This window comes from Mus pahari, chromosome 6 (genome assembly GCF_900095145.1).
Source record: "Mus pahari chromosome 6, PAHARI_EIJ_v1.1, whole genome shotgun sequence".
In the NCBI taxonomy this organism is placed as follows: domain Eukaryota; kingdom Metazoa; phylum Chordata; class Mammalia; order Rodentia; family Muridae; genus Mus; species Mus pahari.
The window spans coordinates 86477203-86545345 of NC_034595.1; the positions used below are offsets into that span (position 1 = coordinate 86477203).

General features: G+C 51.9%; 2 protein-coding genes across 3 annotated transcripts in view; one reads left to right on the forward strand and one right to left on the reverse strand.

Moving 5' to 3' along the window:
* Stpg1 (sperm tail PG-rich repeat containing 1) overlaps positions 1 to 25499 on the forward strand; it is a 43799-nt gene extending 18300 nt beyond the window's left edge. Inside the window, exons 4-9 of one of the 2 annotated variants that reach the window (XM_021200958.1) lie at positions 944 to 1045; positions 5466 to 5636; positions 11114 to 11225; positions 14886 to 15051; positions 21269 to 21459; positions 24248 to 25499. In XM_021200958.1, the coding sequence (XP_021056617.1) occupies positions 944 to 1045; positions 5466 to 5636; positions 11114 to 11225; positions 14886 to 15051; positions 21269 to 21459; positions 24248 to 24324 (819 nt within the window). In that variant the 3' untranslated portion in view covers positions 24325 to 25499. Of the gene's footprint in view, positions 1 to 943; positions 1046 to 5465; positions 5637 to 11113; positions 11226 to 14885; positions 15052 to 21268; positions 21626 to 24247 lie in introns of those variants that run through there. The other variant, XM_021200959.1, reaches the window with a different exon arrangement.
* Positions 25500 to 30238: 4739 nt separating this feature from the next.
* On the reverse strand, positions 30239 to 60681 carry Grhl3 (grainyhead like transcription factor 3). The gene is made up of 16 exons (XM_021200556.2): positions 60479 to 60681; positions 47971 to 48157; positions 46056 to 46117; positions 44253 to 44598; positions 43938 to 44011; positions 43241 to 43394; positions 42947 to 43058; positions 41838 to 41932; positions 40157 to 40315; positions 39627 to 39705; positions 39373 to 39506; positions 38042 to 38076; positions 36984 to 37072; positions 36101 to 36186; positions 33953 to 34017; positions 30239 to 30585 (listed from the first exon to the last, which is right to left on the reverse strand). The coding sequence occupies exons 1-16, from the start codon at positions 60493 to 60495 to the stop codon at positions 30471 to 30473; spliced, it is 1809 nt and encodes a 602-aa protein (XP_021056215.2). The 5' UTR covers positions 60496 to 60681; the 3' UTR covers positions 30239 to 30470.
* Between the last annotated feature and the right edge of the window lie 7462 nt (positions 60682 to 68143).

Sequence of the window (68143 nt, forward strand, 5' to 3'; positions counted from 1 at the left end):
GCGTGTGGCCCTACATGCCTGGCTTCTGGTTTTTTAGGTGGCTTTGGTGACAGGCCCACTTCCGAGAGCACTCACGGTGTAGTCAGCATTTGGACTTTGGACAAGTTCATCTGCATGTGCCTCATTGGTGAAACAGGGACTGTAATCCCTTCCTCGTTGGGTGGCGGTGAAAATGAGATTAGTCTTGAACAGCTCCCAGCAGCGGGCAGGACCAGGAAGCCCTGCGCTACAATGAAGCATCATTGCGTGTCACCTGCTCCTCGGGCTTTTGTCAACACTGCTCTCCCCTTAGTAACTGGCACCAGAAAGGAGCTGGAAGCTTTGGGAAGCCCGCGCAGCTTGTGCTGGCTCTGAGCACAGCTTCCACTGCTGGCTCCCCAGCACCCCAACTTCAAGTTACCCTTGGGCCCCATGGGTGCCTCATTTTGTCCTAAGTTCAAGATGGCCTCGTTTGGAATGAAGACTGTTTTTGTTTCCTTTTGCTTTATAAACAGAAACACTCCCCAGTTTCCCTTCTTAGAGGCCTCAGGAGGAAGCTGAGTCAGGTGGGGTGTGGTTACCGTAAAATCGGTCACCCTCCCCTTACCTCAGGCTCGGCTGCTCCAGTCCACGGAGGCCGACATGCACACCAGTACATCTCCCTAATGACACGAAAACCAAAATCTCCCCAAAGCACTGTTGCCGTCCAACTCGGGATGGCACCTCTGTGGAAAGAGCAAGGGCTTTGGGAGACCCGGCCTGAGTTAGAACTCCGGCCCCTCCCATTGGTCACTGGGGTAGAGATTGGGCAAGTCAGAGAACCGTGAAGCCAGGCTGTCACCTCTGTTACGGTGGAGCCCGCCCTGTAGATTAGAAGGAGGGTTAGCACTAATGGATGGAAGACTGGTGGAAAAGCACGCTGAAGTTGCCGTGCCCAGTGACGCTGCGTTCTTGTCCTTCTCAGGATGACATCCCGGGCCCTGGATTCTACAATGTCATCCACCAGTCTCCAGTGTTCAACAGTGCCTCTCTTTCCAAGAGAGGAACCTGCACTTTTCCCTCCACGGTGAGAGCCCCGGGGCATTGACCGGTCAGTAATTTCCCCTGTTCACTGCATAATGACACGTTGGGCAGCTGCTCCTTTCTCTCCAACCATCCCTGTCCCGATTAAGACAGCAACCACTTCCTGTGATTTCACAAAGGTAAATCTGACCCCGTGACCTTACGCCGTGCGTCTCCGTGGATGCGTGTGGATGAGGTAGGAAGAGAAACTAGGCCTTGGTTGTCCAGCGAAAGAAGCAGGTGTCCTTCTGAGACTCTGAGGCATGCCAAGGAAACTGCTGTGTTTTTCTCTGATAGGAAAATGATTTTTAACACTTGCTTCATATAACTGGGTTGTTCAAATCATTGGGAATTTGGATTGGAAAAAACAACAACAACAACAACCCTAGGGGTACAGTTTGATGGCTCGGAGGATAAGAAGTACCCCTGCCAAAGTCGATGGCCAGAACTGGATTGCTGAGATCCACGTGGTAGGAGAGAGCTGACCTCTGACCTCCACATTCACTGGACTCAGGGCATAGCTATCACTGCCTCACAGTAAAGAGAGAGACAGAGAAACAGAGAGACACACAGAAAGACAGAGACAGACAGACACACGNACACACACACACATGTGCACACAGAGAGAGACAGAGACAGACAGACACAGTGACAGAGAGGCAGATACACAGAGCAAGCAAGACAGAAATACACAGAGAGAGACAGAGAGACACACAGAGAGAGAGAGACACACACACACACACAGAGACAGAGAGAGAACACACAGTCCGAGGGGGGGCGTTGGGGGAAGAGAGCACACACACACACACACACACACACACACACACACACAGACACACGGGGCGGGGTTGCTGAGACACAAAAATCTTCCTGTTCCTTCCTGGGACTCTATCTTTGTCGAGGATTCTTGCAGTCAAACACAGGAATGAAACAACCCTGACCCTGAGCAGGCGTGAGTTCTTCTGCCTTCTGTCTTGGTGTGTATGTGGAGGGTGGCATTCAAGGCTCTTACCACCAAGCTACAGCCTCAGCCTTAAGGGAAGCAAGGGAGGGAAAGCGCCAAGCCGGAGCCTGAGGCAGAGCAGCGTCGGCGAAAGCAGGGCCAGGACTGACATCAATAGAATACATGTGCCTGCCTGTCCCTGTAAAGGTTGGGACAGTCTCTTACATAGATGATACGGTGCCTGACACCAGGGACCATTTTCTTCTTATTCCCACCAAACGCGGCCACCTCTCGCTGGGGGTTGGGTTGGTGACAGTGGGAAATGTTCAGGAGTAAACTGACTTTGGAATGAAGGCTCTCGGTCTCAGAGACCTCAGCAAAGTCACTGGAGAGTCAGGCCTTTAGCCCCGTGTCAGGAGAAAGAACACCATCCAGGCGCCACGTCACAACGCCCCAGCACTGGCCACAGCTGTGGAGCCTAATCCTGACTCAGCTGTGGAGCCTGAATGTGACCTCAAGCACGCCACCCTTCACCCTTCACGTACCAGTTGCCTCAGAGACTCCCTGGAGTCTCTGAGTGAATCGCAGTGGGAAAGACTTTGAAATTGCTGAGCAGTGTAAACAAGCAGGAGCTAAGCTGTCAGTACCCGAGTCACCCTTCAGACAGCCCAAAGCGCCTGGCTTCTCTCTGAGAACTCCTTTGCCAGACCGTGCATTACCACCCGACCATGAAGGGTCTGGACTAGTGCCCAGTGGATCAGGACTCTGCCAGGCTTCACTGGCCGTGACTTTTGAGTGGTTCAACTCTCCATCCAAGGGAGAAGGCCCTGGAAGATCGGAGTGTTACACAATTCAATCAGGCCTTTCACTTCTTAAAAAAATGACCCAGAGGAAAGGAGACGGGGGTGTGTGTGCTTTTCTCCCTTTAATGGCCCTAAGATTCAGCTTTATATTTCTTGTTTTAAATACAAGGCTTGTTTTTAATTATGTGTGTTGAGTGGAGGGAGGGGTGGAGAAGCTAACGCACACAGGAGTTGCAGGTACCTGCAGAGGACAGCAGAGGGCACCAGGTCCCTAGAAACTGGATGCTTGATGTAGGGGGGTCCTCTCCTGAAGTGCTAGGATGTCTGAGCCAGTCCTCCAGCCCCAGCCTTTTATACTTGTAAATGCTTGAATTCCTTTATCCTTGGGACGGGGGTCCTAAGGGTTTGTAATACCTGGCTGCAGCCCACATTGTCCAACCTCGATGAGAGACAGCCTTTCCCCACTTCCCGATCCGGAGACCCAGGGAATTCAAGCCTCCCACCTCAGAGGGAGATCATAAGAGCCCAGGAGGAATGTGCTTAGGGTGAGGCCGCCCCGAAATGTCCATGGGCTTATAAACTCTACACACTTCCTCATGACTGTCAGGGGGACAACACCCAACCTTTTGAGAAGACTTGTCATCCCTCAAAGTTCAAATGATATAAAGCACCCACCTCATTAAGGCACTCGGAGATTTATTCTAGAATCTTCTACAACCAGGAAGCTAAATGAGGCAGATGGGCGGGGACTTTGGTGGCCTTTCTGGGTTGCCACTGCACAGTGGAGTTCTTATGTGTTGGGAGAAGTTCTCCAGTGGCCGCAGAGAAATGCAGGGGAGTGGGCACTGCCAACACGAATCTTGTTATGGTGGTGCCTCAGAGAATTCGGCATCACCGGGAAGTTTCTAGAACACCCCACCCCAATCCCCAATCATGAAAGCAATAAATCTCTGAAGGCAAGAAAGATAGCAGGATGGGAAAGAAACACTCGCAATTTCTCTAGGGCCGAGCCTCCTGACCTCTCTTTTGAGCGCCATGTCTGGTCTTGGTCACCAGGTGGAGGCAGAGTGTCTGGCTGAACATGTTGGTCCCACACCACTTTACTAGCAGAGCTGAGTTTCTTGGTTAAGAATTGGCCCAGGGCTGGTGAGATGGCTCAGTGGGTAAGAGCACCCGACTGCTCTTCCGAAGGTCCAGAGTTCAAATCCCAGCAACCACATGGTGGCTCATAACCATCCGTAACAAGATCTGACTCCCGCGTCTAGAGTGTCTGAAGACAGTTACAGTGTACTTACATATAATAAATAAATAAATAAATAAATAAATAAATAAAAAAAAAAGAATTGGCCCAAACCCAAAGGCTGCTGCCAGCTTAGTCTTTGCTGCAAAGAACACTGGGGAGCATTGCAGCCAGAACTTGGATTTGAACCCGGGTTAGAATCCAGACTAGCACAGCCCGGCTTCTGCCCCTACCCTAAAGCTTAGTCTTTGCTGCAAAGAACACTGGGGAGCATTGCAGCCAGAACTTGGATTTGAACCCGGGTTAGAATCCAGACTAGCACAGCCCGGCTTCTGCCCCTACCCTCAAACCACCATTGAGAGCCATCCCCACCAGCCCTCTCCCCTGTGCCTGTGTGGTTATCGACCTCCACTGAATGGAGACTCCCCGCGGCAGAGTTCCCTAGCCTTTCACTGTAAAACCATGGGAACTTTCTTGTCTTATCAGACTCTAATACCAGCCGCGCTGTCAGAGGGCAGAGAGATGCTATCATCGAGTTTCTATGACTTTTGCCCCTATTCATTTGGCAAACACCAATTGTGTTTGTTTTTGAACTGAAAATACTTTATTGTGCTTTCCCGGAAGGGATGGGATCGGTTCTGTTGAGACATAAGTCTTTTAGGGTTTTATTGATGTTTATTTGCTGTTGGTCTGGGTGATACTGATTTATTTATTATTTTTGAGACAGTGTCTCACTGTGTAGCTCAGGCTGGCCTCAAATTTGCGGTCACCCTGTCTCTGCCTCCCAAATCCCGAACCACATGTGTGTGCTGCTACACTGGCAAGAACACAGCAGGGAGAGGAGGCGTGAGTGAGCAGCCTGCTTGTCCCTCCCTGAAGCAGCTCCCCGAGAACGCCATGGGGGAGCAGTCTCACCTATCCTGTCACGGGGAGTCGCCCCACAGCTGATGAGGCGGGCGTAGTGGTGGGGCACAGGACACTGGGAAAATGTGATGCCGGGGAAAGTCACTCTCTCCAGGTCCCAAACAGGTGACGAATGCTTTGAGTTAGTTTACAGAAGTCAGAACGGGTCTGAGCTTGCATTTCCTAAGAGCGAGCCCTCAAAGCTTGAGGTCCGATTACCCCTGGCACCTGCTACGGTCTCGCCTCCTAAGGAAAAACATGCTTGTAAGCTGGACATGGTAGCTGGTGCCCCGTACCCCGGCACTCCCAAAGCGAGGCAGGAGGAAGGCTGCAAGGCTGAGGCTAGCCTGAGCTATACAATGAGCTCTAGGCCAGCTTGGGCTACAGACTGAAGCCCTGTGTCAACAAATAATCAGATAAGCAAGCAAACCAACAATCAAACAACAATGGACTGGGGGCAGGGACCTTTGCGCTTGACCTGTCTTTCCTGGCCCCTGGGTCGCTTGGCAATGCTAATCCTCCTCCTCTTCCTCAGCGTGTCCGGCTGGGCCCCATCATTTCTAAAAATCCCGCTGCCAATGCTTATACCATCCGGTCAGACTTGACTTCCAAGAAGGACTTCAGCAATGCCTGTTCCAGCATGTTCCAGCTGCCAAGCTTCACGAAAGTGGAAAAATCAGAAACCCCTGCCCCAAACCATTACAATGTAAGATCACCGCGGCCCTTGTCCGGTGTCTATGTGGAGAGGGTGGGTTGCCAATGGGGCAGGGAGGGGTGAAAGGCGTGGGGAAGCAGGATTTTTAACACCAGAGGTCAGACATCGAGCATTTATGAGCACACTGGGGCAGGGGCAGGGTGACCGTGGTTTCGAGAATCTGAATCGTGGTTATGGTGGTGGGCGGCAGGGGCTGCAAGGATCCCACTTCTTCCACTCACCCCCGCATAGACTTGTCTGTCAGGGACGCGATTGTCCCCTGGCATAGCAGGTGTATACAGACGTACTGCTTCAGCAACTGACATTATTCCTTTACTTTTTTAGAATTTGATAAGATAAAACCCAGCTTCTTTTTATTATCTGAAAGCTGCCAATGTTTCAGATGTTGTTGGCTTTGGTTGTGAGACAGGATCTCATTATGTAACTCTCACTGTCCTGGAACTTGCTGTGTAGTCAAGGCTGGCCTCTACCTGTCTCTGTCCCCTCAGTGTTGAGATGAAAAGTGTCTGGAATGGTGTGTGTGTGTGTGTGTGTGTGTGTGTGTGAGTGTATCTACATGTGAACTCAAATGTGTATGTGAGGGAGCAAGTGTCTAAGTGTTCACGGGCACGAATCTAGTGTGTGTGTTAACAATAGTGCTCTAGGCAGAATAGGGGGTTGGCAAAGGGTACCTGCAGGGAGTTTGGGCTCAGGTCTCCACTCTGCCACTATCTGTGCCTTGCCTATACCCCACCAGTCTTTTCGGGACTCAGTTTATTGATCTGTTGAATGGGGGTATATGTGTTTGCCTTCCAGACTTGATGAAGATACTCAGTAGGAGAACCTAGGTTAAGGAATGAGAGCAGCACCTACAGGCCTTCACAAGAGCCCCCCGGGGGAGCTGGGGAGCTGCCCTTGGTTAGTCATGGGGTCTGTGGTGCCACGACTATAAAATAAAATCAATGACATTTGTCTTGGGAGGCTGTGGGGAAAAGTCAGGCAGACCACAAACCCACATGAGAGCTCTGAAGTCAGGGTGTGGCCCACACAGAATTCTGGTGAACTTGGCAAAGGGCTGCATATCAAAAGCCTGCTCTCAGATACCTCATTCTCAGGGGCCTCTCTGGAAAGATGGTCTGTAAGTCATCATTATCCCCAGGGCTTCTGCCCATTCCGTATGAGTAAGCTGGTCAACTGTACCGTGCTCAGAGCGGAGGACAGGGTGGGGGAGGGCGGTAGCAGGGAGAGGGGAGCTACCAGGTTAGGACTTGGCAGTAGTAAATTGATGGGGGACAGCTGGGTCATTTAGAAATTTCTAGTAGCAGCGTACAGAGCTGAAAAAGAACAGGTGAAATTAACTTTTGTAATATAGTGCACTTAACCCAGCAGATCCAAGATGTCCTTGTTTTGACACCAATCACATATAGATAAAAGATTACTAATGAGCTATCTCAAGGGAGCCTTTGCAGTCTGGTGTGTGTCTGCTCTATGCAGCCTGCCTTAAGTTTGGATCAGTTAAGTTTCCAGAGCTGATTGTGGATACTCTCTTGGTCATGCTGTTCTAGAATGTTCCCCTGGAATAGCTGGACTCTAATGATGACCACAGGATGGTAGCAGCAGGAGTTTGCATGGGTGGAGTCAGATGGACCTTGAATTACTCAGTCCTTGCATTCATTCCTAACAGATTCTGAGAACATTGTACTTGATTGAAACATCGCCTGATTCCAGCTCACGATAAGAGAGGCTAAGATGTGTATAGGGGGAGTGTGGAAGTATACCTGCCTTCAGTTTCCCAGCTCACTGTTTCCACACACGCGTACATATACAGGAACACCACATACACATATGTAGAAAGAGAGACAGACAGACAGAGAGAGGAGAGACAGAAAGAGAGGAGAGAGAGAGAGAGAGAGAGAGAGAGAGAGAGAGAGAGAGAGAGAGAGAGAGAGAGAGAGAGAGCTTTAAGGGAACCTGAGAAGGTATATACAGTGATGGGGGTTGAAGTACCTATGCCCTTTAGACTGAGTAGTCAGAGAAACATCAGAGGCTGAGAACCACGGATTGGAAGGAGGTCCAGAGGGAAGAGCATATGCAAAGGTCTGAGGACAGGAAAGGAGGTAGTTCATCAGGGGCTGTAGGGTCAGAGGGTTGATTTGAGCCCAGGAGGCTGCAAGAGGAGAGAGAGCACACAGGCAGGCAGTGGCTATCTCGTATATCCCAGAGAGAGTTTGGACTTTGCTCTCTGTGCCCTGGGAGACCCCCGATGGGCAGTGGGAAGGGTGGGACATAACCCGAGGAAGTTTCTAGAACACCTCCTCCAGCCTGCACTGTGGGTTCTGAGAGGAGACGATTTGGGTTTTCAGGAGTCTAGGAGTGATCTGCACAGGTGCAAGACATTCAGAGAGAGCCAGGCCACCTGGGAGCCAGGCTCAGCTCTGTCACTGTGAGCACCCCTCTGTGTCCTAGGTTGCGGCAGAAGGGTGATAGAGCTCGAGCCTGGCCTGGGCGCTTCCAGGCCTCTGTGTACATCCTTGTACTTCCCCATGGGGCCTGGACAACAGCAGCATGTGATAAATGTCTCTCATCAAACGAATGGTCTCTGGGCCCATGCAGCTGTGAGTCTGCAAATGACAGATCCAGAATAGAGTAGTTTTTCTGCCAATACATGCATGTTGTGTGTATGTGTGTGTGTGTGTGTACACCTGTGTGTGCACACGAGGGTGTTTTCCTCAATTGCTGTCTATCTTAGATGATGGTGGTGGTGGTGATGATGATATTGTTGATGATGATGATTATGTTGTTTTTGAGAAAGGGTCCTTGGTGACTGGCAGGCCAACGAATCTCAGGGATCATCCAGACTCTATCTTCCCAAGATGTGTGCCTCTGTGCCTTTCTTTTTCTTTTCTTTCTTTCTTTCTTTCTTTCTTTCTTTCTTTCTTTCTTTCTTTCTTTTTTTTTTAAAAATTTATGTGAGTACACTATAGCTGTCTTCAGACACACCAGAAGAGGGCATCAGATCCCATTGTAGATGGTTGTGAGCCACCATGTGGTTGCTGGGAATTGAACTCAGGACCTCTGGAAGAGCAAGCAGTCGGTGCTTTTAACCGCCAAGCCGTCTCTCCAGTCCCTGTCTGACTTTTTGTGCCGAGTGCTGTGGATGTGAATTCGGGCTCTTATGACTAAGTCATTTCTCCAGCTCCACGGAGTGCCTGGGTTTTGTTCATGACTGTTTTAAGGTGACTGAAAGTAACACATTTATACTTTGAATAATATACAATTAAACCCTATGGAAATCCAGTAAACAGAGATATAGAGTAGATTTTTCTTATAATTCTACTTCTTGTTCTTTAAAAAGTTTATTTTTTTAAAGTGTGTGTGTGTGTGTGTGTGTGTGTGTGTGTGTGTGTGTGTGGTGTATGGTGTTTGTATACCTTAGTGCAGGCGCCCTTGGAGACCAGACCATCCATCCATCCCTTGAAGCTGGAGTTACAGGCAGCAAGTAATGAGCCACTTGGTGTGGGTGCTGGGAACCGAACTCAGGTCCTCAGCAAGAGCAGTATGTGCTCTTAACTGCTGAAGCCTCTCTCCCGCCCCGTGCCAACTCCCTTAGAATGTGGGTTCCCAGGGCAAATGCAAATGTCACCAACAGCCAGGTGCAGTCTCTTCAGGGGCTTCACGAATGCGCGCGAGCACAGACACACACACTCAGGTACGCACGTGTACACACACACACACACACACACACACCATCCCCTTCAGTTTTGAAGTCACCCTGTGAGGGTCCAGGTGGACTTTCTGCTCAGTACATCTGGAATTCCTCTCTCTGAGAGTTCACAACTCCAGCTTGGTTCTGCATTTACCTGCTGAGTGTCATCTTAGTCTAAGGGAGAAATCTTCCCATGGATTCACAGGTATACAACAACGTTCCATTTTCTACAGGTTTCTGTCTGGGTAAAGAACAAAGGTGGGGAGCTGTTTTGTCTGCAGGAGGCTCCCCCCGCAGCTCCCCCAACCCCCAGCCCAGAGAACAATGGCCGGGACAGCAGGCAAGCAGCCCAAAGCCATAATCCCTTTAGCCATGCTGTGCTCGGAGCAACTGTGCCCGGCCTCAGTCTTGGGTTCTCTTTGCTGTGGCGGCTGTGATTATCTTCTCTCTAGGCCCGGTCCTCTCCTGTCCAGTAATTAGCCTGCCCATCTGGGCTTTGTGTAGGAACTCCTTGCGTGCAACCTGCCATCGGGACCCTGGGAAAAGCTACATTCCTCCGCCCGCTGTGAGCACAAAACCGAAGCGCCACCTGTGTTTCTCAAGAAACTTTTTTTTTTTTTTAAACAAAGAAGTACCCGGGAGAATCAAGCCCTCCCAGCCCCCAGCAAATAGTTTCACTCATTCGGCAAATATTTCCCAGCACTCTTGAACACAATTTTTTATTGCTTCTGTTATCTAACGAATACAGGAGACTGACTACAAATTTGTACTTCAAATATTTGTGATGCGTGCGTAACAGCAGAATGAGCTCAGTCTCCCACCCACCCTCCCCCGACCCTGAGACCCAACCCCTCCCTCCTTATCATTTCTAGAGTTCTGAACCCAAGGGACGCTCTCATATGTATATGGCGTGGATCAGCCAGAATTCTTAATTTCTGGTCCGTCCAGAAAAGCAGAGAGGAGAGTGACTGAAGATTTGATTAGAATCTTGAGTGATAGGACGCCGGGCAACGCCAGCCTAGGTTAGAGCACTGTTTGTACAGGGAGAAATGCAGCCAGGGACCAGGTGGGGGACATGAGGACCTATCTTGGAAAGGATTAGAACAAAAACAAACACAAAAAACACACAAACAAACAAAATGACGGTAAAGGAAATGAAAACACGCGCAACAACATCACACACTCAGCCAAACCCTTCCCCCAAGGGCAGTGGGCACAGCTGACCCCCAAGGGCAGTGGGCGCAGCTGACCCCCAAGGGCAGTGGGCGCAGCTGACCCCCAAGCTGACCCCCAAGGGCAGTGGGCACAGCTGGCCCATGGTGCACAAGACTCCAGCACTGAGAAGAAACAAACCCCTAACTGTCTCTGGATGGTTTGTGATGTCTTCCTCTGCCCCCAACAGAACAGGGATCATCGGGTGCATTTTACACCGAGAGAAAAACTCAGGCTCAGAGAGATGAGACCATCTGAGCAGGGTCACACAGCCTTGGCCAGGCAGGAGAGGGGCTATCGACCGAGGTCTTCAGGTTTCTCTCTTAGACTCCTAGTCGGTCTCTGGTTTCTCAGTGGTGTTTGTGCGTGCATTCGCGTGCACATGGTTTGTCACAGACCACTTGGACTGTGTAGATAATAAGGACACAGCCACAGCCACCTTTTTCAGCTCATGCCAAAGCTCCATCTAAGAAGGACGGGTTGAATTTAGCTTATATTTGCCACCTGTCCAGGCAGGGTGACAGGGAGCAGGCAGGCACTGAGCATGTGGGGTGGGTTTTCTCCCACACAGGCCTCCATCGCCTCCTGCAAACAGAAAAACAATGTCTGTGCTCGAGCCGGGTTTCTATCGAAAACGCCGAGAGGATTCATGCCCTCGTCAGCATCCGGAGGGCCAGCACCAGGTATGCAGCCGCTTGGCTTTGCCCTTGGCTTTGGGTTCCTGCTCTGGCATCAGTGTTCTGGGCACCCATCTCCCTACAGGGTGCCTGTGCAGAAGAAGGAGGTCGTGGAGGCCGAGAAAGTGCTGAACACAGGATCAGGGACACGGTGGCTCTATGCATGTCCGCTAAGCAGCCGCCTTGGCCTTAGTGGTCTTGGCCTTTTGGGACAAGCAGGACAGCTCCCGGCAGCCAGGTGGAAAGGTGGCTTCTGCAGGCCATGAACAGGGAGGGAGAGAGGTGACACTGCCCCAGAGACCACTTCACCATCTCCTCCGAAATGGCCAGGTGCTGGCTGGCTGCATTTATTCCACAGGGAGGGTTTCGCCTGTCTGTGCCCATAGTCCCGATTTTCTCATATACGGAAGAAGATGCTCAGAGAGTTTACAAATACTTGCCCAGAGCCACAAGACACTAAATAGCACACCTGAGCCCAGAGGTACCTGGCCAGACCCCCTCCCCTGCTTCCCTTCGGATCCTCCGTGCCTTCTGGAATCAGAATCCAGGAACACATCCGAGCTTGCCTGTATTGTGGTCCAAAGGTGGCAGTACCCCCTGTGCGCCCACACTGCCGTCCCCGGAGCACTCGTCCTAGAGGATTAGTTCAGAGGGCTCCAGAAAAGTCCACACAGCCTGACCTCTCGCCAGCCTTACCCAGCCAAGCCTGGAACTTTGGGCCCCAGAACCCAGAGGAGGGGCAGGGAGGCGTAGGGTGTGGAGAAAATTGCAAGGCATGTCAGATTTCAGCAAATCCAGATTAAAGCCAGGAGATCAGGCTGAAGCTGAGTAACAAAACCAGCGCTAATTAGGAGGCTCAGTGCAGCCACAACCCCCCCCATCCCCACAAAGCCCCTCCTTGTTTGTTTATACAGCAGAACAAAGCAGCACCCTTGGGGCTTAGCCAGAGGCTCCACCACGATCCCTGGGACAGGGCATCACAGACAGCACGCCCTCTCAGAGGCTCCCTAGCCTCCCGATAACAAAGAACGGAATGGGACCCAACTGCTGCTCAGCACAGGGGGGGGCCATTCCTCTTGTTCCCATAGAGGGCATCCAGCCTTCCTTCCCGACGCCCTGCCGATGACTGCTGACATCTTATAACATCTCAGAGTTCTCGGCACCACTTAAGTCAATAGAGAAGTCAAATCTGCTTAGAGCAAAGCCAAGCTCTCAGAAAGACAGAAGCTGGAAGGTGGCCTCAAGGGTGAGGCCAGCCAGAGCTGCAGAGCACGACTTGTCTCGAAAACAAAAGCCCAGGCCGAACACAGTCAGATCTACAGTGCTTTAGACACTCGAACTCTCGTCCCTCTGATGCCACCACTACTAAGATCGTTCCCACCTTTCTGGGTCCCGCCAGTTCTACTGAATTTCTTTCCTAGTATGACCCATCTTGGGCCCCACTTCACCCTGCCCTGATTTCGTCCTGGTCACTAAGACATGGATGTCATGATGTCATATAGACTTTCAAGCTCTGTGTGTATGTGTATTCATGTATACCTTTAAAACGGGCACAAGCACCTGGGCTCTATCACCAAGGGAAAAAGCCCTGTTTGGAGGCAGAAACAGGGGGATCCTTGGGACTTGCCAGCCAGCCAATCTGGCCAAACCTGGGACCCTGGGTTCAATGAGAGATCATGCGATGATGATGATGATGATGATGATGATGATGATGTGAGGGCTGACAAGATGGTCCATCGACCTGAGTTCAGACCAAATCTCTGACCTCCACGTGTGTGCTGTGGTAGTCTGTAAATACACAATACATGCCGTAAGTAAACAAATGGAAAGAATTGTAAAAAGCAGAGGGGGACTGAGGAGTGCACGTCTGGCCTCCACGTGCACCAGCACACCCAGGCGCGCGCACGAGCGCACATACAGATAACTAAGAGTACATGCAAACAAAACTCCCAAGCCATGCACCAGTGGCCTTTGGGCACTTGAGAGTGTCACCGTGGGGCTTGCCCTTCCCCTGCTGGCTTAGTCCCTGCCATGCTGCCTGCTCCCAGCATGCCCAGCTTCATGCTTAGAGCGCCTCCTCTGTTGAGTAATTCCCCTGACTTGTGCAGGTGAGCAGGTGTCGGTGACAGCCTTAGGGGTCAGGCTGCTCCCCGCTCTCCCCTCCAGCTCAGGCCTTTCTCCCCTCCTTGGAGCTTTGTGGACAGATGAAGTGGATTTGATTGTGGTTTCTTAAGACAAGAGCAATGGGGCGCCCGGCTCTAGGGCAGTGGTCCTCAGCCTTCCTGACGCTGCAACCCTGTAATACAGTTCTGCCTGTCGCGGTGACCCCAACCATAACATTATCTCCATTGCTACTTCATAACTGTAATCTTGCCACTGTTATGGGTCATAATGTAAACACCTGTGTTTTCAGAGGATCTTAGGTGACCCCTCTGAAAGGGTCCTTTGACTCCCAAAGGGGTCTCGACCCACAGGTTGAGAAACACTGTTCTATCGGGAGCTAGACTCCCCCCCCCCCCATGCAGCGGATTCTCAGGAATATTGTGCAGGGGCTCAGGCGATGATGTAGTAGTTAAGAACACTTACTGTTCTTCCAGAGGACCCAGGTTCCGATCCCAGCACCCATTTCAGGTGGCTCCCAGCTTTAGGGGATTCCAATGCTAAGAACTCTGACCCCTCCGGGGGAACTTGAACTCATGTGCCCATGTGCAAACAGAGACACCCAAGAATAATGAACTTAATTTTTTTTAAAAGAACATATTGCTCGGGGGCCGAGGAGGTGGCTCCTTAGGTACTTGCAGTGTGGGCACGAGGATCTGCGATTAAATCCCTATTACCCATGTAAACAGGTGGGTGTGGCTACACATGCACCCACAACTCCAGTGTTGTGTGGGGCAGAGACAGAGAGAGAGAGAGAAAGAGAGAGAGAGAGAGAGAGAGAGAGAGAGAGAGAGAGAGAGAGAGAGATCTGTTTGAAGGAAATAAGGCAGAAAGTGGTAGAAAGAACAAGAGAAGGGAATCTTTGGTCTCGTGTGCACACAGATGTGCATATCTGCACATGCATACATATATGCATAACAGACATAAACACACACACAGACATATACACACAGGCATATAGATACATAGGCACACACAGATACATAGATACACAGACACATGGACACACACTGAAAGACACATACACAGATATACAGGCACACACACACACACACACACACACCCTTTTCTCATTGGACATATACAAACTGTGAACCTAACATTCAGCAACTGGAACCTCGCTGTCCCCAGAAGACTGGGTATTCTTACTCTATTGAGGGGAAGCTGTGTCAGTGTGGGCTGCACCAGTGTTGGGGTGTTTCTTAGGTGTCGGGCTGGCTGGAAGTCCTCTGGCTAGTTAATTCCTGTCTCTCGTATTAACTGCAGGGTCCTGGGTATGGTTTGATACGGTGAGACCCGCCCTGCCAGGCTGCTCTGAGGCCGATGGGCTGAAGTCTGTTCCCCAAGTGGCAGGGCTGACTGTCATCCCACACTGGCAACCTTCCCAGTTGACCTGCTCAGGTGACACTGTCACCACGTCTGCTGTGAGGTGCCTGTGGTGGCAGACGCTGCTTTTCCCTGATCTGGGAAGTATCTCATCCTACGTCCATGTTCCTCTCTGTTCAGGGCATTACAATGTCAACGAGTCCCTGGTGAAGCAATCGCCCAAGTTCTTAATGTCCTGCTTCAAATCCAAAACCGGCCGTGGATTAAAACCGACCTCAACAGGCCCAGGACCTGGTTACTACAACCCGACCGATCAAACCAAGATTCTGAAAAAATCTTATTTCCCGTGAGTCCTGTATTTTCTTTCTCTGGTAGCTCCAGGGGACCCTTGGAGGGACAGAATGAGAAGGACACCACTTAATAGGACTCAGTCCAGGGTGGGATGGGGGTTGGGGTTGGGGCCGCCATGGTACAATGCTCAATTAGCCATTGGAGTGCATGTGACTTTAACTGAGTGTGTGCCTGTACTCAGAGTGTGCCTTCCCATGCCAGCGGTGGAGTCACTGCCCTTGTTTCCTCCAGGAAGATTCTTCTGAGACCTCACAACTCACATCCTCCCATAGAGACCCAGGTTTAGGGCTGCCAGGCTCTTTCTATGTCCCCCCCCCACCCCCCCACCCCCCCCCCCGTGAAGCAGGCTTCTCCTGGGGTCATGGTGGTTCTGCTTTTATAACATGGAGTCTTCCCTGTGCTGGAGAAGAGTTGGGAGTGAGGACACCCCCAGGAGAGGTGCACTGATGGGGAACAGCGAGATCTGACCTTTGGCCCTTGAGCAGCATGCACACTCTACTCTGAGTTCCCGGTACCTTTATCTGTAGAGCGGAGTGGGTTTTAGCCATGCCTTACGGGGTTGCTTTCAGAATTAAAAATTTGTCAGGCACACAGTAGCTGCAAATGGTGACTTACTATTCACACAAAGTTAAAAAGAAACAGCTGGGCAGGTTGGTGCACACTTGTAATCCTAGCACTTTGGAAGGCTGAGGCAGGAGGATTGAGAATTCAAGGTCAGTCTGGGTTACTTAGCCAGACCCTGCTTCACCATAGCAGGGGTGGGAGGCCGAGAGAGATAACCATTTGAATTTCTTATTGTTATTTGATATGTACAGGTGGTTTTGATGTGTATGTCTGTGCACCATGTGTCTGCAGTACCCATAGGGGCCAGAAGAGGGCGATGGGTCCTCTGGAACTGTAGCTATAGCTGGTTGTAAGCTGCCTTGTGGGTGCTGGGAACCTAACCTAACCCCAGTCCCCTGCAAGAACAAGTACTCGTTGTCACTGAACCCTCTTTCCAGCCTCTCTCTCTACACCATTTCTAATGTTACTTTCATCTAAGAGACTCAAAGGTATTCGGGGCTTAAGAGTTCCTCAAATGGCTGAAGAGCTTCTAGAACCAACTGCACAGAAGGTTGATCTTTTTTACCATCGGAGGCGTCACCTCCTATTTGAGCCTTTCTTGCAGGTCCAACCATTGGAAGGGTGACATCAGGGTTGGGGCTGAGTGTGTGGACACTGAGCCAAGGCAGGTGTCAGGTCCATTGCTGCCTCGACACCCAGGCAACTGGTAGGAGGCTGGACACATTGGGCATCATCTGTCCATCAGGCTGGGGCACACAGCAGGAAGGCAGGACTCTGTCAAGTCAAATAGGAGCTGGCGAAGGGACTCGGGCTCATATGGAAGTTTGCTCTGTGCTCCCATGTGAGATTCTGCAGGCTCCTTCCCAGGGGACCAGGATGGCTAGTCCCTCTCTCAAGGCCAGAGACTCCTACCTTCAGGCTGGCTTGAATTACCTCTGCACACAAACTTTCCCTTAGTCTGTCGGGGAAATGTTGCGGTAAGGGACAGGTGCGTGGGCAGAGGATTGTCCCCGATGGAGCCTCCCCACCTTGCCTCATTGCTGAGCAGAGAGGAGGACCTTCTCGGCTGTGGTTCCTAAGGCTGAGTGAAAGCAGAACTTGGAAACAGTTCTTGCTTTTCCCCCAGCTGACGCATAAAAGCCATGCATATTTATGGAGACCATGTGATGTTCTGATGCATTACCTAATGTTCAAACTGGGAGAAGCGTCTGTCTCCTCAGACACCTGGCTCTCATTCATTACAGCTGAGATTACACTGCACCCTGCTGAAATAGGACAGAGCTGCCATTTGGCATGGCGGCTCAAACCCACAGCCCAGATCTGGAAGCTTCAGTAAGGAGGACCTACCCCCGAGCTCTCCGGAATGGTGGCCGTAGGGCAGGTGCCACACCATAAGCTGTCACTTGTGCTGTGGCTGAGGAACGTGTTGTGGGTGCCTTCAGCTGCCCAGCTGACTCAAAGCTAAGAGGACTTGATATTGTGTGGGTTGTCTTAGGTTGTGAAGCAAGAGCTGGGCACACGCCTTTAATCCCAGCACTCGGGGGGGGGGGGAGGGGGGCTGAGGCAGGTGGATGTCTGAGTTCGAGGCCAGCCTGGCCTACAGAGAGAGTTCTAGGACAGTCAGGGTGACGCAGAGAAAGCCTGTCTCTAAAAGCAGGTGTCAGCCAGTGCTTCACTTCTTGAGTTCCTCAGTCCCTGTCCTGGGGGTGTGACTCAGTGAGGCGGGGCCAGGCAAGTGAAGCTGGTGAGACCAGAAGGGGTCACTCTAGTGTCCTTGCTGCCTGGCGGGAGATATCCCCAGAGATTCCTCTCTGACCACTTCCTGGAGTCTCTCTTAAGTCCCCAGCTTTGCTCAGTATGCTGTCCTGTCAAGGGTAGCTAGAGAATCCAGCCCTTTCTCCAGGCTCCAGTTCAGTAATTATTCTAGGCCAATTACGCTTGGGCCCACCTAGGGTTCCCTGGGGAGTGGGGATTGTCATTCGCTGTGGGATGCATCTTCCCAGGCAGCTATCTGTCACTGCCCTACCCTGCAGAACAGATACTGCATTCCGCCCCAGAGGCAGTCGGCCTCCCTTTAATGTGGAGAAGAATTGTGAGAAATTGCCCCTTTATCCCTCCCAAACCTGGGAATCCCTGAGGCAGAGAACCTGTGTCTGGGAGTGTCCCAGGGGTCCTAGGTGCCTCCTACAAGTGACCTGCTGTGACCTTGAAGACATCCATTATCTCTGAGCCATTGACAAAGGGGTCCCTTGCCGACCCGAGTGTGCCTAATCCTGCTGTGGCTCCTGGGAGAGTTTAATAGATGTTGTTTTCATTCATTACTAAGCCATGAAACCCATCAGAGCCTGGTCACACTGCATTACTGGCCATCCTGGGTGTGGCCCCTGAACCTCAGTGATTTCACAACTGCTCCTCTGCACCAGGAGCCAGCTGTGGGTACAGGGGTGGGGGTTGGTGCTGGACGGGGATGTGGTGTCTGGATTCCATCACCTTCTTTGCACCCCTCCCCCAGGGTTTCAGACATAGGAAAAGTGGGCAGTGCCTGCCTCCGCTCTCTGTCCCTCTAGCCTCGGACATTTCTGGGTGGTTCTCTTGTTTCTTACCATTCTCTCCCCGACTTCCCTCCCCCACGCAGTGTGACGTTAAAGGGAGCTCTCTTATTAATGACTTTTCAGTCTTGCCTCTCAGAAAGATCCAGAATAACCCTGCTCCCAGCCTGGGCCTTTGCCCATGTCCTCCTTCCTGCAGGAACAGTGTCCCTATTCACTCTGCTCCACTCTGCGTGCGTGTGTGCATGTGTGTGTGCGCACGCGCACGCACACACACATATGCATACACACACATACATACATATACATGTACACTCACATACAAACCCACATACACATCCATACACACACATGCACACCCCCCCACACATATATACACATATACACAGACACACATAGACACATATATACCCCCTACACATACATACATATGTACACATATATACACACACATATACAGTCACATACACACATACATACATACATGCATACATAGACACATATACACCCACATGCACACATACACATATAAACCCACATACACACATATAAACCCACATACACACACATACATATACACCCACATACACAGACACATGCACACACATGTACATACACACATACATGCCCACTGTGCTTTCTTCCTGCTTGCCCCACACTTTAGGGGAGATGATTTTGCCTTACTCAGCTTTGAGGCACCTAGCTCATGCTGAACTACAGAGAAAAGTTGGGTAGGGGGATAAAGAAGATGGCCGAGTCCAGACACCAGGGAAGGACTGAGGCTGGCTGCTCCCTCCACCACACCCACCCCTGCACGCCCATCGCCCATCGCTGGAGCGCCCTGCCTCCCGTCCCTGCCTGAAGGTTTCCTGCTGACCTTCCCCGGGTGCAGGTTTGGCTCCCCTCATAGGAATCACCCCTGCTCTCCTGCTTCCATAAGAAGGCTTCACAATATAGCCCGGGCTGCCTGGGTACTTTCCGTGCCTCCGATTTGTGGCAATCCCCCGTTTCAGCTACCTGAGTGCTGGGACTATGGGCATGTGCCTGTACGTGTGGTCAGGACTGTTGCACTTCCCTTTCTAACAGTCTTTCCGTTAGGCACGGGAGTGCAAGGTGTTGTTCCTAGTCCATGGCCTGGGGTGGTCAGACTTCCTGAGGACAGGGAGCAGGGAAGGGGACATTCAAGCCACAACTGTAGACTACCCAGCCCTCAAGATCTGTGTCTTAGTGCGGAACAGTCTAGGCTCCTAAATGCGCCCGACCAGAGCACATGTAAAGCTGGTGCTCGCTGGAGAGCCTGACATTCTGCTGAGGACACGGGCATCCCTAATGCTCTGAGAGGATGCAGGAAGGGCCCGTCCAACCAGTGTGCAGGTATGTGATGTGGACCGGCCTGCATCAGTGTCTGGCAGCTACCCCTGCGTGCACAAGCAAGCACCTCATGGTCTTCCCTGGATAGGAGGCGGGACTCTTGGGTTTGGAGGTGCTCGAGACTGATGACCGACTTCATCTGGTAGTTGGCTTGTTCCAGATGTGACTTCCAGGAGTCAGGTCTGTCTCATAATGTAGCCATTCGAGCACACATACATGAAGTTTCTCAGGGTGCCTTGGGGAAGGAGGCACAGCCAGAAGAGGGGTGAGGTAGCGCTTGCTTATGTATACAGAGAAAGTGTCATGACCGTACCCTAAAGCCAGGTCTTCCCTATACCTTCTTCCCCTGGATATCTTTGTTGTCATAGAAACGCTCAAGCCAGCTGTTGCAAAGTCAAGCCTCAGGCAGAGTGAGGTAGCTTACCATGGCATCTCGTCCCCAGCAGTGGGCAAACCCCCACCCGGCAGGCAGTGTGGCCCTACTGTGAGACCCCACAGCCAGTCAGGGGCATGACTAGAGTTCGGACTTCTTGATTGTGACCCTGAAACCCAGACACCTCGGTCATGGCGCTTCTCCAAATTGCTGGGACTAAGGGACTGATGCTACAAAGCCACATCCCCATAACAGGCTCTGACTGTATGTATGCTCCCATCTCTCTGGACACCAGCGCCCCCAGCAGACAAGGAGGCTCACTACACAGCTCTAGGTGTCCTGGCTCTTGGGAGTTAAAAAGGAAGACGGCGGAGCTCAGCTCAGCGGGGTCTTGGGAGCCAGGACTCCCTCACTGCTTTCAGGCACAGTGTCCCTTCCAAGAGAAACTCCAGGTGCGAGGCGTTCATTGCCTGTACAGTGGCTTGACTCCCCAGATGGCCCCAGGACACCTGGTAACCATTATATACTGTAGCTCGTGGTGCGAGAACACTTCTCAAAGGCTCTCTTGTCCAACTCCACCAGCTTACAAATGGTCTTCCAGTATTGTTACGTGGGCTCGGACTCCAGCATGGGTCCTTTTGCTTTGTGGAATGACTTAATGGCAAAGATGTTATACAAAATAGACTCCCTCTCCAGAAGGGGAGATGGCAGTGTGAAACAGTTACAATACAAGCCCCAGACCAGGGCCTTTCCCCTTCAGCCTCCAGCCTTAAGGGGAGCCGAGCTAGCAGGGTTCTGGAACGTCAGTAGAAATCTGCCAACTGTAGACCGGCAAACCATTGCAAGGAAAGATAGGGCTTTCTCTTCCCTGGCTATGCAGACATCACAAGTGGCTCATCAAAGACTCATCTCAACCAGGCTTCAGTACAGGCATCACTAGTGGCTCATCAAAGCCTCTTTTCACTCAGGCATCAGTTCTCAGAGCTCCAGCCAGACTAAAGCAATTAATCCCAGACAGCACATATTATCAATGCCACCTGCTTTTCCCAATGAGCTCAGCAACAGGCATCTGAGACAGAAATGTGTCTGTGCTCTCGCTGCCCCAGGACCATGGTTTAAATACTACACCTCATTTAACCCAGGCAAGCCTGTGTGGTTGGGTTACCATTGTACAGATGAGGAAACTGAGGCCCAGAGGTCCTGGGCTCATAAGCAACTGAGCTAGGATACGGCCCAAGGTGAGCCCTCCATAGACCCTCGGGGGATCCCCTGGCATTGCCTGTGCTTTGTAGACACTACTGTTTCCCCCACGAGGCTGCTGTGGTGATTATCTTCCCATTTGGTCTTTTCCAAAGGAAAACAACGCTCCTGACTTTTTCCGCCCACCCTCTGCCTCTGCCTCCAAAGCCACCTCTGCCTGGTCCTGGTCAGTACGAGATCGTGAACTACGAGGGACCCCCGAAGCACTTCATCTCCAGTGCATCGTTTGTGTCCAACACCAGCCGGTGGCCGACGAAGTTATCCAAACCCAACCTTCCCGGCCCAGGTCAGTGAACTGAGACCCCCCCCCCCAACTCTTCCACAACAGTGCGTGGTTCTGAGGCCATCAAATGCCGCCAGTGGTATGGGCCGTTTGCTAAACAGGTTCCAAGGGTGAGGTGGGTTCAGCAGGTCATTGACTCACAGTTCGGAATACTAAAATGTTTTGTTTCCGAATGGAAAGGGGGCTTTGGATTTAAAACCATGGCTGGGGACATGCAAGAGTTCAGAGCTTCTGGGTGGCAGTGACTGTACTAGCTAAAGGGTGCACCTCACAGACCTCCCCTCCCCTCCTTACTCCTCCCCTCCTCACCCCTTCCTGCCCTTTATCTCCTGTGTGTGTGTGTGTGTGTGCGCGCGTGTGTGTGCGTGTGTGTGCGCGCGTGTGTGCGTGTGCGTGTGTGCGTGTGCGTGTGCGTGTGTGTGTGTGCGTGTGCGTGTGTGTGCGTGTGCGTGTGCGCGTGTGTGCGCGTGTGTGCGTGCACTCTCATGCCATGACGTGTATGGATGTCAGAGGACAACGTGTGGACCCCAGGGACTGGACTGAGACTGCCAGGCTTGGCAGTGAGCATGGTTATCTCCAAAGCTCTCTCTTTTATTTTTTGGACACAAGGTCTCTCCCCGAAGCCTCAGCACATTGATTCTACTAGGCAGCTGGCCAGCGAGCTTCAGGGACCTGCCTGTCTTCATACCACCAGCTTTAGGGTTACAGACCCATGCCCGTGCCCCTGGCTTTTCTGCAGGGCCCCGGGGAGCTAAGGTCGGGTCCTCAAGCTTGTGCAGCCATCTTTACTGAGCCTCTTTCGAGCCCAGACACTGTTTTTGTTTTTATTTTATTTTTTTAAGAAATATATCTTTTTAAAGTTTATTTATTCATTTAAGGTATGAGTACACTGTTGTTGTCTTCAGACACACCAGAAGAGGGTGTCGGATCCCATTTCAGATGCTTGTGAGCCACCATGTGGTTGCTGGGAATTGAACTCAGGACCTCTGGATGAGCAGTCAGTGCTCTTAACCGATGAGCCATCTCTCCAGCCCACTCCACCCCCACCATATTGTTTTAGAAGGAAATGGTCACAGCATTTATAAAGTTCTCAGAAACCTTATTCTTAAAGCCTCTAGTCTAGCCTGGCCAAGGAATTTTAAAGCCAGGTAAGGCGTTGAAGGGTAAGCTGTCTACTGCTTGGGATATCTGTGGTGGGGTTGAGTCTCCAGGTGGGGTCCTGTCTTTGGGTTTCATTGCTATAAAGAGACACCATGACCAAGGCAACTCTCATAAAAGAAAACATTTAATCAGGACTAGCTTACAGTTTTAGAGGTTCAGCCCATTATCATCATGGTAGGAAGCACGGCAGCATGCAGGCAGACATGGTGTTGGAGGAACCAAGAATTCTACATCTTGATCCAAAGGCAGCCAGGAGGAGGCTCCCAATCCACCTTGGGCGGAGCTTGAGCATAGGAGACCTCGAAGCTGTCCTACATAGTGACACACTTCCTCCAACACGGCCACACCTGTTCCAGTAAGGCCACGCCTCCTAACAGTGCCACTCCCTATGGCCAAGCATTGAAACCGAGGGGGACAAACCTATTTAAACCACCAGAGGTCTCTTGCTGCTGTGTCTTGTTTGTCCTGGACACCAGAGCTGGTCTGACGGAGTGGCTCTCTGATGCCACCTGGTTCCTCCCTCCCTCCCCATGAGCTGAGGGTAGATCTCCCTGAGAGTTAGCATCTTGAGGGGTCCACTCCACCAAGATGGGACACCAAGAGTCGTTGGCCCGTGCCATGTGCACAGGGACTGGAAGGCAGAGCGAACAGGGCAGCCACCTTGTCTTTCACACTCTGCCTTTTGGTAAGCCCTGATGGGCAGCCCTGGAGGGTGTTTGGTCAGGACAAGAGAACAGCGTCTAACACAGGAGCTCTGGAGACCCAGGGATGGTTGGGGCCTCGTGTCGAGTTGTTTTGGAATGGTGTCTGAGAATGCACATGAAGGATTCCTGAATTGTGGGCCCTAAGACATGGACCCTCCTCCTGCTGTGGTCACCTCTGTCACAGTATCCCAAGGATAGGCTAGGAGGATGCACAACATGTCTGTGGTGGTGCCTCTGGCAGGCATAGGTCCGCCTGGACCCCCCACTTCCCCTCTGTAGCTTCCTGAGAGGGCATGGGAGAGATTCTGGGACTCTGTTAGAGAATGGGCGTGCTATGTCCGTGAACAGGCATAGATTTCAATTTTCCTGGTAACATTTGAACTAACACAAAACTCTACCAACTTAAAACCCCCCTTCTTTAAGAGTACTGATTTACTTGAAATGTCCATTTTGCATCTTCTAGGAAGTGCTATTGTAAATAAAGTTGATTCTGTTAAGGAAGGCTAAAGAGTTAAAGAATGTCAGAAGCCACAGTCCAGAGGCCAGTCTTGGCCAGCTAAGAGCCCCATCACAGGGCTTACTTTATAAGCACGTGGGCCAGGCTCAGATCCCCAGCACTCAGGCAAAAGCCAAAATCAATGGTGCGCGCCTGTGACCAAGGATGGAGACAGACAGAGCAGAAGGTTCGATGAGAGACCTTATCCCAAATAAATAAAAAGTGGAGAGGGAGGCATAGAGGAAGACACCCGAAGGTGACCTCTGTCCCTGCCCCTTTTAAAATAAGAGCCAGGCAACACAGGACCAGTTACTTCCCCTCTCTGTCCCTAGACACAGGCAGGAGCAGGGTGAGGGAGCCCTTCCCAGCTCTGATCCACCCTTCGGGTCACCTCTCTCTCTCTTGATACCGTTTCTTTCTCTCCCTTCAGCCACATACAAGCCAGAGATTCCAGGGAAGCAGTCCTTCCTCTACAACGAAGACAACAAATGGGTCCCTGCGGTCTAGTGATGCCACAGGAGCAGAGGGAGAGAGAGCCCGCCAGGCCCCCTGACCCTGCTCCTCAAGACATCCATCAACAGAACATGCCTTTCCTCCGTGTCACCCCGCCCAGGGTCACATACTGTCTGGAGCTGCCTTCTGGAGACTGGCCACCCCGTCCCTCCCATTCCCTCCCTTGCCCACCCCAAGCGGAGCTCTCTGGCTACCTCTGTGTCTGCCTCTAAGCTGGTTCTGGTGACTCTCCTTCCCAGAGATCAGGACTCTTGGAGCACTGACTCTGTGGAGCCCCAGTCTCCTGCTAAGGCAGCCTGTGGTCGATGAGCAGCAAGTCAGCCAGCTGAGGCCCTGTCCTCGAGATTGTCCTTGTCTTCTGGGTGGCAGGGAGGCTCAGAGGTGCCTGCAGCAGAGGCACCTCTGCCCTCAGTTATGCCTTGTTATTACACAGCCAGAACATGGAAACTAGTCATGAATCACTCATCACACATCAGCAGGCTAGGCAGAGCCTCTAGCTGGAGCGAGAGGCATGGCGCCACTGTCCCCAGGGCATGGAGGACTTCTGGGTCCCCTCCCTTCATGTTCTCACTTCCCAGTCATGTTCTCACTTCCCAGCTTGCCTCTGCCCAGTCTCTGTCGCCTTCCTGCCTTCCCATTCTGATTATGGGTAGGGTAGGCATCGGTTACTAAGTTGGACTGTGTCCCTGACAGATCATGGCTTGTGGGAGAGCTGACCAAGAACGAAGATGAAATGTGCCTCTCACCCTTCCTGTTTCTCTCATCCCCTTCCACCCTCCCCTATCCCAGACACTGATAATGTCTGCCACTTTCCTAAATGGCGTCCTCATAGCCTCCCCTTCCCTCCTCCAGTCCCGGATTCCCTTCCACAGCACCTGCCTGGGCTTCTCTCCTCCCAAGGCCCCTTCCTTGACATTTTCTGAGAACTCTGCCTCCTGGGCTTCCCATCTTGACTGGCTGCCTGACTGGCTCTCTTCCTGGGGTGGGGGGTGGGGGGAGGACATGAGAAAGGAGGAGGGAAGGGACGAAGAAACAGATTCAATTAAATGGAATTCTTGCTTCTCACGGAAGCTGGCCTCTTTGTGATCCTCAGATTCCCTCAAGCCAGGGCTTTGGAATGGTGAGGTAGCCTGGTCTACCCTGGGAAGCATAAGGGATTCTGACCATGGGCTCCTGCTCTGATCCTTGGCTGCTGTCTGTGGACAGAACACAGTTGGAATCAGGACCTCAAAGTCTACACCTTCGGGTCTTATGGTGTGTGGGTGGCGTTGGTCAGGTGTGAGCTGAGTCATACCTAACATGCTAGCATCCAGCTCAATAATGGGTGTCAGAGCCACAGGAGTTTTAAGAGTGTCTGTTTTCGACTCGATATCTCTAAGGACGGCTGCAGTTGACTGCAAACTTTATTAAAGAGGAGACTCCAGGGTGGGCTCTCTACTTCCATGTTAGATGGTCTAGAAGACTGTTCAGAGCTGACATTCAGAACTTGAAGATGCCTGTGTGCCTGGCCACAGATTCTTGGCAACAGGGCTAGATCCAAAGTGATCTAGGATCAGGGGATGCCATTCCGGTTCCTCTGACCCAGGCTTAACACATAGAGTCCCCTGGTCCTGGGCATGTTAGGTGGAGGCTGATGTAATGTACAGGAAGTTGCGCCCGGCCTCTTCAGACACCGTGATGCTCCACCAAGTGATTATTGTGTCTCCAAGTAGACAAGGAAACAGGCCACTCTGAGGGGGTGAGAGGGCAGGTTGACCATACCTGCAAGAATTTACCATTGATGCCAAGGCTGGGCCGAGGCTGAGCTGAGGCCCTAAGCTCACATGGTCCATCTAACAGTCTTCAGACACTCAGAAGAAGTCCTGGGCTACTCAGGATTCTGTCCAAACCCTCAGATGGACGGTAGGCTCATCTAGGAGCAGAGAGAAGTTCCAACACCAAGATCACGCCAAACTCAAATCTCAAAGTTCTGATTTAATTGATTTGGGGCATGGGATCAGTTACTTTTCTCGTCACTTGACAAGATTATCTGGCAGAGGTAACTTGCAAGAGGAAGGGTGAATCTTGGCTCAGAGCGTGAGGGCACAGTCCACCATGGTGGGGACCATGGCGTGGTGAGGACAGCTCAGGATGTGTTAGCAGGGGTGAGCACAAGATGGCTAAGCTAAGGAGGCTAAGGCTGGTACCAGAAGCAGAGAAGCGGACCATGGGAGGGTACCATCCACATTCAGGATGACTCTTTAGTTCAATCCTCAGAGACTCAAATCTAGACATTGTTATTAAAGTTCTCTCTCTCTCTCTCTCCTCTCTCTCTCTCTCTCTGTGTGTGTGTGTGTGTGTGTGTTTGGCTTTGATTTTTTTTTTTTTAAATACAAGGCCTCCCTCCTTGTAGTCCATCTGTCCTGGAACTCCAGAGCCTCTTGCCTTAACACCCCAAGAGCTGGGATTACAGCCAAGCAGCCGCAGGCTGACCTATAAAGTCCTGTGTGGGACTGGGATACAGCTCAACAGAACGGGGATGCACAGCTCTGCTCTCAAAAGTGCTTCCCAAATGATAAATGCACAGGCAAAGCCCTCGGGTATTGGGTTAGAATACAGCCTTCACGGGTCTGGGGCAGGGCCAGAGAGACTGCCCTTACTCATGTCCCAGGTGACGTCAATGCTGCACGTTAGGGAGCCGTGCTCAGCGTAGCTGGGTCTGTTACACATCAGTCTTTCAGCTTGCTTCTTTCCCGTGGTCATCGGACTCTTTTGTTAGTTGTCCCCTTTTCTCCCTACACTCCTCCTGTGCTGGCTAACGATACAGGTGTAAGGCATTTGAGAGATGGGAACCTCAACGGAGGAAATGCCTGCACACACACACACACACACACACACACACACACACACACACACACACACACAGAGTCAGGCTGTGGGCAGTCCTGCAGGGCATTTTCTTAATTTGTGATTGATGTGCAAAGGTCCAGCCCTGGGCTGGTCGTCCTGAGTTCTATAAGAGAGCAAGGTGAGCAAACCGTGGTGAACAAGCCAGTCAGCAACTCCCCTCCATGGCCTCTGCATCAGCTCCTGCCTCCAGTCACCTGCAGACAGGCAGTGTTCTCCCTACTGGCACCAGCCGCCCTCTGAGCGTGGAAGCTATAGAAACTCCCGTTCTTCCTGGCTTCTCGGAGTGAATCATTCTTGCAATTGGCAGGCTGGCCTCCCCTGACTCTCTGAAGAGGAGAGCTGATCTTTTCAAAGCTGGTTAGAGCGCTGTCTTTGGGGACCAAGTGACTTTTGTCCCCTCAGCTCTGTTCCAGTGTCTTGCTGGAGGCAGTAAATACAGACTGCAGAAGCTTCCAGTACCTGTCCTATGCTCCGCAGCTGGCATGTCGCAAGGCTGCCGATTCCGCTGTGCGCAGGTGGCAGCCACAGAGACGCAAAGGCATCATTGCCTCTCTGGAACAGTGCCCCTCAGCCTTGATTACACACTATGATCACCTAGGGAACTTCAAAACGCGCCATCGCCTGGGCCTTCCTCCAGGACGCTAATTTAGAAGCGAGAGCAGGGTAGAGGCTGCCAGATGATTCCAAGACACCAGTGAGGTTGGCAGCGCCCCCTTGCCCTGCCCGGATCTCCTCCTTGTTCTGGGTTACAGAAACGGTTACAGGAAGTTAGGAGTTGGGGATGTGCCTGGCACTGTCAGCTGCTTTGTTCTCCTGTCACGTCACCTTCATAAGTGACTCTGTTCTGATGCATAGTGTGGTGTCCCAGCATCAGGGAGCATGACCTGGGAGATGCAACCCTGGTGCTGCAGTGTCCCTTGAACAGGGCACAGCAACCATGCTGAAGCACGAGGAAGCATTACTCATGCAGAGTCTGTCTTTAGAATCTTGAGATTTTGTTCATTGTGGATCAATGTTCAAAGGGTCTCAGATTGGGATTGACTGTGTACGCTCACCCTCCTAGTGCTATGGATAGTGACTGAAAGATGAGCTTGAGGGGGCTGGTGAGATGGCTCAGTGGGTAAGAGCACCCGACTGCTCTTCTGAAGATCCGGAGTTCAAATCCCAGCAACCACATGGTGGCCCACAACCATCCATAACAAGATCTGACGCCCTCTTCTGGAATGTCTGAAGACAGCTACAGTGTACTTACATATAATAAATAAATACATCTTTAAAAAAAAAAAAAAGATGAGCTTGAAGCACACAGCGAGGCCCTGTCTAATAATAAAAATGAAGCAGTAACTAACTATCTCCCTGGTGTGTTAAACTTTTCCCTAAGTGCACTGCTGAGTCCTTTGGCATCCTGTCCTTGTTGCTGCCTGAGGCCAGCTCCTCCCGTGGGTAGCCTGCATCCCAGTGCCAACTGTGATATTTGACCATGGATTCTGTTGGAATTGGGAGTTCTTAAAAAAATGTATCTTGGTTCTTAAACTTTAAAAACAAACCAAGAAACAAAAGTACACAAACGTGGAACAAAGACACATGTGCAGACAAAACACCCATATGCATAAAAGTGTAAAAAGTCTTGTTCAGACAGAAGAAAATCCAACTCACGGGAAGCAGAGCTTTTGGGACAGAAGGCAAGGGGTGCTGGCCCTCTCCCACAGCCTGGATCTTTGAGACTCACTGGAGAGCCCAGGGCTCTGAGGGACACTGAGGCCAATGAGGACCACACTGCATTTTATTGATAAGGAAGTGGAGTAGATACAACTGTGGAAAGGATAAAAAGAAGGAAGAGGGGGAGGGAGGGAGGGAGGGAGGGAGGGAAGGAGGAAGGGAGGGAGAGAAAGGGAGTCAGGAAGGCTGTCCTAGGAGAGAAGATACAGGACTTAGTTTGCAGTTGCCCCGTGCCCCAGAGGCCTAGATGCTGGCACATGACTCTATACAAGTTACCAATACGATGTCACTGCTGTACAGCTGGGAAGTGATGTGTAGTTGCCTTTGGGGAGCAGTTTGAGTTGAATCTGGAGAAAGTGTTAGCCTGAGGAGTAGGGGCAGAGTTGGCCCAGGTCTTGGTCACATGGGTCCCAGCTTTGGGCTCTGTCCACTGGCCTAGCTGTGAGGAACCCTTCACTGTGGTGGTAAACCTTCCCGGGCCTTGCTTTTTCCGTGGAGGAGCCTCGTCATGACTCTTGTGAGACCACATGTGGATTCTATGGCCCGGCAGGGTGCATTTGCCATGCCCATTGCCAGCCTTCACGTACAGGACAAGAAGCCCTTGGGACAAGGCCACAGTGACAAGAGGAAGAGGAAGGGCCTCCCCAACCTGAGCCTCTCTTCTGGGTCTTTGAGATTCACTGGAGTCTCACAGAAGGAAGAAGCGCATGAAAACCGGGGAAGTGTGCACGGGTAGGCTTTTATTACTAAACCCTATGATATACAAAATGCATAATCGAATAACAGCTAAAAAAATAGTTCAAGAAATATGAAATACATATTTTTGAAATGATAAAAATGTAACATGAACATACAAAATGTTGCATATATGTACACAATATATACTTACATTTATATATATATATATATATCTCACATAATGAAAACTGTAAATAAGAAATGTGTACAACAGTAGGTGGCAAGGGTATTTGTTCCTGTCAGCTCAATGATGGTGACTTACATCTTGTGCCGAGGAAGTCAATAAGAAAGTTTCCTCTCCAAGGGCCTCACAAAGGCATCTGCTGTGAAAGTCACAAGTTTTCAAGTTATTTGGCCAAAGTGTGAGAACTCTTTGGTCTGAAAGGAAACGGAGTGACCGTCAGAACCAATCAAGGCAGCCGGTATAGCCCTGCAGAGAAGGTGTAACCAATCAGGACAGCAGGTATAGCCCTGCAGAGAAGGTGGTGTGACTCTCCGTCCCCTGTAAGGGCCTCTGCCTCGGGACTTAGAAGGGAGAGCAGACAGTTGTGTCTGTGTTGCTCAGACTCTCTGGTGGGTTGGTTACTTTCAGGAAGCTCTGGAGTGAGTTCAAGCCTGGGTGAGACATTGAGATTCTGGAACCTTCTTGGTCTCTCCCTGGCTCAGACATCACTGAGTTGGTTCCTTGCGAGATCTCTTTCCCGAAGAAAGACATTTCAAGTAACAGCTGACACAGAAGAGGTTGTACGTGGCTTGAGCCGGGCCCCAGGTGCGGGATGCTTGAGGCCGGGCCCTCATAGCTCCTTCAGGATGATCTGGATCTTGCCATCCAGCTCACCCATGTCCAACAGGAAGGCCACGTGGTTGCTATAGTGCTGGATGATGTTGTTGTCCATGTTGACCAGGATGCTGGAAGAGAGAGAAGGGAGACATGGTTACTATGCGTCCAGGCCCGCTGTCATGGCTCTCTGGGCAACACGTTTGATAGCAATGCTGCAGACCACCTCCGTAGCTTTCTGTGACCCTCAAGACCAGGCTGTAAGATGAGGAATTCCAGTGGTCAAGTTTCAGCTCAGAACCCTGCCTGCCAGCCATGCCATGCTGGTGCCTGCTAGTGGATGGCTTCCCTTCTGCTGAGCTGAACGTGGACGCTTTTGAGTGACTAACAAGAAACTCTGGGAGAGATGCTATGTTCTCAGTCATTAGACTGGGCGCTCAGACTGTAAACTCAGGTTCAGGAGGTGTAATAATCTGGGTTTCACAAAAGGCTACACTGAGCCACTCGGGTGTGTTGGCCTGAGCCAGAGGCAGGGGCCATTCAACACCCCTCTAGGTTGATTCCTGTCAAGCTGAAATCTCAAGGGGATTCTATAACAGATTGGAAGGATGGAGCCTCCACCCTGAAGTCAGGGACTTGAAGCCCAAGAAGCATACACTCCACGGCTATGGACTCTGAAAGGGTCAGAGTCATAGTTTATGTCCAGAGTACCCTGTAAGAGCTGTCTCCCTGATGAAAAGTCACCCAGAGGTGACCTGAGCTGCACTTTGTCCCTTCCCTGCTAAGCTTCTGAGCAGGTGATAGAATTGGGCATATACACTCAACCATTTACCCATCTCTCTGTCCATCTATTCACCATCTGTCTGTCCATCCATCCGGCCAACTGTCCATCCACCCACCCACCCATCCATCTACACATCCATCCCCCCATCTCCTTCCTCCACCCTCCCTCCATATATCCATTTATCTCTGATCTTTCAGTCTTTGCTGGACACTTTCATGTGCAGGACATTGCTCCTGCACACGAATTAATTGGACCTGAATTCTGTCCTACAGAATTTCAAGAAAGGAAGACTGGGTTCTTAACAACCATGCCACTCCGGGCAATAGAATGGAGAAGCTAGGATTCAAAGACACAAAGCTATTCTTTTGTAGCTCTAGACCTTTGTATTTCTATGATATCACTTTTCAGGGTAGGGAAAAGAGCCACAAAATCCTATAAATACAAGTTAGTGGGAGACGTAAGGAAGCCAAAATCTATGTTCGGGCAAGAGTTCAGTAGATGCTTGCTTTTGTAAGGACTCCGGGAAGAGCGGCGGGGACAGCAGTGAACCTGAGAAGCCCAAGGGCTACCTTCTGTCGTCTGTCAGCACCAGCTGGCAGTGCCTTCTTTTGGGGAAAAGGTTGGAGCTGGGGCTCCCAGAGGCTGGGGGCTGGCAGGACCCTAAATTCCCAGGTGCTCATTATCTTGGGGGCTGGAGGCTGGAGATACACTAGAGAGCAGGGCTGGGTGGGGTGGAGAGAAGGTGTGTCCTCTGGCAACTTCAGGGTTGAATTGTCTGTTTCCTAGAGTGGCAACAATCAGCCTCAGGGTCCTGGGCTGTGTAAGTGTGCCTCCAGGGCAGTGGTGTGAAAGTAGACCCTCCAGTAAGAGGTCAGTGACAAATGGGTTCCCAGCCAGTGGCAAGCACTTGTCAACAGCTATTGTTACTGCTTGGCTTCCAACCCCTCCGCCTGTATGGAGTTAACCCCACTGGCCCACTGCCAGCAAAAACAGTGTGTTGGTTAATCTTTCAAGCACTCTATGATGCTTGTAAAATTGATTTTTATCTACCTTGGTCTGGAGGACTTTAGGGAGGGTTTGTGAGAATAAAGTAGGCTTTGGGTTAGAATATCCACCTTTCTCTGATGTGGATATATGTTTGAATGAACTCGTATTTGGAAATATGTTCTTTCAGCCCTCACAGACCATCTTTGAGTTGAGGTTTTCATGGCTATGGATTTGATGTGCTCTGTACTACTGAGCAAGGAACATGTGCATCTTTCTTAGAGGTCAGAGGAACAAGGGGGAGGGGTGAGATCAAGCTGTGTGTGTGTATGGGGGGGGTGCACTTTAGGTCAATGAGAATCTATTTTGCTAGTCTCTAACTCAGGACCACTACTTTGAACCTCAGCTTCAAAGGGGGAGGATCCCGCCAAGCTCAAGGGCAGCCGGGAGGATGCCAGCCATCACTGGGGACAGTATCTGGCCTGAGGGAAAAACCTCCCGTGATGGAAGTCATTACAATTACAGTTTGAGCTGCAGCCTGGATTGATGGGAAGGCCTCCCAGCAAAGGAGCCAGGAGCTAGAACAGTGAGCCTCACAGCTCATCAACTTCCCAACTTACACAGACTATCCCTGGTCCCTCAGGGGAGCAGTGCACAGGAGGGGCAGGAAGCAGGGCACATGGGTGTGGCGCTAAAGGAGAAGTGGGGCCGGGCTTGTCTGGGCAAAGCAGCCAGAGAAGCAATCTTACTCCAGACAGAGTGTGAGCCCCTGTATGAAACCGAAACTTGATGGAATGGGGGAAAGAGGAGGGAGAGAGGGGAGGGGGAGCGGAAAGGCTGGTGGGAGGGGAGAGACCCCACACACCGACAAAACCCTCTAGATTCTCATGCAACCCAAACCAAATGGGTCCTTTTCTACACTCCAGACTTTTGCCTTCGAGGCTAGCCAGGAGCTACAGAGCAAGAACAAGAGGGCGGGGCTGGAGGAAGCCATGCCTTCTCAATGGGAGAATGTGTGGATCACAGGGTGGGTCACGCTCAGATGCGGCTGGAGTTAGACTGTCTAGTGGGGTGCAGCTGTGCTCCCCACAGAGCAGTGGGAGGACTGGGAGGGTATGGCCTGCTCCTCTCCTGCCTGCTGCAGCCTGGAGGTGGAAGAGAACCTTGGAGTTTCTTTTGACTCTTCAACCTAACTTCCAATCAAATTCCCACCTAGGCTCCTGGCAGCCACCCCTTCCCCGTTGTCCTCACCCTCTGCCTGGGGAGGCTCCTCTGGGCCTCCTTGCCTCTGGCAACTTGCTCACTGCTCCTGCACCCACCCCTGCTTATTGCCTCGGAGCCTCAGTTTCCCTGCATGTAAAATGTGGGTGTGTGCGCCAGTGTGACTCAGTCTGATGTCTGTAGCAGGAGAGTCAGGTGAATGGCGGTTGCTACAATTAACGTAAGAATAAGAGAACAACTTTGGTCTCCAGTGTCTTGGGGACTTGAACTTGGGTCTTCTGATGAGTGAGCCGCACTCCCCCTCTACGCCAGGAGGGTCACTTGTGAGGAGACCCTTGCCCCTCCCTCCTACTCTCAAACCTGGTTTCTGCGGGTAGAGAGGTGACCGTGGCCTTGGCTTGACTGGGGGACTCTCCACCCTCACTGAGCATGCTCTCTGTAACTCCGCCAAGGCCAAGCCCAGCCTTGGTAGTTCTGAGTAGCCCACGGAGGACTGAAGGGGCACTTACCCTCGCTTGCATTTCTTGTACACTTTGCAAATATTCTCCTCAGGGAGGCCGTACTTCTCAGAGATCTGGAAGGAAACGGTAAGGTTTCACTGCCTGTGGCCAAAACTGGATTTATACATACTTTATACTATTGCCTTTTATTTGGTGGCTATAAAAGTAACATATATCGGGAAAGCAAAGAGAATTACAATGATCCTATTTCCCTGGGGAGAACATCATTGTCATCTGGGTACCTGTGTGCCATGCATGCATACACATAAATTTACATCACATGTAGGGGGGGTTGATATTATTTTGAATTGTCTTATGATAAGTCAAGTCACAAGAAACACTTAGCAAACTGCATTTTAGTGTCTATAAAATATCTGGTTGAGCATCTACTGTTTCCTTTGGTTCTCACTTAAATCTGTGTTTAAGGATTGATTTTCACTGGCTGGTGTGACCTTATGTAGACTCTTTGTGGGGACAGCAAGAATGCCACCCCCCAGGACTGCTGAGAGAATTAAATGATTGGCTGATGATGAAATATGTTCACGCCAGCTCCTGCCATGTACCAAAGCCCCCATGAGTGTCACTGTCACTGTCTTGGGAGCAATGGGCGTGCTCCAGGACCTGCTTTTAGGTGGGGTACCCTACATGTCCCTCTCCTGAGCAGGAGTTAATAATTGCAGCTGATGGGATTGGCCCATGGATTGCAAGTGCCCAAGCCTGGCTCAGAGCCTAAAGGCCCATTAGGTCCACATGAGAGCTTCCTCTATAGGTGAGGCAGCTGTGGCTCCAAGCTTCACTGAGCAGCCTGCCTGAACCAAGGCGAGTGGTCCCTGCCCACACTAGAGTTGCCTAACTTGTCATTGTTGTTGTTGCTGTTTGAGACAGGGTCTCTTTCTATCATCCCGGCTGTCCTAAAACTTACTATGTAGGCCAGGCTGGCCTTGAACTTACAGAGATGTGCCTGTTTCTGCCTCTGGAACGTTGGGGTTAAAGGTGTGTGCCACCATACTGGGGGAGTTGTAGAACAGCGTTCCTGTGCCTCTCTTAGTTTCACTTTTGGGCAATGAAGGACCAGGTCTGGTCCACTGTCAGCTCTCAGTCAAATACTGGTGCCCAATGGAACAGGGGGCTTTAAAGCTTCAGTTAAGCCCAGGCTTGGGACACCAGTGGCTTGTGGTTCCCTCTGGGCAGTTGAGAAAGAGGAAGAGTTCCGTGTCCTGGGTATTTTTCACAGCAATCCCTCCTAACTAGAAATGTCCTTAGACTTTCTTCTAACGACAGTGTAACCAGAAGTTGCCAGGGCTCTGTGAAGAGCAGCAAGCTCTGCTTCCCTGGAAGCAGAGGAGCCAAGAGTGGGTGCCGACGAAGCTAATCTGCTGTAAATTGCCGTTCAGCCCAAAGATTCTATCTGCTCTCAAGTGACATTAATGACTTTTGGTGAGCCCAACTTCCTGGGGCTGATGCCAAGCAGGCCGGCCATATGTTATAAGAGCAGGACAGCCTGGAGGGCAGGAACCTCGGGCTTGACTGGCACTTATGCCGCCTTTGCCAGTCCCTGGCCTCTCAAAATGAGGCGAAGCCCAGTCGAGAAAGGGAGGAGGCAGTTACGCACGACAGATAGAACAAAACGCTTGGCCCATGGGTCTCCATTAAACAGGTCGCCAAAGCAACCAAGAATCCCCCAGCAACAGAGCCTTAGCTGTCCCATGAGGTTTCACCTTCAAGTCCAAAGCCCTAGTGACCCTCAACTTGCCCAGGCTGGGCTGTACTCAGGTGACTGGGGGGGTGGGGGGAAGGTCTCCTGGTCCAGATACAGTCCCACCCTCACCCTCAGCCACCCTGGAGTCCAGCAATCCCAAGGAATGAGGCCACCCTGGGAGGGGAAAAAATGAGCGTCTCTGGGGCCTGGCCTTTTTGTGGAGGGCTTTTTCACTCCCATTAAAACAGAAACAGGTTTGCAAAGCCTACAAAAGCCCTGGCTGTCAGACAGCAGCCAACAGATTAAGGCGGATTTATGGTGTGAGTGACTCAGGGTGGAGCAGGGTTCTAACAGGGTGATAAGATCGCAAGGCACACCCCCCTAGCAGGGCCCTGGCCTGCTGTGGGGTGGGAAGAGCCGACCACCAGAGCCCTCCTGTGGGAAATGAGGCACCTTACCGCATTCCTCAGCCCCTTCAGGTCCGGGGTCTTCAACATGAGCGCGTCAAACACCTCCTCTGTCTCCCTCCTCACATACAATAGAACTGAAAACCAAGAACAGAGGGCCAGAGGGCGTTGAGCCCTGGGGAGAGGATGGGGGTGGGATAGGGTGGGGAGGGGGTGGGTTGGGAAGGGGTGGGGTCTGGGGGGGATGGAGAAGGCTCTCAAAAGGCATGCAAGGGTGTGCTTGCCTCCAGTACTTTCCAAACTGCCCTGCTTGGCCGGAGTTTGAATCTTGGGTCTGGTCCTATTACCCGGCAGCCAGTGACCTTGAAAAGGTCATTTCAGCTCCATTGGCATTACTGTGTATGTGCATTGGTATCCTTGCCCCCTACTTCAGAGCTGCTGCTGAAATCAGGAGCAGTGTCTGGGAACCCCGAGTGCATTTGCTAAGCTTTGTTCCTGACTTACTGGATTGTCTAAGGTCATCTAAGCCTCCAGGGCTTCTGTTCCCCATCCCCCACTGTCCTTCCAGTCAAAGGCTTAAGAATGTCAAAGCCAGACGACCAGACCTAGAAGTCCATCCAACTCTTACCTACTTAGAGAACCAAATGCCTCTTCCGACCCAATAAGCTTGTCACCCATGCTAGCTAGCTGCCTTGGGAGAACCATGTCCAAGCAGGTCAAAGCCACAGATGTCCTTCTATCTTTGTGACATCTGTCTAAGTCCTGGAGTGTTCTCAGTCACCCCCAAATCTTGGCCTAAGCCTAAACACTCTCCAAGGAGTGAATCAGGCCTTGGGTGGGGGGACTTCAGGAAAGCCATGGGGTGGGTGGGGGTTTCCGGGAAGGCTCCGGGGGACTTTTGGGGGGCTCTGATGGACTCTGAGACTCTGTGTACCTCTCTGAAGGTCATCTTCCTTGGCTTGTTTGGAGGGAAGAGGTTCAAACTCCTCAGCAAAGGGTGAGCAGGTTCGCTTCAGAGGCAGCCTGTAGGGGAGCAGAGAGGGGCGGGTGAGGACAGCTGCCCCCACGACCCACCCCGGGGGCCCTTAGGGCAGATCATGAACCAGGAGGGAGTAGCAGCATGTTAGGATAGAGGTGAAATCCTAAGACTGGGTCCAGGTCTAGCTGGGTCAGCCCCCAGCCCTGCCACATGCTGGCAGCAAGCCAGGCTGGATTCTTTAACCTCAAATGACACATTAGAGAAGCTGGCCATGGGGAGAACTGTCATGCTATAGGAGGTGGCACGAGGCGTGCGTGACCTTAATCAAAGTGAACTGTTAGCACCACCCACATTACATCTTGTAGAAGTGAGCCAGGAATGGGTTGAGCCTTGGGAGGAATGGGGACCATGGGGCCTGGAGCAAGCTGGCTCTGGTTCAAGTCCTGTCCCTGTGACTTAGTAGCTGGAGAATATGAATGAGTGGTATCACTCATGATGTGAGAATTTGGAGAAAAGCTCCTTATGAAAAACATACATGCTGTTTATAGGGAGAAATGGATTCCTGCAGACAGCTTGCATGCAAAGCCAAGCCAGTTATGGCCACACACTCACGCTGTCCCGCCCTTCTGCCTCACCCTCTATAAACATTCGGGGGGGGGTCCCCCCAGGGTTGCTGGGACAGAGGCTCTGACCAGCAGAGGGAGGGGCACGGGTGACTGTGGCCTCTGGAGGGGACATGCTGGGGAGAGGGGTGTCCAGCACAGCTCTTGTTTGTGCTCCCCCAAATCAGCATCCCCATCTCAGAGGCTTTTCTTTGCCTTTAGTTTTTTACAAGCAGGTGTCTCAGCAGAGATTTGCCAACTTTCCATGTAAGGGAAGCCCATAAAAACCCAGGTGGTTTCAGTGTGAAGGGAGGACCCAGGCCTGGCTCCAGGCAGCAGGGGAAAGACAGGAGGCAATGTGAGGGGTACAGAATCAGAGAAGGACAGGACCCCTGGCTGCTGTTCCTGTACCTGTCAGAGCTGCTGTGTCCTGCTGAGGGGACAACCTGCAACAAAGAGAATAGACATTTCTGGTCAGGGACGAGAGTGGCCTGGGAAGGAAGGGGGAAGCTCCCTAAGTGAGTTGGGGGAAGGGGGTCTCAAGTCAGGAACCGTCCAGATCAGGCTGCTGTACTGGGGACTCAGGGACACAACAGAACTGCTGCAGTATTGCTGGCAAGCTGGTGACCCAGCCTGATTCCAGCCAGTCTGGAGGTGGGGAGCTGCAGCTACAGGGACTGCCACTGGGGACCAGTGATAATGGGAAGATGTAGCTGAAGCAACGGCCCGGTGCTACTGCTATTGCACTGCCCATTGGGTATCCCTGTGTGATCCTGTGGGGTGATCACTCAGGGCCAGAGAGGGCAGGAGATGGCTCAGGGCCACCCTATGCTCTCTTCCCCACTGTGTGCAGACACTGGTTTCCCTATAGAATAGCTGCCTACCCAGTTGGGGCCACTTCCAGGAGAGCAGAAGGGATGGGGTATGCTTATGGGCGTGTCTGAGCTACTTTGTGCCTGCGGCCTTATCCAGCTCTGCGAAGTAGCTCCTAAGTCAGACACCAAGGACTTAATCAGGCCCCCATGGCCTGGCCTTCAAAGGCTCCTGAGGAGCCTGGGGGCTGGGCCTCCGAGGCAAGAAAGGGACCAGCTGATAGTGATGGAAGCAGACCGGAGTGAAGCCGGCTCTTGATCTTGTCTGGCAAAGGGAGCAGATTGGATGGGCATGCAAGAGGGAGAGAACAGAGCTCAGTTAAGGCCTCGCTCGAGCCTCCAGGCTGCAGATGCTCTGTGTTAGCATTCCTGGCTGGGGAGACAGGCGGAGCAGCCAATGAGTGGCCAAGGGCACCCGGATCCTGATGGAGGCTTCAGAGTGGGTTCACATTCTGGCTATGTGATTTTAGGAGTTTACCTCCATCCCAACCCTTGGACCCAGTATTGGTGACTCACAGAGGTGCAGAAAGGGTCAAGATGCTGTAGGGTTGCTGGGCTCTCATATCTGTTCCCCGGGACCAGCCACCCAGCCTGGGTGTGGCTCCAACTGATATCTTCCATGTGAGCCCAAGAGAGTTTGATGGCTAGAGAATCCATTTCTCTTTTCCTCATGACTGGCCCCTGAGGCTATATACCCACATGGTCAGTGGTCATTTTTAAACTCCTTGCTGTTCAACAGAAGCAGTTTTCTTTCCACTTTCCAATAGCAGGTCCAGGAAACACCTTAGTACCATCATGGCAGTAGCATGTGAAACCCCCAGCAGTGTGGTTAGATGGGCCTGGTCCCTCTCCCACTTGCCCTCTCCTCACCCCTCCTGGGCGCTGTAGGCTGGAGAAATGCAGATTGGGGATAAACAACACAGGCTGGGTTTCCAGGTCAGCTTCTGGCCGCAAGTATGTGGTCTCATTGCCCCTGAAGCCTGACAGCAGGCAGCCCTTGATTCCTGGTGGGACAAAAGAAGCCAGTGAGTTCCGGAGTCCCTTCACACCACCCAGTGACCATCTTCTCTGTCTTCCTTCCCTTTGGCCTACCCTACCTGCCCCCCTGTCCACTGTTTACTGACCATTGTTACTGGAGTCTGGGCACTTGACCTTCCTTCGAAACTGCTTCCGTTCATCATCTCGCATCTTCCTCTCGGCTCCCTGCAAAGAGAGGTGGTGCTCACCAGGGGAGGGGCATGCCATGTCCACAGCTGCTACTTTGCATCTTGAATATGGGCCAGGCCACAGGGAAAGTGGGAAATGGGTGAGTCCTGGCCTAAGGCCCAGCCTCCCTGAAGTCGGCTCAGGTCTTGAGAGAGATGAAGAAGGAAGCTTATGGAGATGGAGACGGAGGGAAGTGGAGGGAGGGGGGAGATGAGCAGGAATGAGGAGGACTAGGGGAGAAGATGGAGCCACAGAGCCTGCCCGATTTACAGACCCTGCAGAAGGATGCAGAAATACAGATGCAGAGATGGATACTGAGAGGAGCTCATGGGACGCTCACACGGAGAGGAATCGACAGAGAGGGACTGGGACTGGCTTCCCAGAGAAGCAGGTAGTGTCTCCTGCTCCTCCAAACACACACAAACACACACACAACACACACACACACCTTATCACAGAAGATCTTGATCTGGCAGACACCTCGGTGTACCAGGCGCTCAGTGCCTGCTCCACAGTCATAGGTGTCAATTTGCAAGTTCAGGGGGACGCCCTTCACCCCCTTCTGCGAGGAGAAGTCTGTGCTCAGACAGTTGACACCGATGAACACCTAGGGACAGAGCAGGGAGCCGGATAAGTGGCCTACTCAGATCTGAGAGTTCAGTGAATACCCTTCAGTCATCTTAGGCCCCTAGGGCAGGCATCACTACCTGCCTCCCTTTCACAGATGGGAAGGGGTGCAGCTGGAGCCAGGCTGGTGTCCCCCTTGTAGCTCACAGGGGTCACCCCACCCTGAGAGGGCACTAAGGCTGCAGCCCATTCCCTAGGGGGTCAGGGCATGAGCTTGGACCGGACCTCCTAATCTGCCGTGGGAAGTCTGCCGGCTTCCGCAGACCCCGTTTGTTTTATCTGCAGATGGGGATGGGTAAACGTAGCCCGTGGGGCTGGGAGAGTTTACACTTCTTGTCAGTCAGAGATGCTGGGGATTCTAGTGAGATTTGGTTCCAAGTCTGCAGACAGCAGCCTGCCTGGGGCCTGTCTCAGCCCCGGCAGGCTCAGGGCCAGATTCTACTGCCCCAGTCTGGGCTTGGTCTCTGGGACATTTCCCCTTAGAAACAATCTTGATCTGAACAGAGGGGATGGGGGTTGGGGGGGAGCATCTCCACAGACACACACACCCCCCCATCACAGGCTTTGTGGGAGCTCCGCTCACACGACCCAGCTATGATATAGCTTCCACCAGCTCCTAACTGGTACTGAGACCTAGGCCCGAGGGCATGAAGGCCGTGAGAAAAATCCCCACAGAAACCCACCTCTCCCTTCCCACGAAACTCTCCCACTTCCCTGGCCCACCCCTCCCTTTCCAAGAGACTCTCCCCTGGTCCTGTGACTGGCAGGCTCCTCCTCTAGCCCCTAGCTCTGTTTGAATAATAACCATGCCAGCTGGGCCTGCCCCCTCCCCCCCCATCTTCTCTATGTCCCTCCAGGGGAGGCAGGGGTCCACAGATGCCTTTGGGATGAGAGGTCCCAGGCTCAGTGGGTGTGGTGAACCTGTTCAGGGTGTAAAGGGACTGACTGGAGAGAGGTCACCCAGCCCCTGAGGGCCAAACTGGTGTTATCTCCACAACACAGAAAAGCCTTAAGTGCTTAGCTGGTGATGGGCTCAGACACCTAGCTAGGGAGAATCCTCGCGGTTCAAGCTGCCATGAAGGAAGTCAGTGGGGCTCCCTCTCCTTGGCTTCTCCCTCGACCAACCCCATGGCCTTGTTCTAGCCTCTTAGACGTGGCAATGGGAGCTCAGCACTGCCCACAGCATCTAAGAAGCCAGTGCCGAGGTTCAAGCCCTCCCCTGCTACTTCTGAGCCGGTGTCAACACGAAATCCTGTGAGGCTCAGTTATCTGAAGAATAGGAATGCTGACATCTGCCAGTCACCCCATCCCCATGACAACCAGTCATGTGGGCCATAGTTAAACATAGTGACATGGCGTCTGAGGGGAAGGGTTGGGTGCAGCCCAGCTTGTCAGCCCAGAGTTCGTGTCTCTGACGCCTATGAATACCACCTGGGTGCCACCACCCTTGGGCCCCTCAAGCCTTTCCCAGGCACAACAGCCCCACCCAAGCCCACACTGACCTTGGCTTCCTCGTTGACATTCCACACAAAGGACAGCGCGTTATAGGCCACCTCCTCGATGTGCTGGACCGTGTTGAAGTTTTCCTTACAGTCGGCTGGAAGTATAGGAGACCAGAGGGTCAGTGGGAAAGAGGCTGGGGCAGTGTGGGAAGGGGTGCTATGAACCACACCTCACCCCAGGCAAGGACATGCATGCCGACCCCCAAGCTGTGTGTGGTTCAGAGGTTAGCCTGGGAATGTGACGGACGGTCTCGGAGGTAATTCAGCAAGGACCACATAGCAAGGGGTGTGTGGTGAGGCAGCAGGTGTAGAGACAGGGATCCTGGCAGCTGTCATCAATGCAATACTGATATGGGGCAAGCCTCAGTGAATACCTCTAACCCTCTGAATAGTCAGTTTACGTAGGAGAAAAGCAGAGCCCAGAGAGGTTGGGTTTCTCACCCAGAGTCACACAGCAAATGAAAGGCAGAGCAAGGAGCTCACTGTTTGGCTCTTAAGCCCAGTCTCCTAATTGCTCCATTGTCCAGCCTCTCAGCCAAGTCCTTGACCAGTCCCAACCTGCGCACAGCCGAGCCGCTGGCCACCTGACATTTGACAGTTGGATAAACTGAGGTACAGGGAGGGGAGGAGGCATAAGTCATAAAGGCACACAGGAAAAGATGGAGCCAGGACTTGGGCTGGGTCTCTAGCTGGTTGGGGTGGCCCAGGGACAAGATGGCCCAGGAACACGCCCCCTCTCCCCCTGCTTCTTTTTTAAGACAGGGCCTTGTGTAGCCCAGGCTGGCTTTGAATTCTGTGTACTCAAGATGACCTAACGGCTGCTCCAGCCTTCACCTCCCACGCGCAGGAATTACAAGTCTGTGCCACCATGCCAGTTTTTCGAAGGGCCGGGGACAGAACCCAGGACTTCCTGGATCTGACTCTGTCATCTGACCTCCGAGTTCGGTTCCGTGCTGAACCCCATGGCAGCCTACATCCTGGAGCCCATTCACTGGCACTGCCAGGGCCCCACGAAAGATGGCTGCTGTTTCCATCAGCAGACGTGATCTCCTGCCCTGAGCCCTACTGGGTTTGATCTGGGGAAGGAGAGGCACGGAGTTCTCTCTCACCTACGTCGATGACGCGCTGCTTGGCGGTGGGCTGCCGGGAATGCCAGTGCCTCCAGAAACGCAACTGCTCCACAGGGACTTTGTCGTTATCGAACACGACCATCACCACACTCTGTAAGTACAACGGTCATGTCACCCTGGTCTGGGGGCCCAGGCACCAGGCTCCCTCCCAGAGCATGGCCCAGCTGCCCCGCCTTACACTCCCCTCCTGCCACCCCCCCCCCACCATCTCAATTGTCAAGTGTTCCCCAGCAAAGCTCGCCAGTGACATCCTCCCCAAACAGTCCCACACACCTTGACTTTGCTGGAGGACAGAGCGAGGCCTTTCCCTCCCGCTGGGGTGCGTAGGGTGACGGGGTAGAACTGACCCTTGTTGAGGTAGGCCATAGGTGACTCCCCTGCTTTGATGTGAATGGCTTTGGGGGAGCCCAGGGTGTATTCAAAGTCGCTGTGGGGAGCGAGAGGGTGGTGAGACAGGCTATGGGTGGAGGTGTCCCGGGAGTATGGGGGAGGGGCCTGGGTGTGAGGTGGGCTTGCTGTGTGACCTAAGTCAATCTCCTGACCTGGGATGGTCTCTGCTGAAACACGTTCTAACTGAACAAAGGAGTCTAAAGGAAACCAGGGAGATCCAGGGTAGGGACAAAGCCATAGGGGGTGGGGGAGGCTCAAGACAATCGAACCTCAGTTTTCCTTTTTTCGCGAGACTGGGACGGTTGAGAGACCTACTACAGAGCCCAGACTAGCTAGGACCTCAGTATATCGTTCAGGCTGTCCTCAGACTCACTACAACGTCCATGCTGACCTCAGTAGCGATCTTCCGGTTTCTGCCTCTCAAGGACTGAGCTCCCAGGCATGTGTGTGTCTAACGGGGTGCTGAGCCCACAGCCCCCGTCACGGCCCAGGAACAGGCCGTGGATTCTGCTGTGTTCTAGGGGAACCGTGCAGCTCTGTCTTCAGCCGCCTGCCCAGAGGTCCTAGGAAACCAAGTTACCTTCTGAGACCTGGATAATCCTCTGGGCACGGGGGATCCGGGGATGTCTTCAGGATATCAGGGAAGAGCAGCGACTGTAGAGAAAAGCAAGCACGGGAGAGTAAGTGGCCGTGTAGGGGCCCAGCCCAGGGCTGTACACACAGCCACGTGACCGTGCAGCGCAAATTTGGATGGCAGTACATGGCAGCCCTGCCTCAGGTCTAGCACTTTCTCCCATCTGTGGCAAAGTTCTGACCTTCATACTGTCTTTTCTCCTTTTGTGCATGCAAACACAGATCCAGGGGTGCTGTGAGGGGTTCAGGGGCGGGCCCTCACCTCCTGTGGGTCATCTTTGAAGGTGCTGTCTGGCTGCCAGCGCTGTGTGGGTGGAACCCCATGAATGCTCTCGAATAACGAGTTGAGAGAGCCGTTGTCATACATGTCGCTGGCGGGCAAGAGGTAGCTGTCCATGGAGCTGGCTTCCAGCTTACTTGGACCTGGGGGGACGGTATTGGTCTTGCCGGGGGTGGGTAGAACCCCCTCCAAGCCTAGCAGGTTGTTCTTCTTGAGCTGGTCGGTGTAGTCTGGACTTCCAGACACGTTCTCTGTCAAAAATTTCATGAGGTGCGTGGGGCTCTCGAGGGGGGCAAGATCCGGTTCATAGTCCATGCTGTGGTAGAACCTGGGGGAGAGAGACCGTAAAAGTGAGCATGTACCATCTCTCTAGGCTGGGCTGATGGTGATCCTGTGTAAGATTTAGGCCCTCCTGGCATGTGAGAAGCTAGACTCTAAGCAGGACTCTGCAGCAGGCCAGTTGGTCACATCAAGAGAGGGAGAGGGTAAGAAGTGGTAATTCACCCAGGCCCTGGGTTGAGGAGACAATCTGCTTTAGCTGTTACAGGGCTAGTTAACTTAGAACACTGAAACTTTAACCATTTGTTTCTGAGCCAAATGTCCCTGTGCCAAAATGTCCCCACTTCAAAACAGCTGGACTGAGACATTCAGTGGGGTGTGTCTGGGAGGTGGCTGTGTGCCTGGGAGACAGTGGATGTGTGTTCAGAAAAAGGTCAGCAAATGAATAGACTTCAAACTGCTTAGGGGGCAGGTAGAGGACTACACAAAAGCTCTTCCTTTTAACTTTATAGACAACTGTAGAGTCTGACCACTTTGCAAGAATTAGGCATTCCCCTTGTGACTAGAAGTCACTGAACTGTAGAGTTCATTTCAGAGAGGCCCATGTACCCCAAACCCTGCAGTGCAGGGGAGGACCCAGGCCAGCTTCTGGCTCACACTGGCTCCATAGAGAGCTGCAATAGCACCCTAGACATTTGGATCTTTCACCAGACCATGCTCAGCCTAGGAATCTTTCTGCAGGGACATTGTGGCTTAAGGTGTGGATGCCAGGCAGAGGCCAGAAGGCCACAGTAGAATGCCAGGAGTTAGGTGACCCCACTGGAGGAGGGTCTGGAGACTGGACAGAAAAGCCACCTCTAAGGTGGCTTTGGTGTGTTTGCAGTAAATGCCAACCCACACGGCATGAGCAACTCGGATCTGGTGTGTGTGTGTGTGTATGTGTGTTTATATGTGTTCAAGCTCAGCTTTACTATATCTTCTTTTGTTATCACTAGGGTTGTTTTTTCCTTTGTTGTTATTGTTGTTGTTTTGGAGATGGGAATCTCTTGTAGCCCAGGCTAGCCTCAAAATCACTATGGAGCTAAGGATGACTTTAACTCCTGATTCTCCTGCCTCCACCTCTCAAATGCTGAGATGACGGCATGAAGACTGGACTAGCAGGTCTGGGTTTGGTGTGGTGCCGGGGATCAAACCCAGGGCCTCATGTTTGGTAGACAAGCACTCTACCAACTGAGCTGCTCCTCCAGCTGGGGATCGGCTGTTCTGAAACCTCCCCATTGCAACCTATTGCGCCAGCATAAAGATAGGGAGAATCCAAGCTGGGTTGTATATACTTTTTGCTTCTGATCTTAAAGGAAGTTAAAATATAGGAGTGCTAAGAAGTACTGTGGGTTCCAGCACCACACCCCTTCTGCTTAACTGGCAGGTCCACCAGCATTCAGGGGTCCCCAACAGAGCAGAGAAGGTAAGAGTCTAAAGAGACAGAGATGGCCTTAAGAAGCTTACTTCTTTCCTTGGTCATTCCGGCCACCAGTGCTGGAGGACAGTATCCGCTTCTCCTTGGGACCCTGTGAGAAGAGGGAAAGATTGATGGGTGGCTCTTGGCTGGGGCCTGACTACTGGGCCCCTCCCATCCTCCAGGGCCTGGGAGAAAAGTGAGTGTTTCAAGCTGGCAGGTGCTCTGGCGACCACAGAGACGGAGTCCCCGGAGTCCCGGGGTGCAGGGTGGACAGCACCTCACTGTGCTCTCTAGTTGAGAGCCTGCTAGTGGCCGTCAGACTAGCCCGGCTGATGTGCTTCACCACCTAAAAGTGCTGTGTGACTCTGGCTAAAGGACTGTACCTCTCTGAGACCCAATTCCTTCAAACGTTAAATAGGAGATTATAACTCCTGCTTCGAGAAAAGTCTAAAATTATAGATTCAAAACCAAACCAAACCAAACCAAACCAGCAGCTTTTTCAAAAAGAGCATTTCTAACAAGTGAGACCTTGTATAAAATGCTTCTAATTTAATGTTTCTCATTACCCTGAACGTTTATTACTGTCACTAGCATGACCTAGGCAGGGACAGCAAGGGTCAGAGACTCTGCTTCAAGGAGTGTAGACTCCACATTTCATTTCTACATAGACTCTAAGTCCACTTCTTTCTTTCTTTCTTTCTTTCTTTCTTTCTTTCTTTCTTTCTTTCTTTCTTTCTTTCTTTCTTTCTTTCTTTCTTGTTTGTTTGTTTGTTTTGTTTTTTCGAGACAGGGTTTCTCTGTGTAGTCCTGGCTGTCCTGGAACTCACTCTGTAGACCAGGTTGGCCTCGAACTCAGAAATCTGCCTGCCTCTGCCTCCCGAGTACTGGGATTAAAGGTGTACGCCACCACGCCTGGCACTCCATTTCCTGATTCCCTTCCCAGATCTACTGCATATTGGCTGTGTGTCCTTGGGCAAGGCTCTAATCACCTCTGGACCTCATGCCAGCCTCAGAGAGAACTGTTGGTACACAGAATAGGATCGAGGGGCAGAGGCACAGCCCTGAAAATGACCTCTTGTGCAGATTTTATTTTATAGTCTAGCCTCTCCCTGTGAACTCCAGGCTGGGATCTGAAGATGGATGGAGAATTCTGGCTTCCATCGTGACCCTGAGCTGGAGTAGCAGATCAAATTCCATTCTCTTGGCCTGAGCTAGACAGGATCCAGACACTGCCAGCCTGCTGGTAGACAGCAGGCAGGGGAGCCAAGCTACACTGGAATGAGGACCAGAGACAGCCTGGGGCCTTCTCTGTCAGGAACTGTACACCTGAGTCTCTCTGGACCTCGGAAATCATGCGGAGAATTCACCTCCCTTCCCACATTAGGGTAGACAAATACCCCTACCTCTGACCCCCACACAAGGCTTTGAATATTCACATTCAGGGCCTCTTGTCTCAACAAATACAGGCAGATTTATTGGAGTGATCCCCCAGTGCAGGACAGCATTGCTCACTGTGGCAATTCAGATACTCAAACAGGCAGGGCTGCCCGGAGTTCTGGGTTAGCAAAGATGTGGAGGCCTGATGGATGCTCTGTGAGGAAGCAAGCTGCAATCTATTAGCAATATCTGGCATAGGCACAGGCACTGCAGGGGGTGGTGGGGGTATGTTGTGAACTCCTATGTGTGACTGATAAACTGATTCAGAGGTGAAAGGGCCCAATGTATTTCAGCTGTCCCCAGCAGCCATCTGTTCTGCCCTGTTCCTTGGGCCATCCTAGCCTCCCGCTATCCCTATCCGATGTTCTAATTCCACCAACTGTAACAGCCTCTTCTTTTCCCTAATATCTTCCTCTCCTTCCAGCCTCTGTCTCCAAGCTACCTTTTCTTGACCTTATTTCTGGGTCTTGGCTTTGACTCTGGGGACTGTTGGTTTTCATACCCGGTCTGAGGGGGCAAGCCTACCATATAGTAGTCATAGAGGAAGCTCAGAGCGGCCACACTCTCCTCGTCCCCATTGACTCTCATCATGGCCTTGGTGGCAGCCGTCAAAGGGTTCTCCAGGTATGTCTTCCAGGCCTCGTCCTCATTACTGTAGGGAAACTTCTGGAAGCTCACAGGGTCATTCTTCAGTAGCCGCACAGACCTGAAACTGTAGGCGGATAAGGAAGGTCACTTGGGGGCAGGGAACTAGTAGAGTGCTGGCCACAGAAGTATGAAGAGTTGATTTTAGTCCCCAAGTAAGGGTACCACCGGCTAGTGGTATGGTCTTGTGATCCCAGTGCTGCGGTGGCAGAGACCGGGAGGTCCCTGCGACTCCCTAGTGGGTATGGTCTAGCCTACATGGTGAGTTCTAGGAAGTACCTCAAAAAATGCAAGATGGAGAACATGTGAGGAGCAACAGGTAAGGTTGTCATCTGGCCTCTACACACATGTACACATACGCACATATATCCACATATATACATGCATCTACATATACAAACATACATATCTACACACATGCATACATATGCATGCATGTGTACAAGCACACACACATGAGTAAAAAGTGTCTCTTTTAGGCTCAGAGGAAGGTCCCCAAGACACAGCTCCTGCCATCGATAGGAGTTCAGAGGTGCTAGCCCTAGGAACGAACGGGAGACTTCTTCCTTTGCCTCTTGAGGCAAAAGAAGGAATTCGATACAGATCAATGCCAGATGCTGCCACGCAGAATCTGCAGACCTGGGTCTGATCCCATTATCACCTGAACAAGGACCAGAGGGTCGGTCAACCTCAGAAGGGCTCTGAGACAATTCCACAGACTGCTGCGATGGCACCTACTGTCCACAGGGAACCATGGCAACAGTATCCAGAAAAAATGAAACTTCCAGACAGCGGAGCCTGTCTACAGGGGTTTTCTAGAGACCACGAAAGGCACAGGGGCCTGCACATTATCAAGTCAAGGAAAAATGCAGCACAGGACAGGATATTAGAGCCAGAGAGCCAATGGGCAGAGACTGGCCCTAGGAAGTGTCATTTTAGACTGACATGTATTGTAGGTCCCTGAGTGACCAGGTAGAGGCAGCGAATATAAATACAAGGCATTGTCCCCCTGCATGGCATGGTCTTAAAGAAAGGGACAGAGGCATACAGAGGATAGTGATGATTGCAAAATTAGCCTAGCAGGGGTGGCGGGAGGCGCAAACCTACATCTCAGTACTCAGGAGGCTGAGGCAGGAGGATTTCAATTCCAGGACAGCCTGGGCTACTGAGAGAGACTCTGTTTCCAAAATCAAAAGATAATGACATATTGTCTTTACTCTGTCCTGGATATGTGTTGGGCACTGAGCTAAGCACACCTAAGCGTGGTCCATGCAGTGTCCCCTCAGGGCACAGCTGAGGAAAGAAAAGCTCAGAGGTGGCAGAGGAGCCTCCCAGGGTCCCCGTACTAGGTAACCTCACATTCCCTCACTTGAACTTTTTGGTTAAAACGCAACTGTTGGGCACACCCCAAAAGTCTTTTTTTTTTTTTTTTTTTTTTGGGAAAGAGTCTCACATAGCCCAGGCTGGCCTCAAACTTATGTATCTAGAGATGACCTTCAATGTCTGGTCTTCTTGCCTGCACCTCCCAAGTGGTGGGATTATAGCTGTGTGCCACTGTGCCTAGATCAGGTGTGGTTGAGAATAGAACCTTGCTGGGCAAGCCATCATGTCACTAACTGAGCTACCTCCCCTGCCCAAGACTTTCTGATTCCCTCTGTTGGAGCAGCTGAGAAGTGAACATATTATAACACCCTTGTTGCTGCTGCTGTTGCTGCTGCCGCCAGCCAGGGGACCACACTTGCCGAATGGCTGGGAATGTGCTCGTGCAGTCGCCTGCAAAGCTGCAAAGCTCTTGTGAGGACTTTAGGACATGGGACATGTGGAAGAGGTGTCGTCGAGTGAGAAAATGGCTGCCCGGCTCAAAGACAGAGTGGGGAGTCCCCCGGTCTGCTGGCATCCCGGAGCTTCCCTGTCTATAAGGGTCATACGGGTCTGACACCATGTTACGGTCACAGGAACCACACCGGATGCTGTGAACCACAGCATCTGGACTGTCCCCACTCAGCTGTGCCCCTTACGAGACACTATCTGGGGATGACCTTGTCTCCCCTGTACAGCTGTAGAGACTCGAGATTTGGAGCAGAAAAGAAAATGCCTATGACCAACCAGTCAGTCACCCACCCAGTCAAGATTATTACTATTTCAGGAGAGTTTCGTGTAACCCAGGTTGGCCTTAAACTTACTAGGTAGCTGGGAACGACCTTCAGTTTCTAATCCTTTATTTACCTCCGAAGTACTGGGATTGCAGGCATGCACCACCACACCTGGCTTCTGTGGCACTGGGGACCAAACCCAGGGCCTTGTGCATGGAAGGCTAGCACCCTACTAACTGAGCCACACACCCAGTCCACAACCAGGACTTCACCTCAGGCTTATCGAGCTCCCAAGCCATGTGCTTTCCACTAGCCACACTGTTCTGTCCCGACTCCAGTCTTTTCCAGAGTGGGTGACTCCCCTGGTGAGGAAGTTGCAGGCACTGGGCCAGACAGGTAGGTAGGTGGGTGGGGACCTCTGGAAGCCACTTGCAGGAAGTGTGCCCCTTGCTGCCTGAGGCTTGGGTACAGGCTTCCACTCAGAGCAGAACCGGCAGCCAAGCTGTGCCCAGGCAGTAGGGACTAAGGGGACAGTTCTGCAGTTTCGTCCAGGGATAGTATCTGCCGCCCCACTGTCTGCCTTCTCCACTGGGCTATGAGAGGGAGGCAGAAGGAACTGTCACACAGGAAAGAGAAATGACAGAAACCTTCCTGCTGTAAGGAGTACGAAGCATGAGCCACACCCCAGTTTCTGTTGCTATAAATCAAGAGGTCTCAAGACAGAGGGGTGTGAAAAGGCCCCTCCTTACTGCCCCTGAGCCTGGGGTTAGAGGAACTAAGTGAACAGCCCCTCCCCTGCCAGGCTCCAGGCTAGGCAACTCCCTAACTAAGGTGGCATGGGAAAAGCAGGGGGTGTCTGAGGGACCCCACCTTCCCTGCTCCCCTTGCAAGTCCTACCAGCGTTCGCAATGCTTCTATCTCTGAGTAAGGATCACAAAGGGAGGGTTCTGCAGCTTGGATACCTTGATTCACACTCGAGAAAATGCTCAGAAGCCCGGCTGGCACGTAATAGATGCTCAATGCATACACACCCTGTCGGCACCTAACAAGTGCCTAATGTATGCATACCATACCAATGCCCGAGACTGGCTTGGAGCTAGATGCCGAGAGTCAGCTGTGTTCCCAGCCTGGTCACACAGGTCTGGACTTCTGCCTTGGATCTGTTGACTAAGAAATGGCCATTCTCAGTTTGGTTGGACTGTACATCTTTCGATCCCTTTGGAAAGTAGAATTTAAAAGACGATAGAGTCATACCCCCAAACGAAAGAACAGAGTTTCCATATGGGGGCTTTTCGGGGCTACATGTGTCTCTAATGCTTCCTTCTGGATCCCCAAATCTGATTCCCAGATAAACAATTCCCTGGGGTATCTTAAACATCTACCTCAGGCAGACACTGGGCCAACAGTTTCCGGGTGGCACCTCGCCTGTCTCACACCGCAGCCCTGAGACACAGATGTGTTCCCTTTTACAAGAAGGGGAAAGTGAGACTCAAACAGTCATCATCTACTAAGGGCCACTAGGCCAGGAAGTGCCGGTGGCTCAACTCGAACTCAGACCTCTTAGACTCCAAGTATCAGCTCTGAATTCCCTGATCACCTCTCTAGGTGCCTTTCCGGGCCTGGAAATTTCCCTCCTCTGGAATACACTGAACCTGTTCTCCACAAGGTGCAGAGGAATTTCCCACCCACACAGACAGGCTGGGGGCATGGGCAGCTGAGGCAGTGACAGGAGGGGTTTCTGTGCCCAGGGGTCCTGGCGCTCATGCCCAGGGGTCCCCGTTCTCATGCCCACTTTTACCACTGGTTCTCTTCATGCTTTAAGGCTAAGCATTTAGCTTTTTGGAAGTCTTGACTGTTCATAAAGGTCAGCAGAGTTCTGGGTCAAATCCTGAAATCAGGAACTGGGGGCTGTGCACTTTGAAAGACTCCAGGCAGGGCTCCGTGAGGGAGGCAGTGTGAGCAGCGCAGAAGCTACTACAGGCTCAATGGAAAGGTATTCCAAGAAGGAATTCAGCCTCTTCACAAATGAATGACAACTTAGAACAGGGGGTGATGTCTATCCTGTTAGGTCACCTTCCCTGGGTTCTGCCCAGGTTCCCAGTTGGTGTCCCTGTCTAAGACAGAACCCTTGAGCCGTCAGAATGTAGGAGGAGGGTGGAGAGCTAGTTAGGAAAGGACTGGGCCTCGGGCCATATGTGTGATGACCTCAGATCCCAGTCAGGACACAGCACGGAGAGCCCAGTGCACCATGGGAAGAAGGAACACAAGCTCAGGAGTTGGGGAGCTGTGTGTTCTTGGGACCCTTAGCTTTCTTAGCCGGTTTCCCCATCTGTTAAATGGATCGACTGAATGTTTCTCACGTGCCTATCAAGGTTCTTCTAGGCCCTGGGAAATCGGCCAAGTCCAAGGGAGATAAGGCTCGGCTCCCATGGAACTTTCTGTTTAATTGGAGCAGACAGACCATAAACATGCCGGGGAGTTAATTTTAGTTCCTGATAAGTGCTGGGAAGAATATTAATGAGAACACAGTACTATCACAGAGTCACCAGGGGTGGCAACTTTTAAAGCAGAGTTAATCTCTCCTGGGTTGTTAGAGGAATTACATGCATTAGCATAAGAAATGTACTAATGAGCCTGCCAGTAATAATGCCACTGTAAGTAGGCCGCCATCATCACCATCATCACCACCACCATCATCATCACCATCCTCCTCCTCCCAGCACTCCAGAATGAGAGTAAAGGGGAGACTCTGCCTGAGGTCCCTGAATGATCACACCCCTCCGAGCCTTGGGCTCTGAACAGGCTCTAGTCAAAAGACAAGGGAGACAGTGTAATAACCCCTTGCCATGTCTTTCACAGTCCTTATCTGACAGTCTCCCAACACACATGGTGGTTATTATTCCTACTTTAAAGACCCTGAAATAGACAGAGGAGACAGGAGGTGACCTGGGAATCTGGCCTGGGAATTTCATGATAAGTCACCTTTATACCAAGGGACAGAGCAGAAAAGCCAGGGCCCAGGGAACCCGAGTGGTATTCCATGTCACTGTGGTAAATACTTCTCAAGTGACTGCCGTGGTCTAGCCCCTGTCCTAGGGGGACAGTAAGACAGGATTATCCTTGTCATCAAGGAGGTTGAAGACAGACATGACCCTCGCCTCAAACAGGCAGCTAATACCAAATAGGACATGAGAGTGAAGAAGCCAGAGGCCCCGTGAGTGGCCTTATCCCTGGAGAGCTACGGGTGGGTGTTTATTGAGAAAGAAATGGAGGGAGGTGAGTGGGAAGGCCTGAGACCTTCCAACTGAGAGCCAAGGTCAAAGGTATCAGCTTGGGCCTGGCCTACTGTGTGGTGGGTGTGAGGCGGATGCTTTCCATGTATCATCCGCATTCAGGGAAGGCCAGAAGAGCGAGGAGGAACCTCAAGTCCAGGATTTGACAATCTCTCTCATTTGCATAGTGTGGGTTTTTGCTTTTGTTTTTTCCCAGCACCTATCGGTCATCCCTCTGTCATATCTGAAGTCCTGCAACGTGCCTGTAAGGTAGGGAGGGAAGAGATGACTGTCCCCATTTGATAGCATGAAAACCACCCACAGACAAGGCTACGGATTTACACATGAGGCCTGGAACTGGGGTCTCCAGCTCACAGTATCAGGAGCCTTCCCAAAGCTGCCATTCCACTGCCTCCCAGTGTAACAAGGTATCCACCTCACAATGAATGGATCTGTCACTGTGGAGCAGGGGTGTGCAAACATCCCTGGCCTGGCCCGGGATGGGGGTGGTGGGGGAAGCCCAGGCGAATGGAGCCTTTCCCTGGCATGGGAGGGGTGCAGTATCAGCTGTCTCATGCCCAGTCTGCCTCATGTCTTGACTCCAGCACATTCTAGCACAGAGGAAGGGGAGAGCTGAGAAGCAAAGCTTCTCCTCCCAGCTGTGCTCTGACTCACAGCGGCTGCTGTACCCTGCTGTACCCGGGGCTGAGCCGCTTCAGATTCCCAGCGAGACTACGGAGACGCCCGCCACCCCAGCTGCTAGGTCAGACTTTGTCATCTCATTTCCTCCAATCAGAATCCTGGCAATTCTGAGCCAGACAGACCTTAGACATGATGTCCCCAAAGAAGCAGTGCTGAGACCTAAAACACAGACCCCAGAGCAGGAGTCTGGGAGCATCCTACTGAGCTCTGAGGCCAACAACTGTCCATATTACAAGCATCTCGGTAATACAGTGCTGCCTTTAGCAGAGCAGGAGGAAGGCCATTGCCAAAGCCGGCAGCCTCAAGCCTCGCCTATGGAGGTACCTAGCCCGGGATGGATTGGGCAAGCTGGCTCCCAGTTCCCTGAAGCCTAAGGAGGAAGACTTCCAGGGGCCACCTGATCTGGGTGTCGACACCCAGATACACCCAGTCAGTGACTTGCCAAACCCAGCTGTGAGCCACCCAGCTTCATCAGCCGTGATCCATCACACTCCCAGTCACCCACACGGACGGCCGCCACGGCTGCTCACAGAGGAAACATTTTCCAGCCAGCCCCCACGCAAGGTGGTTCTGAGCATGAACAGGGGTGCCCCAGGGTTCTTGGGCTTGCCAGTGGACCATCTGGTTTTCTGGCTGCCTGTGTTGTGAAATGTGGCCTGCCCCCACGAACCAGGGGGCTCTCAGTTGGAGTTCGAGACCTGACTGTGGGGTGGCCCCAGCTGGAAGGAGGCTGGAACCCTCTGGTTGGAGGGTGTGCCCCAGTGCTACACAGAGGGAGGTTCCAGCCTCGGAACTTGCTACTTCCTGGCTGTGTGACTTTCCGCACGTCACCTTATCACCTCTGTGCCTTTGTGGGAAGATGAAAGTGAGAATCTCTCTGGGAAAGGATCATTCATTCAGGGGTCACTAAGCATCAAGTACCCGTTAAATAATCTCTACTCACAGTCTTTCATTTTTACCTCCATCTGTGAAGTGTCACTAGCAACAGGATAGTGTAGGTCATGCACTAGTATGGAAGCACACACACTATTGTCCCACTGTTATCGCTCTGAACATTGGCTTTGAGCAGCCAGCCCAGCCAACGGCATGGTTAACAGCCTCTCTTTCTCCGTGTCTCTCAAATGAGGCCATCCCTTCCCTGCCTTAGCTTGGCACTAAGTGGCCAGAGCCCAGGCAGCTGCCTCTTCTGGATCCAGGCGGGCAGGCTGATGGTGGACAGGCTCCAGATAACACTGCTGGCTGCATCTGACTTAATTACATGTCGTTTCCTAATTATACCAGAAACTCGCTTTCTGCCCTTTGGAAAACTGCCCCCCCCCGTGTGGGAATTCTTCTTTTATGCCCTAGTCCCTTGGCTGTTTATCTGACTTTTTTTTTCTCTCTTTCTCTACCGTTCAATAGGGATGGGACAAATCTGAGCTCTACCTCTCAATCAGGGAACTGCCTCTCTTCAGTTACGCATTGATGTGTTAGCAGACAGTCACCGAGGGTTATTCTGTGATGGACAGCGTATGTGGAGCACTGGGGACACTCTTTCCTCTGAGTCTATCCTCCAGTGTCCCCAGTTCTTGATGGCTCCCTAAGAAGACACTAGGGAGTAACTCTTTAGTTGTATGTATATGTGTGTATATACATGTGCATGTGAGTGTGTGTGTACACATGTGTATGCACAAGCCTGCTGGTCAGTATCATGTGTGGCCAGAGGACCAGGGCAGGCACTCTCTTCTTCCACCATCTGTGCCCAGGAATTGAACTCGGGCTCATCAGGTGATCCACACCTTAGCCCGTTGAGCTTTTGGTGAAGGCAGATGGAACAGACGGGGAGGGGAGTTAAGAAAAAGGAAAAGAGGCGAATGAATGACTGACACAGCCAGCCCACGGCCTCCTCACCCACGGCCTGCACCCACGGCCGGAGAGGTGGGTATCCTTATCGCTGCTTTATGAAGGTATTCACTGATAGGAAGCGCTGGGGGGAAAGTCACCGACCTGGCTCTGTGAGCTGGCTGGGCTTTAACACAGGTGTGACCCTGCCGCGGGGCTCTGGGTCAGCTGACGCAGCAATGACACAGCAGGTCAGAGGCTGATCTGGAAGCCTTCTTTCCCCATCCTCTACTTGGTCTCCCAGGCCAGCAGTTCTAAAACTAAGTCAGAATCACCTGGAAGGCCGGTCAAAACAAAGAATGGCCAGCCCCGCCCCCAGAGTTTCTGACTCAGTCTAGGGCAGGGCTGAGAATTTGCATATCCAAGTTCCCACGTGAGGACGAGCCTCTTTCACTTATTTACTTACTTTTAGTGGTGGGGCTGGGGTTTGAGCTCAGTGCCTGTATGTACCAGGCAAATGCTCTGAGCTAACCTCCCCCACCCCCAGCAACTACGTTTAGAGAATGGTGTTCTGGATGAGCCAATAATAATTATTTCTTACAAATAGTAACTCTCTCTTCCCTTGCCTCATTTCAAAAGTTACGCAGGCTTGTAAAACCTCAAGTATATAAAATGTGAGTCGGGTGTGGTGATGCACACCTGTAATCCCAACCCTGAAGAAGCTGAGGCAGGAGGCTCGTTAGTTGAAAGTCAGTCTGAGCTACCTGCGTTCCAGACAGGTTACACAGAGGCAAGGTCTCCTATACCTACCTACCTACCTACCTACCTACCTACCTACCTACCTACCTACCTACATGCACAGCAGGGAACCTACAGGAAAAACGAAAAGCAGGGTCGATCTACATCTTATACCTAATGTCCAAGCTTAGAAACTTTTATCTGGTTGGGTCCAGATGAGAGCCTGGCTCTTCCATGAAATCACTTGATACACACCCATCCCTCTTGGGATTACTAAGGAGGACAAAATCGATATGCTGATTAAGCGCTTGCCAGAGCGTCTACTGTGCAGTCCGGGTCTCAGGGATCCGGGCCACTGTCCGTCTTTTTGTGACTGCATGGGGCTAGCACGCTTCCCAGACCTCGCGTACAGGCGCAGCTGCCTCCGTTAACACCCCTCCCCCGCCCCTCTTGCTCCCGCCCCCGCTCCGCCCCGTTTTACAGCCCGAGCTTAATGAGGGCTTTTAACTTTTCATTCACCAGCCGCGTAACTCCGACTTTTAATAACACACCTCCTGCACGACAAAAATTTGCTCCTGGCAATCATGGTTTCGACCACAAAACCGCAGCGGGGCGGCGCTCCGAGTTAACTCTTTCAGCGCTGCGGGCTTAAGGGGGAGGGGGAGGCGTTGTGAGTCCTCTAGCCTAGGGCCACCCTCAGTGGCCAATCTCCAGTCTGTTACCAATGGCAGAGGGTACGGGCTGTGCGGATGCAGAGGCCAGGGCGCTGAGGCATGGTGCCCACGGAATGGACCTACTGTGTATGAAAGGTAGTGAAACCTTCCATCCTTCAACAGGTGGCTTAGACAGCCTTGTACACAGTAGGACGCTTCGGAGAGTCTTAAGAGGCCAGTGGTCACCAAGAATCTAGCTCTCAAGAGAGCCACAGTCTCCAGTCTAGGTCAGGGCCTGTGCCAGCCAGCCAGCCCACTTAGCCAGGCCCATGGTGGGCAGTGTGGAGGTTCAGGTTGTTTTTCCTGGGAAGTCAGAAGCTAGAGCTCCAGGAACCCTTGCAGCCAGTCCCCGCCACTGGGTACTGCTAGGCTGTGGGCTGGAAGCACACAGGGTGGCTGACAGAGGTGCCAGGCGCTGGATCTGACCACATGAAAGGCCAGGTGCTCACCACCCACCGGCTGCCTGGAGCTGGTTTCTGACTTCCATTGGCCAGCCTTTCCAGGGCCACCTCCCTGTGGAGGCCTAGGACCGGGCTGGGGTGGGGTGGGGAGGTGGTCTGCCACCAGAGCTCAGTGCTTCTCTGTCAGGTAGGTGTGTTCATAGTGGACATTTCTCTCAGGAGAAAGCCGAGTCAGGGAGGGCAGACCCACTCAGTTTGATTTGAAGCAGATGCGGCCCTGACTTTTCACTAATGCCTCAGGGCTGACAAGTTGTTTATTCTCTGAGGGCTGGAGAAGTCTGCTTGGCCTAGCAGGATATTCCAGCCAAGGTCACAGTGAGAGCAAGGCCACAGGAGCAGCAGCAGCAGCAGCAGCTCAGAACACACACACACACACACACACACACACACACGCGTGCGCACACACACACTCACAGGCACCTGTTGGTATCAGGACCTCTCAAACCTATGACTCCACAGGCACCTACAACACACACTCACACACACAGACACACCCATACACACATACATGTGTACACACATTCTCACACATGCCCACAACATGTTCTCTCTCTTTCTCCCTCACTCATACACAGAGGCACTTATACATACACACACACAAACACACACACACACACACACACAGGCACTTACACTCACACACACAGACACACCCATACACACATATGTGTACATATACATACACACATGCCCACAACAGGTTCTCTCTCTCTCTCTCTCTCTCTCTCTCTCTCTCTCTCTCTCACACACACACACNCACACACACACACACACACACACACACACACACTCACAGGCACCTACAAACTCCCCAGTTCTCAGAGCAGCTGAGCCCCCAGGGTAAATCACTGTAATCTCCAACGGTAGCTTCAAAGCTGGCCTGCAATTACTCAGCAGGCACAGGCTTTCCTGAATGAGAAGCCTCTACTGTCAACCCATCCGACTTCCAACCCAAACCATTCAGGACACAAGCAGAAAACCTGCTCAGTAAGCCAGCTTCCCCATACCCGCTGAGGAGAAACCTGAAAAGATTCTCTTTGCAGCCTCGGCAGCTGTAATTGGCATGGGTAAGTGTGCTGGAGACATGTCTCAAGTGTGTGTGTGTGTGTGTGTGTGTGTGTGTGTGTGTAAAGCATAGAAAAATAAAAAGCAAGAAGCTTCAGAAATGCCCAATTATTAATGTCTCCACGAAGTGAGAAAGGCATTATTAGCTTGCTCCCTACCTGGCTTTAAATCAATCACTGTTATAAAACTGAACCCTGTAAGGACTACCACTGTTCACAACCCACAGGCCAGAAGATGCAGGCTTGGATCATTCAGATAATAAGTTTAGGAGTTGGGACTTGAATCCGGGCTCTAGCACTGTGTTCCCATTTTTACTTTAATTGGGGTACAACTGTCAAAACAGTGTCCTGAGAATCTATTAAAAGAGAAATATGATGCTTGTAACCATAGTGGTTGGACAGTGGATGTGGCTGGTCAAGCCAGACACGCCCCAGAGCTAGCCCGTACATAGGTTCCTGTCTGCAGTTAGGACCCATCGATACTTCTGTCCGTAAGTGTTTGAGTTCTTAACCTGCTGAGGAAAAGCTCCAAAGAGAGAGACAGAGAGGGGTAGGAACAACTAAGGGGTCCCTGCTAAAGAGGGGAGAAAGGAGTACCTTTCCTGCTAGCTCCTTGCCCACAACTTAAAGTGACTCACACCCTCGACTTCTGTCTTCTCCGACATCTGGACCTGAAGCAGAGGCTGAGAGTGAGGTCAGCGTCAGCCAGCCAAGGGATTCTGAATCCCAGATGTGGGCAGGAATGCACCTGCCTCTTGCCAGACAACACAGATGACCTCACCAAAATCGAGTCCTCGGCTTCCCCAGCGTTAGAACTGCTCTGGATAAAACTGACCACATTTTATTGAATGCAACTTCAGACCCTTTCTCTTTGGTAAGTATTTTACAGCTTTCAGCACACCTAAGAACTGTACGAAGTTCTCTTGTTCCAAATTTCCAGATCAGGAAAATGAAGCTCAGCTAAGTCCAACGACTTTTTAAGAATGAACCGGAGGAGAGACAGAGCCTGGGTTTGAACCTAAGAAAAGTCACTAAGGGAGCCCAAGCCATTACACTATAGTAGTGGCTTGGGACTGTTCCAACTCGACAATAAAGGACCTTTAGAGAAACTCAACTCTTTGCCTAAGACAGCTCTGAGAACCACCTCCAAGACGTTCCCTTTGGCAAGAGGAGAGAAAGCTTCCCTGGGGCGGGAATGTCTCTGATTTCCGAGGCACCTCCAGAGTATCAAAAAGCGATGCCAAGATTTACGGTTTCAGGCAGCCCGGGTGTTTGCCTTCCTCGAAACTGCTCAGCACAGAGAGAAAGAAAAACTATTTTCCCAGGGAAACAGTCATCTCTAGATAGAGAGCTGAACGTGCCTCAACACGCCAAGGCAGGATCGTCAGCCCATTCATTCACCCTTACAAATTGCCGTGTGAATCCGGGCGCCCGGCCTCCCTTGCTCTTCCCTGTGCAGGGAACCCCAGCCAGCCTCGGTGTGCTCGGGAGGCCGGGAGGCCAGACATCCGTGGCTTTACTCACTCAAGTTCATTCGACATCTTCCTTCTCCGAGATTCCAGCGATCCGTCTCTGGTTGGCTCGCAGGCGCTGCTTGACCGCTCGTCTCTTAATTCTCCCCTGACACAGACATTCCCTCCCTGCCCGGGGAAGCGTTTGCTCTACGTTGCGCTTTGGATGTTGAGATTTTGCTGACAGCGGTCCCCGGCTGCGATGGCGCTGATTGGCTGGAAGCACAGGTGCCGACTGCAGATAGACCACAGCAGGTGCAGATGTTAACTTTTGGCCCACCGGCAGGGGCGGAGCTCCGGGGGCTGACTGGGTGGAGCCGGCCAATTCCTTCTTAGCTGAGGGGGTGAGGGGGTGGAGACGATGGAAAAGGGAGGAGACAAGCGTCGGGAAGGAACAGAAGAACTAGAGGAAAAATACAGGCAGGTACTTGGCTCAAAGGGAAATCTCTGTCCATCTCACCGCTCGGATCCTGGATCCCAGAAACATCTCCCCACAGACACCATATCTCTTTATATCACCTTCTCTACCCGGAAAATTTCACGGAAGAGAGCAGGCAGCTCTCTGAGAGTCCCCTCTCTTTTCTCCAAAACTTTCCCCCTCAGGTAACAAACACCACAGGTTCTAGTTTTGTTAGCTAAGTGATTTCTTCTGATTCTCCCAGTAACCAGCTAGAATGGACTTTCTGTCAACTCTCCCTTCCACCCCAACCAACCCCACGCCCTTTACAGGTGAGCAAGGAAATGTAGGTTGGAGAGGTAGGGTGCCTTGCCTAAGGGTGAGAGCCAGTGTCAGAGAGCTGTTCAGTCATCTAGGAGACTAGCTGCTCCTTACGTTGAAGTCGGTGGCCTCAGTTGACAGGGGGCATTTACTAAGTACCGAGTGTGCAAGGTCTCCTCGCTCTGGGTTCTGGGGCAACAGCGGAGAAAGAAAATGCTGGTGTCTATTCAGGAGGAGTCCCACCACCACCACCACCACCAATGTGCATGAGCGTGTGTGTGTGTGTGTGTGTGTGTGTGTGTGTGAGAGAGAGAGAGAGAGAGAGAGAGAGAGAGAGAGAGAGAGAGAGAGAGGAGAGATGGGGTGGGGAATCAGGGAATTAGGGCAGGGCAGCCTTTCATCTTGTGCGATGCCAATCTAAACGGGATGTGGGCAGACCACATGCCTCTGGCCAGCCCAGAAAGGACAGAAAAGTTGAAGGTGGCTGCCTCAGGAGTCTTAGCTGGCCAGTCATTGTAAGTGCTCTGTGCTGGGCACTCAGGAGATGCCTCTTAGGTGAAGGGGACGGTGGGGGATGGGCTGTGAACAACCCAGGGTGGTCAACCCCAAATGCCCACAAGTACTAGCAGCAACAGAGAGCTTCCATGAGGTTCATAAGAAAAGAGATCTAAGCTATGACTCTTGGAATATTATGTTTGCCCTTTTACAACTACCCCACGCCCACGCCCGCTCTCCCCATTCCCCACTCTCTCAACCCCCCCAACTCCACCCCCAGTCCATTGCCCATTCTTCCTGGGAACCTCACCTTGAGCATTCTCTGTCCCTCTGGAGGAAAGGTGACTTTACCCTGAAAAGCCCTATCTAATAATTCAGGAGAGCCCTCTTAGGATGGGCTACTGGGCTTAAAGACTGACCGGAGTCCTTTCCAGTTGGAAACTGTTTAGAGGTGACCCCCAAGGAGCCCTGAGGCTAGCCAAGGACCATGGTGATCGCTAACACTGCTAGCTCTCTCTCCAGTAATGCTTGTGAGAACAGACATCCAGGCCTCAGGTTTCACATGGCTTTATTCTGTTCCCTGCAAAGCCCTTCCGTATTTTCTCACATCATCAGGTGTCTATCTCCCTTCCCTCTGGAACGTGAGTTCCGTAGGAGCAAGAGGCCTTGTCTGCCTTGGTTACTCTCCAGCACTGGCTTAGGTGTCTGGCTCCCAGTAGGTGCTGTGAATGTTGCGTAGATCAGGTATCGTGCCAAGTCTTCTTCATGCATCATGTCAATACAAAAAGTGAGTCAGGCACTTTGCTATCATCCCATGAGATGAGGGGACCAGGATGCAGATCACTCACTATAGCTGAAGGCAGCGGCAATGTGAGCAGTGACTGGATCTGAGTGATCACTTACAGCTGTCACAGTGCTGAGAAAAACTGCAGGCCCGCGGCAGCCCGAAGGATGGCACACTTCTCTTTGTAGTCTTCTCCCTGTCTAACTCACCTCATGAAAGGCTGGAGAGTTTCTGTCAGCTGTGTTGCAATGGATGTGGTGTGACTCATGCCTGCTGATCTTGGGGCGCTGGGGGGAGCCACTGGGATTTCAGACTGGCATGTCTGTGCTTGCTGGGCTTTATAAATGGGTCCTCTCCCTCTCTGGGTCCTGGCTCTGTGCTCTCAGCCATTGTTAGAGATCATCGTAGGTTCTTTGTGCCTCCTTACACAGGAAGCCTCCAGAAGGTGTACCACGGATTCGAGGAGCAGGTGTGCGGGGTCCCGGGAGTCCTCCCAGCCAACACAGACCTTCGCCACCACAGCTCAAAGAGGCTAAGATTTTGAAGTGATATTGCCCAAGTCTGGCTGCCTGCCTTTCCTAGTCCTGGGGATATGATGCAGCCCAGGGCCAGGGGAGGCTGGCATCACTGTCCTTGCATGGACAGCCAAGATCTTGGTTGCTCTAAGAAATTATAAGCATAGAGCAGCCAATCAGATGAAACACAATTAGATCCACTAACAGTAATACTAAGTAATGACAGCTGCTATTCATGTCAGAATTACCCCTGTTAGGGGATAGTATTGATAGAAGACACAGAGCTGGGTTCAAGTCCCAGCCCAGGCACCTTACCAGCACCATAAGGTTGGGCCAGTGACCAACCTCAGTTTCTTCATCTGTATTTGGGTACAAAACCATTCTCCAACTTCACAAGTCGAATCACTTTGTGCAGCACACGACCACTTACGATTCACTTCCTGCAGAAGAGTGTGGTTACCCCCCTCCTTAGGTACATTATGATGAATAAGCACCAGCCCCCAGGGTCAACTACCACACAGCTACACTCAATGGGACGGACAGCCTTGCTAACTGCCCTCCCTCTTAAAATCTCAGGTCTCCATGACTACCCAGATCTCAGGAATACCTGTTGGCCTATACAGAGATATTGAAGTGTCACATGCCCAACAGAGGTGCTCTGTGGGAACTGTAATGGCAAGATTGGACTCCCCTTCCCCGCCAGCTAGTCTGTGTTGAGCTTGCTAATGCAAGCCAAGAGGTTCCACACAGTCCCGAAGTGCCATCACCTTTGAACGAGGCCAGGCACGCAGCTGGGTGGTAAAGACTTTGTGGGCCCTGGGTTTGATCCTTGGCAACCCCCCAGCCCCCACCCCAGAAAGTGATTAAGCCAAAATTAGTGCTTACAGACTACACCACCACTGTGTTCCTGTCCTTCCTAGGGCAGAGGTGGAGATAAAGAGACAAGACCGAGGGCCAAGGGGATGATTCAGTCAGTAAAATGCTTGCCGTGCAAACATAGCCCGAGTTTATCCCCATAACCCACATTAAAAAAAAAAAAAAAAGCCAGGTGTGGTGGTGCATGCTCGTAAACCCCTGGAGTTAGGGGCTAGAGACAGGCAGGTCCTTGGCAGATCTCTGGGGCTCACTGTCTCCCCAGCCTAGCCTACTCAGTGAGGTCCATACCTTTGAGGACCCCCTCTCAAGCAATCCAAGATGGACAGAGCCTGAAAGATGACATTTGAGAACACACCCAGGCCCAGAGAGACATGCACAAATACAAAGAGACGACTCTAAGCAGTGAACATAGATATCAGACCTGCACATCACTTAGCAATGGCAGTTATTGTCACTTAATCACTCCATGGCTCTTGCTTAGAATCTCCACCTAACAGTGGGGCCCGGTGTTCCTTTTCCAGATGGGCCTGGTTCCTGCAAGACCATGTCTGCCTTCCTGGGAGCTGTGACTTCTGGAGCCAGTTGCCAGAAACCTTGGATAAAACCTTTCACTGACTGTGAAACTCTGTTTCCCCTCATCTAATCAAGGATAGTTAGAACAAGATGCTGCCCATTCCCATCTAAAAGTGAACTCAGGAAAACCTATTAACACCAACACCACCACTGCCAACAGAATCGGGGCACAGCCACGCCCTCTGCAGTCAAGAGAAGTGGCCAAGGTCTGGTCCCAGTAGGGGTTCCTCTCATATCTGGTGCTAGGAGGATAAACAGTGGGCTCTGTAGGGCCAGGCAGTGATCTCATGCTTGATGTCACTCAAGCACGTGACACTCAAGCCCTTTGATCTGATTTCTATGATCAAGATGATCTTACAGAGGCTGAGAGGTGATGTCACATCTAAGACTCTCCACATGGTGTTGGGACGGAACCAAACTGTGGTCTGCCTGCCTCCAGAGCCTTGGAAACAGTCCTTTGAATTTGTCTGGATCTATACTGGATTGACAGGGAAGGGGGTTAGGGTGGGGCAGAATGGAATTTGGCAAATTGGTTGACGTTTTGTGTAAAGGAGTTGTTGGAGCTGTAAGTTTCCAGAGGGGGTGGGAATAGCACCAAGAAAAACCTTACCCAGTGCTTGCCCCAGGTTTCAGTACAACAGATGGTCAATGAATTGAGCAAGCGTTTAAACATCCTGGAGAATCCGGCGATTGCCCCCCTTCCCCCCCCCCTGCAAGAGAAGACCTCTGAAGGTAGAACCTGTGCTCCCTCTTTATTGGCGAATCTCAGGGTCTTCACCCTGGGCCTGTGATTTCACATCTGTCAAGTTTCCCTATAATGTCTCATCCCCAAGTTAGATGAGCCCTTGATGAAAGGTCAATGGCAAAAAACATTGGTACCTAAGGAAGGCATTGTGGGTGGGCGGGCTCCACTTAGCAAGGGGTCCAAGCAACTACCTTCCAGTTCCAAAGTCAGTGCACAGCGAAGTTCCCAGCATCCAAACCCAGCCGTCCTTACAGCACCCCAATCTATGCATTCAACTCTTTCCCAGGGGTCAGGGTGAGAATTTGTTATTGGCCCCATTTGGTATGTAGGCTGAAATTCAGAAAGAGCCCCTGGCTAAGTGAAGAACCTGGGCTCTTAGATGAAGCATCGCCCCACATACCAGCATAGACCCATGGGGGTCCTGGAGGTCTAGTGTGAGCCCCCTCAGTTGGCTGTGACTTTTCTCTATCATCACTGGACCTAAACAGAGGCCTAGAGGATGAGCCCGACCCCCCATCTTTGTTTGACCTAAGTGTTCCTGGAGGGTCAGGACATGGGAGTGGCCAGCCTCCAGCCCCTTTTACAACAGATCCTGAACAGTACCGCCAGCATCTCTGCCTACATTCTTGCCTTGCGGTTCCTGGACTGTGTAGGGTCCAAAGTCTCCCTGAAGAGTGTCCCCCTTGAAATGAGTGGCCTCAAAAATAAACAGCTGTTTTCCTGATCATCCTTGATAAGGACGTGAAGGAAGCAGACAGCGGGTTGCTTGGCGCGGGTAAGAGGTCCCACGCGGACCTTGTCAGCCTGTCCTTTGACTAAGCAATTCTATTCATGGGCGTTTGGTGTGAGGCAATCACTTCTGGGTGCAGAGGGCTCTAAGGGACGCCTATCAGAGCTCCAGTTCTGATCCTGGCAAATCCGTCTGTTCCAGTGGCTCGGGGAAGGAGAAAAAGGTAACAGTGCGCGCTCCGACGCCTGGCTGCAATCCAGAAGGGTGCTGTGTACCTTGGATGCCGGTCGGTCGCTGGGCCTACATTACAGTTGTCAGAGCCTGTAAGTCCTCATTCAACCCTCACAGCTGTGAATGAAGTGAAGCCCCAGAGGGGGCACACCTCACCCCGTGAGACCTGAGCGGAGCTGTCTTGGTCTGACTCCTCGATCTTTCCTTTCTTACACGATGCTTCTTAAGTCCGCCTGTTCCCATCCACAAAACCCACTCAGAAGGAGAAGGGAGGCATCGAGGAACCCGGAGGTAAAAGGAGCAGGTGCAGTTTATAGTTGATTATTTTTATTCATCTGTCAACATGACTTCTTTTGTTAGGAAGGAAAAGGAAATTTTACAGTTATTAAAGGGGAGCCAATCAGACAGGCTTGTGCCGAGCTGAGCAGGGAGCAGGAGAAGTGCTGAGGTATTCGGTGGGGGTCTTTGCCATGTGATCAGGAACTGGCTAGAAAAGGTGGAGGCCAGAGGGAGGGGCCTACAGGGGCCGTGATCCCGGAAGGAGAAGGCTGGTTTGAAAAGACATTTCAGCCCCATGGGTCCCAGGGAAGTGGCGTGGGGGGAGAGCCCTGAATCTCACTCTTCCCAGGGACTTGTGTCAGCCCTCACTGGGTCTACCACTAGTCTGTGCCCGTGAAAGAAGGGTTAAAACAAGATGCTGCCCACTCCCAACTAAAAGTGAACTCAGGAAAACCTGTTAATTCCAGCACCATCCCTGCAAACAGTGTTGGGGCACAGCCACGCCCTCAGCAGTGAAAGGAAGTGGCCAAGGTCTGGTCCCAGTAGGGGTTCCGGGATCCCAGCAGGGATTCTGGAGTCCCAGGCAGTCTCCTCTGCCACATGCTGGGGGGTGGGAGTGGGGAGGCAGTTGGGGAATAAAGTCCCTCCAGGAAACCTTTTTTTCTTTTATGAACTTCTACAAAATCAATTTTGTTATCAAATTTCACAGAATTCTATACATGTTGGGAACCCATAGAGTTCTCAGTCCTGACCCTAGTGGGTCCAGAAGTCTCTATTATAGACCACTGGCCCCAACACACACACACAGAGAGAGAGAGAGAGAGAGAGACAGAGACAGAGACAGAGACAGAGACAGAGACAGAGAGACAGAGAGAGACAGAAAGACACAGAGCGACAGAGAGAGAGAGTTGAGATCTTGGGTTCTGAGTTCAAATCCTAGATCTACCACATATTACTGTGTGACCTTGGGCAAACCTTGTGGCCACTCCAAACCTTAGTTTTAGCCTGTAGAGTAGGCATGACTCCGATCCCGTAAGGCTTTGGTTGATGAGGCAACACATGCAAAGCCCTTAGCTTCATCCTGGTGAGTGTTGACTGTTATTGTCCTTATCACCAGGGGTGGGTACCACCTTACCACCCCGCACACAGGGAGTGTTTGTCTCTTTTGCATCTGTCACGGGAGGTGCTCAACCCAGGACAGATATGCCTGATGATGGAGCTTAGTCACCACATTCCCCTGCCTCTGAGGGTGTGAGCATGGCTGTTGTCCTGTACCCAAGGCTCCTGAGAAGTCAGGATGGAGCCTTAGCAGCAAGCAGACATATCGGTGTGGTGATGTGTCTTCAGCCCCAGCCCCCTCCCACTGTGCAATGGATGCCACCATTTGTAGTTTCCCAGGTCACCTGCACTCTTACCCGCTAAAGGACTCTGAATGCATGCACCTCTGGGAAGACAAGAGTCTTGATAGGCAGATGACAGTGACCTGACTCTCTAGCCTGTGGCTTTGGCGGTTCCTCTGAATGGACTGGTGAGCCATGATAGGGTCACAGTATTTCATCTGGCTATCCTTCATCTAGTAAGAGCACAGACTCAATCCAAACTGGATGAGATCAGTTTCAGTCTCTCCCCCTCCCCCCTCTTCTCTTCTCTTCTCTTCTCTTCTCTTCTCTTCTCTTCTCTTCTCTTCTCTTCTCTTCTCTTCTCTTCTCTCTCTCTCTCTCTCTCTCTCTCT

Excerpts from the sequence above, each read along its gene's own strand:
- Grhl3 (XM_021200556.2), bottom strand. Across the intron at positions 44,012-44,252 it reads TCAAAGATGACCCACAGGAG|TCGCTGCTCTTCCCTGATAT; the intron begins GTGAGGGCCCGC and ends TTTTCTCTACAG. Across the intron at positions 38,077-39,372 it reads GCCTACAGCGCCCAGGAGGG|GTTGTCCCCTCAGCAGGACA; the intron begins GTGAGGAGAGGG and ends TCTTTGTTGCAG.